This window comes from Dendrobates tinctorius, unplaced genomic scaffold, assembly GCF_039654945.1.
Source record: "Dendrobates tinctorius isolate UK_male_01 unplaced genomic scaffold, ASM3965494v1 ptg000047l, whole genome shotgun sequence".
Classification (NCBI taxonomy): domain Eukaryota; kingdom Metazoa; phylum Chordata; class Amphibia; order Anura; family Dendrobatidae; genus Dendrobates; species Dendrobates tinctorius.
Window position 1 is genome coordinate 6,194,367 of NW_027361715.1, and position 72,089 is coordinate 6,266,455.

Consider the following 72,089-nt stretch of genomic DNA (forward strand, 5'->3'; position numbering starts at 1 on the left):
ACATTGTCCTACAGACTTGTTCACATTTGTGCATTTCACATGTGTTTTTAAGTATAATAAACATGTGTAAGACAAGGGACACACAAGTACATAAGGAGAGGGGACCCTGCCTGCGAGGGCTCACAGTCTACAGGGATGGGTGAGGATACAGTAGGAGAGGGTGGAGCAGGTCGTGCGGTGGTTCAGTAGACCGAGGATCATTGCAGGCTGTAAGCTTGTCGGAACAGGTGGGTCTTCAGGTTCTTCTTGAAGGTTTCCGTTGATGGTGAGAGTCTGATGTGTTGCGGCAGAGAGTTCCAGAGTATGGAGGTAGCACGGGAGAAGTCTTGTATGTGGTTGTGGGAAGAAGAGATAAGGGGAGAGTAGAGAAGATCTTGAGATGATTGAATGTTGCATGCAGGTAGGTACCTAGAGACCATGTCACAGATGTATGGAGGAGACAGGTTGTGGATGGCTTTGTATGTCATGGTTAGGGTTTTGAATTGGAGCCTCTGGGCAATAGGAAGCCAGTGAAGGGCCTGGCATTGGGGGGAGGCTGGGGAATAGCGGGGAGACAGGTGGATTAGTCGGGCAGCAGAGTGTAGGATGGACTGGAGCAGTGCCAGAGTGTTAGAGGGGAGGCCAGAGAGTAGGAGGTTGCAGTAGTTGAGGCAGGAGATGATAAGAGCATGCACTAGTGTTTTTGTGGTTTCTTGATTGAGGAATGAGCGGATCCGGGAAATATTTTTGAGTTTGAGGTGGCAGGAGGAGGCGAGGGCTTGGATATGTGGTTTGAAAGAGAGTGCAGAGTCGATGATCACCCCAAGGCACCGAGCGTGCGGGACTGGGGAAAGAGAGCAGACATTGACATTGATGGATAGGACTGGTGGAGGGGTAGAGTGAGATTGGGGAAAGATGATGAATTCTGTTTTGTCCATGTTCAGTTTGAGAAAGCAAGCAGAGAAGAAGGCCGAGATAGCAGACAGACATTGTGGGGTTTCAGTCAGCAAGGAGGCGAGGTTGGGTCCAGATAGGTAGATCTGCGTGTCATCGGCATAGAGGTGATACTGCAAACCATGGGATTATATGAGCTGTTCCAAGCCAAAGGTGTAGATGGAGAATAGTAGGGGTCCGAGGACAGAACCTTGAGGAATACCGACAGACCGGTGGGCAAGATGAGGAGGTGGTGTGTGAGAGGGAGACACTAAATGTTCGGTCTGTTAGGTATGATGAGATCCAGGATAGGGCCAAGTCTGTGATGCCAAGAGATGAGAGAGTCTGTAGCAGGAGGGAATGGTCTATGGTGTCGAAGGCAGAGGACAGGTCCAGGAGAAGGAGGATGAGTAGTGTCGCTTGCTCTTGGCAGTTAGTAAGTCGTTAGTGACTTTAGTTAGGGCAGTTTCAGTTAAGTGATGCGGTCGGAAGCCAGATTGTAACCGGTCAAAGAGGGAACAGGAGGAGAGGTGGGAGGACAGTTCAAGATATACATGCTGTTCCAGTAGTTTTGAGATGTAAGGGAGAAGAGATATCTAGTGATAGTTAGACACAGAGGATGGGTCAAGGGAGGGCTTTTTGAGGATGGGTGTGATTGAGGCATGTTTGAAGGATGAGGGAAAGACACCTTTTGTAAGTCAAAGGTTGAAGAGGTGTGTTAGAGATGGGATGAAGACTGTGGCCAAGTTAGGGATGAGGTGAGACGAGAGTGGGTCGAGAGCACAAGTGGTGAGGTGTGATCTTGACAGAAGGGTGGAGAGCTGATCTTCTGTCATGGTGGAGAAGCTGGCTTTTGCAGAACAGGGCTAAGCGGCTAAGAGGGGCATTGGGGGCTGCGGGCCAAAGTTTTGTCTGATCATGTCGATCTTCTGCTTAAAGAAGGAGGCAAAGGCTTCAGCAGAAATGAGAGGAGGGGGAGGGGGAGCTGTGGGACAGAGTAGAGAATTGAAAGTGTTGAAGAGCTGTTTAGGGTTGTGAGACAGGGAGGATATGAGAGATGCAAAGTAAGTTTGTTTTGCAGCAGAGAGTGTGGACTTAAAGCTGGCAAGGGACTGCTTGTATGCACTGAAATGCTCAGTAGAATGGGTTCTCTTCCATCTCTGCTCAGCAGCCCTGGAAACCCATCTCAGTTTTTTGGTCAGGCTGGTCAGCCAGGGCTACCTGTTGATTGTTTGAGTTTTGCTCTGTGTGAGAGGGGCAGCCGAATCAAGTGTTGCTGTTATTGTGGTGTTATAAAAAGTGGCAGCAGCATCTGTGTCATGAAGAGAAGCTATGTCTGTAGGAGGGAGAAGGGACTCACCTGTGACAAATGCCAGGAAAATTGTTGGGGATGCAAAGAAAAACCCACAAATAACATCAGCTGAAATATTGTACTCTCAGAAAACTAGCAGTGTGGCTTTTTCAAGATGCACAATAAGGAGGCACATGAAGAAAAATGGTCTGCATGGTGAATGTTATCAGGCCAAAATCACCAGGATATGTAAACTTTTGTTCAGGATCATTTGGATGTTTTGGGTTGTGATTATGATTTAAAAAGAGAAAACACAGTAGTTTGACAATAAATGGCTTCACCCAACCACTAACCATGAGTGGAAAAAAAGTTTTGGTGTTATCATTCATATTCTCAGAAAAAAGGCCAAGAAAGCAAAAATTCTGCCGGGGTATGTAAACTTTTGAGCAGAACTGTATAAGGTAGATATTGGATATCATACAGTGTAAAGAGTGCTATGGGGCATTGTATTGTATATGGGGCTATTGAGATATAATGTATGTAGGAGCTATGATAGCATTACTGTATATAGGGATATATGAAGACCATCATACTTTATAAAGTGAGCTGTGGGGGACATCACTTCATGTACAGAGTTGCTATGTAGACATTTCAATGTAAATTGAGAGCTGTGGGGACATTATCTATTTATATAATTGCCTTGTAATGTTTTCATTTCCTGTTCTGTCCAGAAGTCCCCGTATCAAAGAATTCTAAGCGGAAGAAGTTTCACCGACCGCCATATTGGGACACCCAAGTGATGGGTGTCTCAATATGGAAACTGCTGCTGGTACCAACCTATTTCGCGATACCACCAGTGGAACACTGTCGCACCACACACACACTCACACACATACTTACACACTCATACTCACACACCCACACTCACACACATCCACACACCCACACTCACTCACACAGCCTCTTGCGTGGTACAACCAGTGGAACACCGTCGCACTGCACCTGCGGGAATTCCGCACAGGTGCAGTGAATCATTCGGCTGATCCCGGCAGTAGATGAGCGACGTGTCTACAGGCAGAGGAAGCCGGACACATTAAAGGGGTTTTCCCACGAACAAAAGTTCATTTTAAAAATTGTCTGTGTCTGACCGTGTATGGAGCATACCACATCTCCAGGGCAGGGGAGGAAGCAAAAGACAATACTGACATTACAGCAGGGGATCACAGAGGATTCATTTTGTGAGGTAAAATATTTCACTGACTGTTTTTAAACAATATTTTACCTCACAAAATGTATCCTCTGCGATCCCCTGCTGTAATGTCAGTATTGTCTTTTGCTTCCTCCCCTGCCCAGGAGCTGTGGTATGTTCTGTACACGGTCAGACACAGGGGTGAGAGAGATAGAGCACAGGGGGGAGACAGCTCAAATGGGACACCACTTGAGGGGAGAACACAGCAAAGGAAGGAGACAGCAGACAAGGGGGATAGCACATGGGGTAGACATGTCAAAGAAGAGAGCACAGATGGGAGAAGTCAGCAAATGGGGAAAGAGAGAGTGGACAGGTGGGTGAGCACATGGGGCGAGAGATTCTCAATGCTGCAAAGTCTGCCCCATCGTGAAATTACCGCCCTCCTGATGCGATAACATTGGGCCTCCATCTAGTACTGTATATAAGGAGTTGTGGGGCATCATGATGTATATAGAGTGCTGTAGAAGCATTATAGTTTATATAAGGAGCTGTGGGGCCATCATACTGTAGCATTAGAGGATTGAAAATGGGGCAATTATACTGGATCCACATATTTATAGGGGCCCTCAACTATTTCAATCAGAAACTACACATATAATAGCAGTCCTGCATTATCATTGAAGTTCTGATATATAAAGTCCATAGAGACATTTGGTGATATTGCTGTCATGTGACCATGATGTGACAATCATGTGACCTATGGTCTTGTATTGTACACGAGTCTAGAAAAACTGAACAGCAGGAGATGGGCTACTAAGTCCTCCATGGTTTGTGTGTGTATGTATTCATACATGTGTGAATCTGCTGTGTGTATACAGTGGGGAAAATAGCCATTGTATACACTGTCAATTTTGCAAGTTTTCCCACCTACAAAGAATGGAGAGGTCTGTAATTTTTATTGTTGGTACACTACAACTGTGAGAGACCAAATCTAAAAATAAAATCCAGAAATTAACATTGTATGGTTTTTAAATAATAAAATTGCATTGCATTTTATTGCCTAAAGTATTTGATTCTGACTCTCACAGAACTGTTAGTGTTTCTTTAAAAAGCCCTCATACTCTGCACTCAAAGTCTGTATGAATTGCACCTCTTTGAAATCGATACCTGTATGAAAGACACCTGTCCACACACTCAATTAATCCCACTCCAACTTTACCACCATGGGCAAGACCAAAGAGCTGTCTAAGGACACCAGGGACAAAATATATATTTGACATCCACAAGACTGGGATGGGCTACAGGACAATAGTCAAGGAGCATGGTGAGAAAGCAACAACTGTTGACACAATTATTAGAAAATGGAAGACACACAATCTTCCTCGTGGGGCTCCATGCAAGATCTTGCCTCGTGGGTTAGGGTGATTCTGAGAAGAATGATCTATTCCAAGTTTTTATTTCTGTTAATGTTGATGATTATGCCTAACAGCCAATGAAACCCCAAAAGTCATTATCTCAGTAAATTAGAATACTTTATAACACCAGCTTGAAAAATGATTTTAAAATCCGAAATGTTGGCCTACTGTAATGTATGTACAGTAAATGCACTCAATATTTGGTCTGGCTCCTTTTGCATCAATTACTGCATCAATGTGGCATGGTATTGTTGGGTCTGGTGTCTCTCATCTTCCTCTTCCTCGGGTCTGTGAGACGCAATATACAGTGGGTATGGAAAGTATTCAGACCCCTTTAAATTTTTCACTCTTTGCTTCATTACAGCCATTTGGTAAATTAAAAAAAAATCATTTTTTTCTCATTAATGTACACTCTGCACCCCATCTTGACTGAAAAAACCCCAGAAATGTAGACATTTTTGCAAATTTAATAAAAAAGAAAAACTGAAATATCACATGTGTTACAGAACCCCCCAGCACCCCGAATAGGAGATGCATGTATGATAGTTGTAATGTGAGATGTATGCCCTTAATGCAGCAATCGACCGGCTGCCCCCCTGGGCAGAGGTAAATGAGATATCCCACTTTTGACCTCTCCCCACCTTTGTAAATCCCACGGCTATTGTAATGTACGTCTGGCGTCTTAATTGGAGACTGTTATCTACTGGCCCGACACATATTGATTGTCCTGCCCTCTGTATGTATATATATATTCTGAGACCGATGAGTAAAATGTTGTCACACTGGAAATAAGTGGAGAAGCAGTGATCTTTTTTATGTTACAAAGCCTTTTGAGCCAGCGCCCTTCATTCAGAAGTGAGGAAAAGCAGAGTAGACCTCCTGAAACACGGGGTGGTAATGTAAGAGGTATTACAGCACAGAAGACCCCGTTACAACATGGTCATAAGTATTCAGACCCTTTGCTCAGTATTGAGTAGCAGCATCCTTTTGAGCTAGTACAGCCATGAGTCTTCTTGGAAATGATGCAACAAGTTTTTCACACCTAGATTTGGGGATCCTCTGCAATTCTTCCTCGCGAAGCCTCTCCAGTTCCATCAGATTGGATGGTGATTGATAATGGACAACCATTTTCAGGTCTCTCCTGAGATGCTCAGTTGGGTTTAGGTCAGGGCTCTGGCTGGACCAGTCAAGAATGGTCACAGAGTTGTTCTGAAGCCACACTTTGTTATTTTAGCTGTGTGCTTAGGGTTATTGTCTTGTTGAAAGGTGAAACTTCAGCCAAGTCTGAGTTCCAGAGCACTCTGGAAGAGGTTTTCATCTAGGATATCTCTGTACTTGGCCACAATCATGTTTCCTTCAATGGCAACCAGTCATGCTGTCCCTGCAGCTAAAAAACACCCCCATGGTATGATGCTGCCACCACCATGTTTCACTGTTCGGATTGTATTGGGTAGGTGATGAGCAGTGCCTGGTTTTCTCCAGACATACCTGTTATGATTGAGTCACCGAGGAGGAAAAAACAAAACATAAGCTCAGCCCAGAAAATCAGAAAGGTTGGAAACTAGCGGATTGCAGACCCCTAATCCTATCACACAACTAGCAGTAGCCGTGGAGTGTTCCTACGGAGATCCTAGACACCTCGACACAGCTGGAGATCTAAATAAGCCTAAAGAGAGAAAAGGGAAAAACTGACTGCCCCAGAGCAGACCCCAAAGCAATAGACAGCCCCCAACATATAATGACGGTGAAGCAAGATGAAAACACTAACACAGATAGAAAGATAGGTTGAGCAAACGATGGGGCCCAAGCTAACTAAAAAGGACAGGACAGAAAAGCTGCTGTCTGCAATCCGAGAAAACCCTGCTAAAAATATTATCAACACAACTGATAAGCAAAAAGGACCCTGAAGTCACTAGACTTCAAACCCTATATCAGCACTCAGAATATTCTGAAAGCAGAGCAAAAGAGAACACTGATCAAGGAATAAGAATCCAGCACACCCCCAGCAGGGAATGGCTGAACTCAAAAAACAAGGTAAACAAAACCAAAACTAATAAGTTCAATAGCAGAGCAAAAACTTATCTTTGGGAAGCAGGAATCAGACTGGTCTCCAAGAATCCAGCAGAGAAATCACCAGCAACTCAGAAGGGCGTCGGCTGCCTTATATCCAGTCTGAAGTTCCTGTTACCCAGTCACAATCCACCTGATCAGGTGTTTGGTTTCTTTCATCCAAATCAGCCTCACTACCTTCCTTCACCAGAAGAGGGAGATCCTCAGACACAAAAGGTGAATGAACAGATGAGCTCACAACACATACCAATTAGAATTGTCACCAAAAACGTCTATCTTCGTCTCATCAGACCAGAGAATCTTATTTCTCATAGTCTGGGAGTCCTTCTGGGAGGCTTCTGTCGGGTCACTTAGCCATAAAGGCCTGACTGGTGGAGGGCTATAGTGATAGTTGACTTTGTGGAACTTTCTCCCATCTCCCTACTGCATATGTGGAGCTCAGCCACAGTGATCTTGGGGTTCTTCTTTACCTCTCTCACCAAGGCTCTTCTCCCACGATTGCTCAGTTTAGCTGGATGGCCAGGTCCAGGAAGACTTCTGGTGGTCCCAAGCTTCTTCCAATTAAGGAATATGGAGGCAATTGTGCTCTTAGGAACATTGAGTACTGCAGATATTCTTTTGTAACCTTGGCCAGGTCTGTGCCTGGCTGCAATTCTTTCTCTGAGCTCCTTGGCCAGTTCCTTTGACCTCGTGATTCACATTTGGTGTGACATGGACTGTGAGCTGTGAGGTCTTATGTAGACAGGTGTGTGCCTTTCCAAATAAAGTCCTATCAGTTTAATTAAACACAGCTGGACTCCAGTGAAGGAGTAAAACCATCTCAAGGAGGATCACAAGGAAATGGACAGCATGTGACTAAAATATGAGTGTCTGAGCAACGAGTCTGAGTACTTATAACCATGTGATATTTTCTTTTTTCTTTTTAAATAATGTTCTGTCTCTGACATCTAATTCATAATCTGTGATTATCTGTTTGTTTATATTTGCAATAATTTACTTGTGAGAATATGGAGAAATCTAAATATACATCGACTGTATTGTTTTCAGTGTTTTTGGCTCCCTCTAGTGACCAGAGTTATAACCGCAGTCTTATTATGTTGTCTTACTTTCACTTTGATGCCTGAATCTTTCCCTACTTTTGCAGTGCATTCTGGTGGCTTTGCAGTGCATTCTGGTAGCATTTGCAAAGGATTATAGTAGTTTCCCTCTAGTTTCTCCATTTTCTTTCAGCCTGCATTCAGGAAGCATCTCGTATCTCTTCTCCCCTTGTGATTGCATCGCTGGTATGTACTCATGCCTTCTATACCTAATTTCTGTCTCATTTAACTTCATTAAATCAGTCCATCATGCTGGTCAGCATTAGTGTGCAAATGTTTATTCATAATGTATGATATGTAATGATATGTATTCAACCACCCCTGTACTGATTATATATATATATATATAATGTTTGTATTATAGTTTCACCACGCCAATATATCAAGTTCAATAAAAGCACAGGCTCAACCTACAGTCTCCTTATTGGACCACGGTATAGTGGTTTAGATGACTGTATAACTGCAATAAAGTCTGCCTTATTCAGTGAGGACAGAACAAATAAACTGGCAAAAAATTTTACATTTCTGTTATTTTTCCATCAAGATGGGATGCAGAGTGTATATTAATGAGAAAAAAAAAGAATTTTTTTGAATTTACCAAATGGCTGTAATGAAACAAAGAGTGAAAATTTTAAAGGGGTCTGAATATTTTCCGTACCCACTGTGTATAACAACTGAATGTGTGACCTCAGACGCACAGCCAGCTGTATTAGGTGCTGGTGGTCAGTAGACCCCCTGCATGGGCCTGGTCGTGGGTGCACCTTATGCTACTGCGATTGCTATTCCCCTGCTGGATAGTGTTTTCCTTCACATGTATAGTTATACACCATATCAAACATGCCAACCACTATGTACAATTTTGGAGTGAAAAATGTACATAAAACTAGCAAAGATGAATTTTTACTTCACATTTTGAATGGGTACATTCATGCTTATGATTTATTTTTTTTTGCTTCCATATTCTACACTTAATTTTAATTTCTTTGCAGGAGTTAAGTTAAAAGACACAAAACAACAAAACACATGGGGATTTTGTGATAAAGTTAAAATAAAGAGGTATCCCAATATAGTTTTACATGATGTAATGAAACAGATATCGCAAAAAGGTCTTGAAGAAAGCTTAGTTTATGGCACATGTTGACTACCGATAAAAGCTGACTAATCCATTTGGCCACAAGATGTAGTCCCTTAAAATTAAACATTACTTTGTATGTACCTTGGAGGCCAAATCTGAAACACAATTCTTTTTCCTAATTTTGGTGTATTTTGAGAAATAATAGTTAGGATATAGTCAACCATATGTAATACACATGTCCATAATAAACCTTAGAGAATCAGGCTGGAATTTAATGGTCATAATTAATCAAGAAGACGCTCTATAAATATCTTCCCGAATTTCATCTCTTGCGGATACAATGTAGCAACTATTTGTTTTATCATATTCAAAGTTGACAGTTGATTATTAAGGACGTGAGTTGCTTGGGGCATTTTATAGCTATTTGCTTATATGCACGGCAACTTTTTTTTTAAAATACAGTTTTCCATATGTAATGTTTCATCCACACCTAATTGTAGTCATGATGAGGTCTTCTGTCTTTGTCAAGTGCATTATATGTTAGTGTTCAGTAAAATGAAATAAGTGTTTGTCCCTCTCTCCAATGACCCATTAGCATTTGTAAGTTACATTTCCTTACGAACATGACCCCTTCACAATTGCAGAACTTCCTGAGTACAAAATTATTTTTTTTTGCTCTTATATAAATATTATATTTAAGCAATTGGACATAGATATTGGAAAAGAAGTAATTAGATGTATAGTTTACTCTAAACATGTAAGGCCTCTTTCACACTTCAGTTATTTGCATCAGTTAAAATCCGCCAAAAAGGCAGACAAGCGGATCCGTTCTCAACTGATGTGAACAGATGGCACAGAATCCGTTTTTAGACAGATCCTGAAAATGAGGAAATTTAAAGGAACCGCTGGCCAGGAATGAGAGAGAGAGAGAGAGAGAGAATTTTTTTTTTTTTTTGTCCGGCACCCAGACAGAATTTGGGGTCAAATCAGTGTCTGGAGGATCCACCGGCCAAAAAAACGTTGCAAGCTCCGTTTAGAAATATTTGAGGATGTTGACGGACACTAACATTGTGGCGGATCCTCACAAAAACGGATGCAACGGACGGCAATCAGTCAGGATCCGCCAATAATGAAAGTCAATGGGGAAAAAAACGGATCCGCAAAGAAAAATGGTGGATCCGTTTTTTTTCAAAATTGGCGGATCTTGACTGATTGTCAAAAATGGAAGTGTGAAAGAGGCCTAATATACAACCCTAATTCTGCATTTGGTAACCTTGGCACTGGAACAAAATGAGCTTGATTACTGAATCACTCAACCAGCACCCAAATAACAATTTTCCCATGAGACAGCGGCAAATCTGTGATGAAATCTATGGATAGATGAGCCCACTGTCTTACCGGAACTGGCATTGGAAGCAATTCTCAGGCCATCCAGTTATGACAAACTTTTGCACGTTCGTAGATTTCACAAGTCGAGACAACATTTTTTAAATAATTACTCATATGCATCCACCAAAGAGGCTGGAAATAGCTTTCGCGTAGCTATGACCCCAGGATGACCATTCAAGATGGAATCATGAAACTCCTGTAACAGGCACAATCTTAAGTACCCAAGTACAAATAACTTGGACCCTGGAGTGGTAGATTGGGCCAACGACTGAGTATTACAGATTTCCGCTTCAAACTCTGAGAATACAACAGAAACCACAATGTGCTTAGAAAGAATAGTGGTTCTGGAGGATAAGCTGAATCAAGACTGCATGACAATGCATCACGCTTCACATTCTAGGACCCCGAATGTGATAGAAAAGTTGAAGCTAGAGAAAAATATGGACCAGCTGGCCTATCTAGGAGTTAGCCATTTAGATGATTCATTGCAAGAAAAATAGAATTAAACCAACACTAAAGGATTGAGACTGTTCCTTTATACTTTTGACAGAATCCTAGTTGACACATAAGGTTTGCTCAGTCTAATGAATAATTGAGTAGTTGGGATCTTATATTAGATACACTTTATACGTCAATGTTGGTTTGATATTTGTATGACTATAAATACTCTAATACTATAAATCTAGGCAGAGTTTGGTTACCATTTCATTGGTTCTCTAGAGGCTTAAGAGGGCTTTATTACTAAAAACCTAAATTAATATTATTTATGCATTTCTGACCCTAGACCTAAGAAAGTTGTGAATGAATTATACATTGCCTACTAGAGATGAGCGACTTTGCCTTTTTTCGGGTCGAGTCGGGTTTCATGAAGCCCGACTTTCTCAAAAGTTGAGTCGAATGAAATCGTCCAATTATCGTGAAATGTCGAAGGCCGACTGAAACACGAAACCCAATGCAAGTGAATGGGGATCCAAGGTTGGCAGGGAGTGGAGGACAGGAAACACACCTACAGTGCCCATTTTAATGCCAAAAACATCAATTCTTATTACTTAAGCTTGTCAACCTTAATTTACTTTATAATAATAGTTAGGCATTGAAAACTGGGGGTTATTTGGCTAAAGTTGTGGGAGGGGTAGGGCTGGCTCCAGATTTTCGTGAGCCCTGGGCCAAAGAGTGTCACTGGGCTCTTTTAACACATGCCACAATTCATGATCCTCTGATACGGCAGAGAAATAGCGGTATAGTACAATGAAAAATACTTCACTTCTTACATCTCATGACTGATATCCATTTTAAATTCTCCAATAGCTCCAAAAGCGGACAGTATATTACTCCATACAGTATTATGGCCACCGCATAGTGCACTATACAGAGTAATGAGGCCCATATATTTCTCCATACAGAATCATTGGTCCCATATAATGTTTGAAACAGTATATGATGAGCTCCACATAATGCTACAGTATATGTTAGTTCCCATGGATGAAGCTCCACTGTGTTATGGGCCCAAATAATGCTCCATATATGATGAGCCCAATTTCTAATGCTCCAGTGCATAATGGGCCCTGTAAATGCTGCTCCAGTGTCTGATGTCCACCTTTGGAATGTTCCAGTGTATGGTGGGCCCCATATATCATTCTCCAGAGTATACTGCTCCCCAAAATTAGCTGTCCCAACATTGAAAACAATTAAATAAGTCTCCTCGCTAGGGAATCCCTGTACTAGTCTGGACTCCTTGTCGTCCCCATCTTCCATCTCACTGCACTTGGACTGTTTAGGCAGAGGGCGTACAGATGTGATGTCATCGCGCTCTTTGACCAGAATGTCACTGTCAGGAAACGCGAAAGACGTCACGGCGGTGGAGCATGGAGAGGTAAGTATTTCAACTTTGCAAGTGCTGTGATCCTGAGCAAGCAGGGGAGGCCCACTCATTGGCGATGTCACTGGCACAGGGCCTCTCATAGTACGGCGGTGTGTCTGACGGCGGGTCGGCCCTCCCACCGGCAGAGACACTTTTGAGTACTATGAGGGGCCCTGTGCCAGTGCCATCGCCCAAGAGTATGCCCCTCCCACTTGCTCAAGGAACCTGCACTTTCATCTGCACCTTCCTCTTTGTCACCATGTTAGGTGGTATAGTATGCGGGAAGGGGGAACCTGAGTTTCATCAGGGTCAGATTCTGGCTGTGTAGAGTGCGAGGGGAATGTAGTGGTCTGGGTCACTGTACCAGCAGAATCATCTAGCAGTGGCTGGGCATCAATGCACTTGTGGCGCCCCCAGGAGTACGGTCGCCACAGTGGCATTACCTTCCTCCTTGGGAGTGTGATGTCATGCTTGGGAGCAATGAAGGATCTCTCTAGCAGTTAAACCAACACACAACACAATTCCCACTCCAGGCCAGCAGGGAGAGCTCTGAACCTGACGGCAGAGGAGCTGCTCTCTGTGGTCGGGAGGAGGTAAGTTAGGGCAGTCTGTGAAGGGAAGGTGAAGTGTGTGGACGTGAGAAGGGGAGCTGGAGGATGAGCAGAGTTAAAGCTCACTCCTAGCTGGAGCACATGCTTGGGATTCCGGTCTCCGAGTTTGTAGGGACACTGACAGTCCTGCAGCAGAAACCAGAGGAAGTAGCAGCTGTAAATGCTCTGTTCCCAACTAAGGCTCAGAGGTCCCAGCAGCGATGTGTGTGAGCCAGAAGGAAAAGGCTATGGCTGCCTGCCATGCGAGAAAGTGCCAAAAGAGAGTCAACAGGGGGAACTTCAGTGAACTCAGTACTGCGAGTACCTCAGATAAGCGCTAGAACGGAGGCCACACTACCTATCTGCAGAGAGAATTCCAAATTTTCTTCCAGGCTGACCAACTCCTTCTCCATCTGTACTCTGGGTCCTGGACGGCACTTAACAAGTACAGGTAAAGGAACTGCACGACTGTGTCTGTCATCTTTCTCCTGCGCCTGGCGCACAGCTCTGCTACATCCTGCACTGCACACCATCTACCAACTTTTTCATCTGCCCTGCGACTACGGCCCTACCTGTGCAGGGCTTCAACATCTTAGCTGCACCACGACATCTGTCCCAGAGAAGCGACACTGCATGGCGGGTCAATCTAATCAGAAACCACAGGTGGGGTCACGTATCATTCACCTATAAACGTTATTCACCCCTTTGCCCAGGGCCACGGAACAGGTCATCATCACCAACGTGACATATCCCTCTGAGACACCGGCCCGGTACCGATTAACCCCACTGCCCTGGCTGGCCACCCACACTCCATGTCAGATTCATCTTGGACTGGGGAATTCACGATTTGACTTGATAACCCAGGCATGGTATGATAGAAAGAGCTACATTGACTAATGTGAAGTGTGGTCTGCTGCATCATTCACTTTTGGTGGGGGTGAAGGACACAAGGAAAGGGGTTCTTCCTGACCAGGAGCCAGCACTTGATGACTCAGTGCTTGCATTTTTTGAAACTTCAGAAGAGGAGGGCATATTTGCAGGAGTCTGTTTCGGCAATGTAAGCCAAAACCAGTTCCTGATGCTCCGGCTTTAAAAGCGGTTAACCTACTCCCAGAAAAGGTAGCCTTCCAGGCATTCTGGAGCCAGACCATGATGCAGGCTCAACACCTCCTGCCTTAGCTGCTATTGTGCTTTTGCCACTACCAGCAGATGCACCACCGCCATCAGCACCAGCTGGCCCCCCCACGCCCACGTCCACTGCCTCTTCCACCAAACTTCAAAATGTTGCAGAACATGAACCCAAAATAACATCAGATATATGGTACTGTATCAGAAGCGGACAGCTCTATACAGTAAAAGGATGATTGTCAATCTCCCTATATATACCATCAGTCACACAGAGACGCTCACAGGCTCAGTATGGATTAGACAAGAATATAAAAAGTAGAAAAAGTGTACAGTATCATCAGATAGCAGGTATATATAGTATAGTTTAAACATTCTAAATCTCCATAGATATTTCAGGAGGCAGACACAGGCGCTCTCAGGCTCAGTATGGATTACAACACAATATAAAAAGCCGTAAAATGGTAATGGATCTGAAGAGTACAGCTGTACACAGTGTAGGGGTCATTGTTGTCAATCTCAGTATTTATTTCCACAGTCAGAAAATAACTCTCACTTGGTCAGTTTGGATTAGACCAGAATATAAAAAGCAGTAAATGGTTAATGTATCACAAGCGTAGAGCTGTATACACTAGAGTTGGGGTAATTTTTAAATGTACATCTAAATTGCAGGAGTAACCCACAGACTGTCACACACTCAGGATGGATCACACCACAATATAACAAGAAGATCCGCAAGAAATAATCACACATGTGGGACAATGTTTCAGGTGTCAATGATACACTTAGAGTGGTGGGTGGAGGAGGACTTCCTGGCAGAAAGGGTACAGTATCACCAGATACCAGGTATATATAGCATAGTTTAAACATTAAAAATGTACGTCTATATATTCAGGAGTAGTGTTGAGCCACCCTGCTAGTGTTCCAGTTCGTTTTGGTTCGTCGAACACGAGGCAAGTTCGTCGAATGTTTGTCGAACGTTCTTCGAATGTTTGTCGAACGTTCGACAAACAACGTCGAACACCATTAAAAACAATGGCAGGCAAATATAAACACATGCAAACACATAGAAAACAATTGCAAAACACCTTAAAAGGTGTCCCAAAGCAGACAAAATGCTCAGAATACAAAAATAACATATGGAAAACGGCAACTACATATAGAAAAGAGGTGGAGGAGTAAAAGGAGGAGGAGGAGACACAGATATAGGCATGTCATGCCCTTATGAAGTCAAGAAATGCTGGAATAAAAATGTAAAATTCCAAAAAACAGTAAAATTCTGAAATCGAAGATGATCATATACCGTCGGACTTCCCACCATAAATTAGGCCAACTGCTGATCGGGCTGCATTATTCCCATGAACCTCCGAACAGCGTCCATGAAGGCAAAGTGTTTGGTTTCCGGGGGCAGTATGGTTGCAAAGTTGAACCTTAAAGGAATGTCCAGAAGGGCACCACCAGGAGTGGAGCCTGCGGCTTAATGCGACTCCACCCGGGAAACCTCAACCATGCCAGCTACAGAAAAGATTGACAGATTGCAAGCATTGTTGATTCTGTGGTTGGTGGTGGATGTCCGTTTTTAGTTGTGCTAGCGATTTGTCAGCTTAATTCCATTAACGAACGAGACTCCGGCATGCCCCTGCGGCAGGCGTCAAGCTTACTAGAGGGACATGCGAGGCTCTGGCACGCAAGATCGTTCAATAACAGGTCTGTCATGCCCTTACATGTCCGGGGCTGCATGCGCGCTACACTGAAAGGTCCAGCGTTTGTCGCTTACAGGTGCAGATAACCCGCTGAACCCCGTTAGTGATGTGGATCTGGGAACGAGGATTTCCCAGTAAGTGCAGGTCAACCGGAATTCTGGAATTAGGCCTAACCGGCATTCCAGAAAAAATGAAAAAATTAAGTGTCCAAACCACAGGTGCTGTAGCTTGCTTAACAGCTGGGCTCCTATGCTGAGTAGCACGCAGTTCTTACATAAACAAGCGGCATAGCTTTGTTCACTGGTGGGCTCCTCTGCTGAGTAGCAGACAGTGCTACAAGGCCCAAAAGGTTTTCTGGACAAGATGCGTTAAAAAATAATTAGAAACACACACGGTGTAGCTCCTTGACAGGTGTACTACACCGCTTGCTACCACACACCGCTACTATGCCAAGAAACAGTCTATTAACATTGAAAACCATTATTAATGTGAAAATGAAGTTACGCTTTTGGTGAACAAACCATTCTCGAACGGAACCTCGAACAGCCGAATTTTAAGCAAAGTGTTCGAGTTCGACGAACGGCTCGGACACCGCCCAAAACAGCTGGAATTTTAACTTGGCGAACAGGTCGACTTGAACACCACTCATCTCTAATCAGGAGGCAGACTCAGACATTCTCAGGCCCAATATGGATTCGACAAGATTGTAGGAAGTTGAGAAAGGGTACAGTATCACACGATAACAGGTATATATGTAGCATAGTTTACACATGAAAAACCTATATCTATATATCAGGAGGCAGACTCAGAGGGTCTCAGGCCCAGTATGGATTTGATGTGATTGTACAAAGTTGAGAAAGGGTACAGTATCCCCGGATAACAGGTATATATAGCATAGTTTAAACATTAAAAACCTATGTCTATATATCAGGAGGCAGACTCAGAGGGTCTCAGGCCCAGTATGGATTTGACGTGATTGTACAAAGTTGAGAAAGGGTACAGTATCACCGAATAACAGGTATACATAGCATAGTTTAAACATTAAAAATCTGCGTGTATATTTCCGGAGTCCGACAAAGACACACACAGCCTCAGTATGAATTAGACAAAAATCTAAAAAGTAGAAAAAGGGTTATTTATTTGAAGCGTACACCAGTATACACTGTTGGGGTATTTTTCAATCTTCATATATATTTCAGTCTCAGTAAGACAGTCCAGACTCTCCACAAGAGGAAACGAGATGGATACAAGTACAGACCGAAAGCCGACTGATTGCAGAAATTTTTGTTTTACTAATCACGGTAAAAACTCCTGGGAGAATTCTCAGAGACAATGTTAACCACTTTGTCAGTGGAGACAGCGAAAACAGTTCATGTGAAGAAAGGTATGCTGTATCGCAGTAGCGTGGAACCTATCACCGTTACTCATCTCTATCAAATTGTGATCACAGGGACAGATGTAGACATTGTCCTCACTGCCTATCATGATCTGTCAGGTAACTTTGGAGTGCAAAAGACACAAGCCACAGGCCTTAGGCGATTCTATTGGATTGGCATGAGAGGACACATTTAAAAATGTGGGCAGGAATGTCACACGTCTGTGAGTCGGAAAACCGTGAAAGCTGATGATAAACCACCACTGCATCTCATTGTGAGTCGACGTCCATAAGAAATGGAAGCCATTGATCATCTGAAGATAGAGGCCAGCAGGACAGGGCATAGCTACGTCTTAACCATCACCTATCATTTCACCAAATTTGTATTGGCAGTCCCATTGAAGTATTTAACAGGCCAGACTACACAGTGGTGGAGCAGTGAGAGGTAAGTATTGCAAGTGCTGGTGCCCTGAGCAAGCAGGGGGGGCCCACTCGTGGGCGGTGGTACTGGTACAGGGCTCCTTATAGTACGCCGGTGTGTCTGACGGTGGGTGTGCTCCCCCACCATCAGAGACACTTGATTCTACTATGAGGGACCTTGTGTCAGTGCCGTTGCCAAAGAGTGTGCCCACCCACCTGTCCAGGGCAGCGGCACTCGCACGGATGCGTGCGCCAGGTGGTGACCCCGGCCCTGTGGGGGGAGGCAGCCCAGTTAGGGAGGTGGAAAAAATGGCATATGTTGATGTTGGACATTCAGCAGCTGCAAATGGATTAATTGGAGAAGTCCGCGGAAGTGGAGAACAAAAGCAAGCCATTTTTCTGTCAACCTACGTGTCAGCAGGGGAGGGTGGGACAAAATCCTTTGAATCCCATGCATGGTTCATTTTAATGAAGGTTAGATCATGAACATTTTGGGTCGACAGACGGGTCCCTTTTTCTGTCAGGATTGATCCAGCAGCACTGAAGACTCTTTCCGATAGCACACTTGCAGCTGGGCAAGCGAGCTCCTGTAAGGCATATTGTGCCAATTCAGGCCAGGTGTCAAGTTTACTGGCCCAATAGTCAAAGGGGAATGACCGGTGAGGGAGAGCATCAATATGGGAGGAGAAGTAGTTTGTTCCATAGTTGACAACTGCTGTCTCCTGTCACTTTCCATCGATGCAGTATTACCAGTTGTGTGAGCGGTACTTGAAAAATCAGTCCACAACATGGTCATGAAACCCCTGTGTCAAACGCCACTTCGGATGTGTGCACCACGAACACCTCTTCCATGTTGCCCCCTACAGCTCGTTGGAAAAACATCACCACCGCTGTGTGCTGAGAATGCCTCAAACAATCGGTTTACCAGAGTTGCTTGTTTGTTAGCCAATATTAGCTCTAGGTTCTCCTGTGGCATGATGTTTTGGAATTTACCTTTATAGCGTGGATCCAGGATGCTGGCCAACCAGTAGTCATCATCGTTCATCATTTTGGCTATGCGGGGGTCCCTTTTTAGGATCTGCAAGGCATAATCAGACATGTGGGCCAATGTTCCTGGCGTCAATGATGCACTGCGAGTGCTGGGTGGAGGAGCACTTTCTGGCAAATCAACAACCCTCCAGTCACGCACAAACCCGGTACCTGACCTTGCCACGCCAACATTTTATCTTGCCCCCTGAGAAGCATCCTCCTCCCCAAAATAATCATCCCCATCATCCTCCTCCTTCAACTCTTCCTCTTCTTCCTCCACCTCGTCCACGAGACTTCCCTGAGCAGACAATGGCTGACTGTCATCAAGGCTTCCCTCCTCCTCTTCCTCCTCGGCTGCAGAAGCCTGCTCCTTAATGTGTGTCAAAGTGTGCATGAGCAGATGCATAAGTGGGATGCTCATGCTTATGATGGCGTCATCTGCTCTTACCAGCCGTGTGCATTCCTCAAAACACTGAAGGACTCTACAGAGTTCTTTCAGCTTTGACCACTGCACACCAGACAACTCCATGTCTGCCTTCAAACTGCCTGCCTGTGTATCCTCCCACAAATGAATTACAGCCTGCCTCTGTTCGCACAACCTCTGAACCATGTGCAGGGTGGAGCTCCACCTTGTTGCAATGTTGATAATTAGGCGGTGCTTGGGAAGGTGGAGCAATCGCTGCAGCTTCTGCATACGATGAGTGTACGGGCGACTGGCGGATGTGCGAGCAAAGTCTTTGCACCTCATGGAGCAGGGCTGTTAACTCCAGATAATTATTGAGGAAGCACTGCACCACCAGGTTCAAGGTGTGCACCAGGCAAGGTATGTGTATGAGTTTTGAAAGGGCTATGGCTGCCACAAAATTCCGACCGTTATCACTAACTACCTTGCCTGCCTCAAGATGTAAACTGCCCAGCCATGACTCAGTTTGTCGTTGCAAGTAGTCAGCCAGTACCTCTGCGGTGTGTCTGTTGTCGCCCAAACACATCATCTTCAACACAGCCAGCTGACGCTTACCACTAGCTGTTCATGTGCAACACTGGTAGCTGCGGATGGATTGCTCGTGCGACTGTGTTCTGTGGACGAGCTTTCACTTCTGGAGGAGGGTCGAACGCCTACAGCCAACTGTTTCCTATAACGTGGGCTAGGCAGCACTGTCCGACCGCTGCTGTCCCCTGTGGACCCTGCATCCACCACATTAACCCAGTGCGCAGTGATGGACACGTAACGGCCCTGGCCATGCCTACTGGACCATGCATCTGTTGTGAGGTGCACCTTTCCACTCACTGATTGCTTGAGTGCATGGACAATGCGGTCTTTCACATGCATATGGAGGGCTGGGATGGCTTTTCGCGAAAAGAAATGCCGACTGGGTAAGTCATAGCGTGGTACTGTGTAGGCCATGAGCTCGCGGAAAGCTTTGCTTTCAACCACCCGGTGGGGCATCATCTCTAACGAGATTAGTTTGGCAATGTGGGTGTTCAAAGCCAGTGTACGCAGATGAGAGGATGAGCACTTTTTTGTCCTATTCAGACTCTCTGGTAGGGTGAGCTGGACTTGAGAGCTGCATATGGTGGAACTAGCGGTGGACATGGCGGACTGAGAGAGGGTTGGTGATGGTGATAGTGTTGGTGGTGTTGCTGATGGCCTAGATTCAGTCTTTCATAGCATTAACATTGTGATTCCATGACTGCTTTGCCCTTGTGACGACACCTCGACATTTGCTGCTGGTGGTGTGCTAACCAGTGGGCTTACAGTGGGGGAAGCGATGTAGCGTTGCTGACTACCTTCATTCAGAGCAGGTGCACATGTGGTACGTGAGGTTTGGTAGTCCATCCACGCTTTCAAGTGCATGGTGGTTAAATGTCTAAGCATACATCTGGTATTCAAATTTCTCAGATTTTTCCCTCGGCTAAAGGTCTTTGCGCACTTCGTACAGATAACTTTTGCCTGATCATTAGGATTTTGTTCAAAAAAGTGCCACACTGCACTCTTCCTACTATGGAAGACATTTTGAGACCTTGCATGCTGTGCTAATTTGACCATCTGGCCAAGCTGTCCTGCAACTCTTTTGGTTTTTGTAACACGTTTTTGGACTGCTACGGTCATGCCAGATAACAGCTGTTGCAATGTCGTTGCCTGCTGCGGATCCTCCTCCTCCTCCTCTTCTGAGTTATTGGCAGCTGCACCCTTTTTCCTCAATGGATGCCAATCTGGGTCAACAACTGGGTCATCCATCACCTCCTCTTCAATTTCATGTGCACCTACCTCCGTGTCACCGTGTAAGGTGGTATAATATGCGGGAAGGGGCACCTGAGTTTCATCAGGGTCTGATTCTGCCTCAGTACACTGCGAGGACAATGTAGTGCTCTGAGTGAAAGTACCAGAAGAAAAATCTAGCAGTGGCTGTGCATCAGTGCACTCTATGTCAGATTTATCCTGGACTGGGGAATTCTAAATTTGACTTGCTAACCCAGGCATGGTATGTGAAAAGAGATTCAAGGAGTAATCGGTAGTGTGGCCTGCCACAGCCTTCACTTTTGGTAGGGGTGAAGGACACAAGGAAAGGTGTTGTTCCTGACCAGGAGTCTCCACTGATGACTCAGTGCTTTTATTTTTTGAAACTTCAGAAGAGGAGGCGAGAGAGCTGGAGGCTGTGTCAGCAATGTAAGCCAAAACTTGTTCCTGAAGCTCCGGCTTTAAAACTGATTTACCTACTCCCAGAAAGGAGAGCCTTCTAGGCCTTGTGGAGCCAGACAATGACGCAGGCTCAACACCTCCTGCCTTAGGTGCTATTCTGCTTTTGCCACTACCAACAGATGCAACACCACCACCACCATCGGCCAGCTGGCAATCCCCGCCCACTTCCATGGCGTCTTCCACCATACTTCCTCATTTTTGTGAAAATGTACACAAAATACCACCAGCTATATGGTACTGTAAAACAAGGTAGAAGGTGTATCTACTATTGGTGAAAATGTGAGAATTTGAATCTCACTATAGATTTGAGGACGCAGAACTATTGTCTCAGGCCCAGTAGAGATTACACCTCTATGTAGCAGGCTGAAATTGGATGGTGTATGACAAGGTGGAGGGTGTCTATAGGATTGGTGAGAATTTGAATCTCACTATAGATTTGGGGACGCTGAACTATTGTCTCAGGCCCAGTAGAGATTACACCTCTATGTAACAGGCTGAAATTGGATGGTGTATGACAAGGTGGAGGATGTCTATACAATTGGTGAGAATTTGTATCTCACTATAGATTTGAGGATGCTGAACAATTGTCTCAAGCCCAGGAGAGATTACACCTCAATGGAACAGGCTGAAATTGGATGGTGTATGACAAGGTGGAGGGTGTCTATAGGATTGGTGAGAATTTGAATCTTTTTATAGATTTGAGGTCGCTGAACTATAGTCTCAGGCCCAGTAGAGATTACATCTCAATGTAACAGGCTGAAATTGGATGGTGCATGACAAGTTGGAGGGTGTCTATAGGATTGGTGAGAATTTGAATCTCTCTATAGATTTGAGGACTCTGAACTATTGTCTCAGGCCCAGTAGAAATTACACCTCAATGTAACAGGCTGAAATTGGATGGTGTGTTATGAACGAGTCACCGTAGGAGGCAAAAACAGAAATACTAGCTAAGTCCAGAAAACCAGAGAAGTCGGCAGCTATCGGATTGCAGACCCCTGAACCTATCAACAACAACTAGCAGTAGCCGTGGGGGGTTTCTACGGTGCCCTAGACCCCTCGATCACAGCCGGAGAACTAAATAGCCTAAAGACAGAAATGGAAATATAAACTGCCCCAGAGCAGATCCCAAAGCAATAGGCAGCCCCCAACATATAATGACTGTGAAGAAAGATGAAAAACACTAACACAGATAGAAAGATAGGCTGAGCAAATGATGGGGCCCAAGCTAACTAAATAGGACAGGATAGGAAAGCTGCTGTCTGTGATGCGCCAAAACCATATCAAAACAAGAGCCAACAGGCTGATAGGGAAAAAAGCCCTGAAGACGCTAGGCTTCAAAAAGACTATATCAGCACTCAGGTATCTTCTGAAGACAGAGCAAAAAGGAATTCAGCTCACCCCAGCAGGGAATGGCAGAAATCCAGAAAAACAAGGCAAAACAAAACCAAAACACAAGTGCAACAAGCAGAGCAGAAAACTTAGCTTTTGAGGAGCAGGAATCAGACTGGTCTCCTAGAATCCCTCAGAGAGATCACCAGCAAGGCAGAAGGGCATCGGCTACCTTATATCCAGTCAGCAATTCCCATCACCCAGTCATCATCATCCAGCTCAGGTGCTTGGTAATCAGCCTCACTACCTTCCTTCACCAGAAGAGGGAGTTCATCAGACCTCAGTGGTGAAGGGGAAAATGAACTCACAACAGTACCTCCCCCTTCAGGAGGGGTCACCGAACCCTCATCCACGCCACCAGGGCGATTAGGGTGAGCTTGATGAAAGGCACGCGCCAATCTTTTGGCATGGATATCAGAGGCAGAGACCCAGGAATTATCCTCCTGACCATAACCCTTCCACTTAACCAAATACTGGAGTCTCCGTCTAGCCAGACGGGAATCCAGTATCTTTTCCACCTCATATTCCATGTTACCTTCAACCAATACAGGGTCCGGAGGTGCCACCCCAGGAACTACTGGTTCAACAAACCTCTTCAACAAGGACATATGAAACACATTATGGATTTTAAATGTGACAGGAAGAGCCAAACGAAAAGAGACCGGATTAATAATCTCCAAAATCTTGTAAGGTCCAATAAATCTAGGCTTAAACTTAGGAGAAGCCACCTTCATAGCGATATTTTTGGATGATAACCAAACCATATCACCAACATTAAACTGGGGACCAATGGTCCTATGTCGGTTGGAAAACCGCTGGGCTTTTTCCTGGGAGAGAGATAACTTATCCACCACTTGGTCCCAGATCTGGTGCATTCTCTCCACCACAGTGTCAACACCTGGGCAGGCAGAATGCTCCACCTGCCCTGAAGAAAATCGAGGATGAAACCCAAAGTTACAAAAAAAAGGTGACATCAAAGTGGCAGAACTAGCTCTATTATTTAAAGCAAATTCGGCCAAGGGCAAAAATGAAACCCGATCATCCTGATCAGCGGAAATAAAACATCTCAAATACGACTCCAAGGTCTGGTTTGTTCTCTCCGTCTGCCCATTGGTCTGAGGGTGAAAAGCAGAGGAGAAGGACAACTGAATTCCCAGCTTGGAACAGAAAGTCCTCCAAAATCTAGACACAAACTGAACTCCTCTGTCAGATACAATGTTCTCAGGAATCCCATGCAAGCGAACCACCTGTTGGAAAAACAGGGGCACCAACTCAGAGGAAGATGGCAACTTGGGGAGAGGTACAAGATGAACCATCTTAGAGAACCTATCACAAATCTCCCAAATAACATTCATTCTCTGAGAGACAGACATATCAGAGATGAAATCCATTGAAATATGGGTCCATGGCCTCCTGGGGACTGGCAAAGGCATCAACAACCCACTAGAGCGAGAACAAGGTTTAGACCGGGAGCAAGTCCCACAGGACTGCACAAAATTCCTGACATCATGATTCACCAGATCTCTAGTACCAAAAATACCTGGATGACCAGCCAATGCAGAGCAATGAACTTCAGACATCACTCTCTTCTTCCACTGGTCAGGAACATACAACTTTCCACTGGGACAACGCTCAGGTTTGTCCTCCTGGAACTCTTCCAGAGCACGTCTCAAATCGGGCGAGATGGCAGAAAGAACTAACCCTTCACCTAAGATGGTAGCAGGCTTGGTCACCACAGGAGAATCAGCAAAGAAGCTCCTAGAGAAAGCGTCAGCCTTGACATTCTTAGTGCCAGGAAGAAAAGAGACCACAAAATCAAAATGTGTAAAAAACAAGGCCCACCTAGTCTGTCTAGGGTTCAAGCGTCTGGCCGACTCCAGGTAAATCAAATTCTTGTGGTCAGTGAGGACCATGACTTGATGTTTAGCTCCCTCCAACCAATGTCTCCACTCCTCAAATGCTCATTTCATGGCTAACAGTTCACGATTTCCCACATCATAGTTATGTTCAGATGGAGAGAACTTTCGGGAAAAGAAAGCACAGGGATTCATTTTAGATGTTACAGGATCCTTTTGGGACAACACAGCTCCTGCACCAATCTCAGAAGCGTCCACCTCTACCTGGAACGGGAGTGAGGCATCAGGTTGCCGCAAAACCAGGGCAGAAGTGAATCTTCGCTTCAGCTCCTGAAAGGAAGAAACAGCCTCAGGAGACTAATTCAACACATCAGCACCCTTCTTTGTCAGATCAGTCAATGGCTTGGCAATACTAGAAAATTTTGCTATAAATTTCCGATAAAAATTAGCAAAACCCAAAAACTTCTGGAGGGCCTTCAAAGAAGTGGGCTGAACCCAATCATAAATGGCCTGTACCTTGGCCGGGTCCATTTCAATAGTTGACGGAGACAAAATAAATCCCAAAAATGAAATCCTCTGTACCCCAAAAAGGCATTTCAATCCTTTGACATACAGGGAATTCTCCCTCAAGATCCGGAACACAGTCCGAACATGTTCCACATGAGAATCCCAATCCTTGGAGAAGATCAAAATAACATCCAGCTAGATAATCAAAAATTTATCCACAAAGTCTCGGAAAATGTCGTTCAAGAAGCACTGGAAGACAGAAGGGGCATTAGTGAGCCCAAAAGGCATCACCAGGTACTCAAAATGTCGCTCCGGAGTATTAAACGCCGTCTTCCATTCATCCCCATGCTTAAGGCGGAAAAGATTATACACCCCCCTGAGGTCAAGCTTGGTAAACCAGCAAGCACCTTTAACTCTGGAGAATAGATCCGAAATCAGGGGTAATGGATACTGATATTTAATAGTAATTTTGTTGAGGGCACGATAATCAATACAAGGCCTTAATGAACCATCCTTTTTGGCAACGAAAAAAAACCCAGCACCTAAGGGTGAAGAGGATGGTCTAATATGACCCTTTTCCAACGCCTCCTTAATATAGGATCGCATAGCCTCGTGCTCGGGTACAGATAAATTGAAGAGCCGACCCTTGGGAAATTTACACCCCTGGCTCAGTTCAATTGCACAGTCATAACTCCTATGAGGAGGCAAAGACGCAGACTCATTCTCACTAAATACATCATAAAAGTCCGCCAAATAGTCAGGAACATCATGCGACTGAGGAGAGGTGGAAAAAAACGGAGCCTCAGTAAGGGCACACCGACAACCCCAACTCACCACAGACACAGATTTCCAATCCAAAACTGGATTATGAACTTGCAACCAGGGAAACTCCAGAACAATGGTATCATGTAAATTATGCAACACCAAAAATCTGCAATTTTCTTGATGGTCTGAGGCGACCCGCATTACCACCTGGGTCAAAAACTGAGGTTTATTTTTCGCCAAAGGAGTAGCATCAATCCCCCTCAAAGGGATAGGCATCCGCAGAGGTGTCATCGGAAATCCACAACGTTTAGCAAAATCCAAGTCCATTAGGTTCATGGCTGCTCCTGAATCCACAAAAGCCTTGGCGGAAAATGTGGACAGGGAGCAGATCAGAGTAATTGCCAGAAGAAACTTAGGTTGAACACCACCCACAGAAAACGTGTGTGCAAAACGTTTCTCTCATTTAGGACAGACAGAAATAATATGCGAGGCATCTCCACAAAAAAAAACACAGCTTATTACACCTTCTGAACTCCTGACGTTGCTCCCTGGACAAAACTCTATCACATTGCATAGGTTCAGACACTTGTTCAACAGGTGGCAACACCTCTCGTGCAGTCTTGCGTTCACGTAAACGCCGATCAACCTGAATGGCTAATGACATAGAATCGTCAAGACCAGCGGGAACAGGAAATCCCACCATAGCATCTTTTACGGCTTCTGACAAACCCTTCCGAAAGAGAGCTGCCAAGGCATTATCATTCCAGGTAGTAAGGACCGCCCACCTTCGGAATTTTTGACAGTGCAATTCTGCAGAATCTCAACCCTGGCACAATGCCAACAGGGTCTTTTCAGCCTGATCAATAACATTAGGTTCATCATACAACAACCCCAAGACTTGAAAAAATGCATTCACATTAGTCATTATAGGATCATCTGGTTTCAAAGAAAACGCCCAATCCTGGGGATCGCCACGCAGCAAAGAGATGACAATTTTAAACTGCTGCGCGGAGCTCCCTGATGAGTTAGGCTTCAAGGCAAAAAATAATTTACAATTATTTTTGAAATTCAAAAATTTAGACCGATCCCCAAAAAACACATCAGGAGAAGGGATCTTTGGTTCAGCAGCATGTGAATGAGCAAGGTAGGTGGAAATTCCCCGAACTTCCGCAGCGAGCTGCTCCACACGATCAGACAATTGCTTTATCTCCATTGAGAGAAAAAAAAATTCCCCCTACGGCCTCAGAGATATAGAGGAAAAAATATACACACTTTTTTTTTCAATTCTTTCCTGCTATTGAGTACCCTAGGATCAGTGGTATGGCTGGTGATTCTGTTATGAACGAGTCACCGTAGGAGGCAAAAACAGAAATACTAGCTAAGTCCAGAAAACCAGAGAAGTTGGCAGCTATCGGATTGCAGACCCCTGAACCTATCAACAACAACTAGCAGTAGCCGTGGGGGGTTCCTACGGTGCCCTAGACCCCTCGATCACAGCCGGAGAACTAAATAGCCTAAAGACAGAAAGGGAAATCTAAACTGCCCCAGAGCAGATCCCAAAGCAATAGGCAGCCCCCAACATATAATGACTGTGAAGAAAGATGAAAAACACTAACACAGATAGAAAGATAGGCTGAGCAAATGATGGGGCCCAAGCTAACTAAATAGGACAGGATAGGAAAGCTGCTGTCTGTGATCCGCCAAAACCATATCAAAACAAGAGCCAACAGGCTGATAGGGAAAAAAGCCCTGAAGACGCTAGGCTTCAAAAAGACTATATCAGCACTCAGGTATCTTCTGAAGACAGAGCAAAAAGGAATTCAGCTCACCCCAGCAGGGAATGGCAGAAATCCAGAAAAACAAGGCAAAACAAAACCAAAACACAAGTGCAACAAGCAGAGCAGAAAACTTAGCTTTTGAGGAGCAGGAATCAGACTGGTCTCCTAGAATCCCTCAGAGAGATCACCAGCAAGGCAGAAGGGCATCGGCTACCTTATATCCAGTCAGCAATTCCCATCACCCAGTCATCATCATCCAGCTCAGGTGCTTGGTAATCAGCCTCACTACCTTCCTTCACCAGAAGAGGGAGTTCATCAGACCTCAGTGGTGAAGGGGAAAATGAACTCACAACAGTACCTCCCCCTTCAGGAGGGGTCACCGAACCCTCATCCACGCCACCAGGGCGATTAGGGTGAGCTTGATGAAAGGCACGCGCCAATCTTTTGGCATGGATATCAGAGGCAGAGACCCAGGAATTATCCTCCTGACCATAACCCTTCCACTTAACCAAATACTGGAGTCTCCGTCTAGCCAGACGGGAATCCAGTATCTTTTCCACCTCATATTCCATGTTACCTTCAACCAATACAGGGTCCGGAGGTGCCACCCCAGGAACTACTGGTTCAACAAACCTCTTCAACAAGGACATATGAAACACATTATGGATTTTAAATGTGACAGGAAGAGCCAAACGAAAAGAGACCGGATTAATAATCTCCAAAATCTTGTAAGGTCCAATAAATCTAGGCTTAAACTTAGGAGAAGCCACCTTCATAGCGATATTTTTGGATGATAACCAAACCATATCACCAACATTAAACTGGGGACCAATGGTCCTATGTCGGTTGGAAAACCGCTGGGCTTTTTCCTGGGAGAGAGATAACTTATCCACCACTTGGTCCCAGATCTGGTGCATTCTCTCCACCACAGTGTCAACACCTGGGCAGGCAGAATGCTCCACCTGCCCTGAAGAAAATCGAGGATGAAACCCAAAGTTACAAAAAAAAGGTGACATCAAAGTGGCAGAACTAGCTCTATTATTTAAAGCAAATTCGGCCAAGGGCAAAAATGAAACCCGATCATCCTGATCAGCGGAAATAAAACATCTCAAATACGACTCCAAGGTCTGGTTTGTTCTCTCCGTCTGCCCATTGGTCTGAGGGTGAAAAGCAGAGGAGAAGGACAACTGAATTCCCAGCTTGGAACAGAAAGTCCTCCAAAATCTAGACACAAACTGAACTCCTCTGTCAGATACAATGTTCTCAGGAATCCCATGCAAGCGAACCACCTGTTGGAAAAACAGGGGCACCAACTCAGAGGAAGATGGCAACTTGGGGAGAGGTACAAGATGAACCATCTTAGAGAACCTATCACAAATCTCCCAAATAACATTCATTCTCTGAGAGACAGACATATCAGAGATGAAATCCATTGAAATATGGGTCCATGGCCTCCTGGGGACTGGCAAAGGCATCAACAACCCACTAGAGCGAGAACAAGGTTTAGACCGGGAGCAAGTCCCACAGGACTGCACAAAATTCCTGACATCATGATTCACCAGATCTCTAGTACCAAAAATACCTGGATGACCAGCCAATGCAGAGCAATGAACTTCAGACATCACTCTCTTCTTCCACTGGTCAGGAACATACAACTTTCCACTGGGACAACGCTCAGGTTTGTCCTCCTGGAACTCTTCCAGAGCACGTCTCAAATCGGGCGAGATGGCAGAAAGAACTAACCCTTCACCTAAGATGGTAGCAGGCTTGGTCACCACAGGAGAATCAGCAAAGAAGCTCCTAGAGAAAGCGTCAGCCTTGACATTCTTAGTGCCAGGAAGAAAAGAGACCACAAAATCAAAATGTGTAAAAAACAAGGCCCACCTAGTCTGTCTAGGGTTCAAGCGTCTGGCCGACTCCAGGTAAATCAAATTCTTGTGGTCAGTGAGGACCATGACTTGATGTTTAGCTCCCTCCAACCAATGTCTCCACTCCTCAAATGCTCATTTCATGGCTAACAGTTCACGATTTCCCACATCATAGTTATGTTCAGATGGAGAGAACTTTCGGGAAAAGAAAGCACAGGGATTCATTTTAGATGTTACAGGATCCTTTTGGGACAACACAGCTCCTGCACCAATCTCAGAAGCGTCCACCTCTACCTGGAACGGGAGTGAGGCATCAGGTTGCCGCAAAACCAGGGCAGAAGTGAATCTTCGCTTCAGCTCCTGAAAGGAAGAAACAGCCTCAGGAGACTAATTCAACACATCAGCACCCTTCTTTGTCAGATCAGTCAATGGCTTGGCAATACTAGAAAATTTTGCTATAAATTTCCGATAAAAATTAGCAAAACCCAAAAACTTCTGGAGGGCCTTCAAAGAAGTGGGCTGAACCCAATCATAAATGGCCTGTACCTTGGCCGGGTCCATTTCAATAGTTGACGGAGACAAAATAAATCCCAAAAATGAAATCCTCTGTACCCCAAAAAGGCATTTCAATCCTTTGACATACAGGGAATTCTCCCTCAAGATCCGGAACACAGTCCGAACATGTTCCACATGAGAATCCCAATCCTTGGAGAAGATCAAAATAACATCCAGCTAGATAATCAAAAATTTATCCACAAAGTCTCGGAAAATGTCGTTCAAGAAGCACTGGAAGACAGAAGGGGCATTAGTGAGCCCAAAAGGCATCACCAGGTACTCAAAATGTCGCTCCGGAGTATTAAACGCCGTCTTCCATTCATCCCCATGCTTAAGGCGGAAAAGATTATACACCCCCCTGAGGTCAAGCTTGGTAAACCAGCAAGCACCTTTAACTCTGGAGAATAGATCCGAAATCAGGGGTAATGGATACTGATATTTAATAGTAATTTTGTTGAGGGCACGATAATCAATACAAGGCCTTAATGAACCATCCTTTTTGGCAACGAAAAAAAACCCAGCACCTAAGGGTGAAGAGGATGGTCTAATATGACCCTTTTCCAACGCCTCCTTAATATAGGATCGCATAGCCTCGTGCTCGGGTACAGATAAATTGAAGAGCCGACCCTTGGGAAATTTACACCCCTGGCTCAGTTCAATTGCACAGTCATAACTCCTATGAGGAGGCAAAGACGCAGACTCATTCTCACTAAATACATCATAAAAGTCCGCCAAATAGTCAGGAACATCATGCGACTGAGGAGAGGTGGAAAAAAACGGAGCCTCAGTAAGGGCACACCGACAACCCCAACTCACCACAGACACAGATTTCCAATCCAAAACTGGATTATGAACTTGCAACCAGGGAAACTCCAGAACAATGGTATCATGTAAATTATGCAACACCAAAAATCTGCAATTTTCTTGATGGTCTGAGGCGACCCGCATTACCACCTGGGTCAAAAACTGAGGTTTATTTTTCGCCAAAGGAGTAGCATCAATCCCCCTCAAAGGGATAGGCATCCGCAGAGGTGTCATCGGAAATCCACAACGTTTAGCAAAATCCAAGTCCATTAGGTTCATGGCTGCTCCTGAATCCACAAAAGCCTTGGCGGAAAATGTGGACAGGGAGCAGATCAGAGTAATTGCCAGAAGAAACTTAGGTTGAACACCACCCACAGAAAACGTGTGTGCAAAACGTTTCTCTCATTTAGGACAGACAGAAATAATATGCGAGGCATCTCCACAAAAAAAAACACAGCTTATTACACCTTCTGAACTCCTGACGTTGCTCCCTGGACAAAACTCTATCACATTGCATAGGTTCAGACACTTGTTCAACAGGTGGCAACACCTCTCGTGCAGTCTTGCGTTCACGTAAACGCCGATCAACCTGAATGGCTAATGACATAGAATCGTCAAGACCAGCGGGAACAGGAAATCCCACCATAGCATCTTTTACGGCTTCTGACAAACCCTTCCGAAAGAGAGCTGCCAAGGCATTATCATTCCAGGTAGTAAGGACCGCCCACCTTCGGAATTTTTGACAGTGCAATTCTGCAGAATCTCAACCCTGGCACAATGCCAACAGGGTCTTTTCAGCCTGATCAATAACATTAGGTTCATCATACAACAACCCCAAGACTTGAAAAAATGCATTCACATTAGTCATTATAGGATCATCTGGTTTCAAAGAAAACGCCCAATCCTGGGGATCGCCACGCAGCAAAGAGATGACAATTTTAAACTGCTGCGCGGAGCTCCCTGATGAGTTAGGCTTCAAGGCAAAAAATAATTTACAATTATTTTTGAAATTCAAAAATTTAGACCGATCCCCAAAAAACACATCAGGAGAAGGGATCTTTGGTTCAGCAGCATGTGAATGAGCAAGGTAGGTGGAAATTCCCCGAACTTCCGCAGCGAGCTGCTCCACACGATCAGACAATTGCTTTATCTCCATTGAGAGAAAAAAAAATTCCCCCTACGGCCTCAGAGATATAGAGGAAAAAATATACACACTTTTTTTTTCAATTCTTTCCTGCTATTGAGTACCCTAGGATCAGTGGTATGGCTGGTGATTCTGTTATGAACGAGTCACCGTAGGAGGCAAAAACAGAAATACTAGCTAAGTCCAGAAAACCAGAGAAGTTGGCAGCTATCGGATTGCAGACCCCTGAACCTATCAACAACAACTAGCAGTAGCCGTGGGGGGTTCCTACGGTGCCCTAGACCCCTCGATCACAGCCGGAGAACTAAATAGCCTAAAGACAGAAAGGGAAATCTAAACTGCCCCAGAGCAGATCCCAAAGCAATAGGCAGCCCCCAACATATAATGACTGTGAAGAAAGATGAAAAACACTAACACAGATAGAAAGATAGGCTGAGCAAATGATGGGGCCCAAGCGAACTAAAAAGGACAGGATAGGAAAGCTGCTGTCTGCGATCCGCCAAAACCCTATCAAAACAAGAGCCAACAGGCTGATAGGGAAAAAAGCCCTGAAGACGCTAGGCTTCAAAAAGACTATATCAGCACTCAGGTATCTTCTGAAGACAGAGCAAAAAGGAATTCAGCTCACCCCAGCAGGGAATGGCAGAAATCCAGAAAAACAAGGCAAAACAAAACCAAAACACAAATGCAACAAGCAGAGCAGAAAACTTAGCTCTTGAGGAGCAGGAATCAGACTGGTCTCCTAGATTACCTCAGAGAGATCACCAGCAAGGCAGAAGGGCGTCGGCTGCCTTATATCCAGTCAGCAATTCCCATCACCCAGTCATCATCATCCAGCTCAGGTGCTTGGTAATCAGCCTCACTACCTTCCTTCACCAGAAGAGGAAGTTCATCAGACCTCAATGGTGAAGGGGAAAATGAACTCACAACAATGGTGTATGACAAAGTGGAGGGTGTCTATAGGATTGGTGAGAATTTGAATCTCACTATAGATTTGAGGACACTGAACTATTGTCTCAGGCCCAGTAGAGATTACACCTCAATCTAACAGGCTGAAATTGGATGGTGTATGACAAGGTTGAGGGTGTCTATAGGATTGGTGAGAATTTGAATCTCACTGTAGATTTGAGGATGCAGAACTATTGTCTCAGGCCCAGGAGAGATTACACCTCAGTGTAACAGGCTGAAATTGGATGGTGTATGACAAGGTGGAGGGTGTCTATAGGATTGGTGAGAATTTGAATCTCACTGTAGATTTGGGGATGCTGAACTATTGTCTCAGGCCCAGGAGAGATTACAGCTCAATGTAACAGGCTGAAATTGAATGGTGTATGACAAGGTGGAGGGTGTCTATAGGATTGGTGAGAATTTGAATTTCACTATAGATTTGAGGATGCTGAACTATTGTCTCAGGCCCAGGAGAGATTACACATCAATGTAACAGGCTGAAATTGGATGGTGTATGACAAGGTGGAGGGTGTCTATAGGATTGGTGAGAATTTGAATCTCACTATAGATTTGAGGATGCTGAACTATTGTCTCAGGCCCAGTAGAGATTACACCTCTATGTAACAGGCTGAAATTGGATGGTGTATGACAAGGTGGAGGATGTCTATAGAAATGGTGAGAATATGTATCTCACTATAGATTTGAGGATGCTGTACAATTGTCTCAAGCCCAAGAGAGATTACACCTCAATGTAACAGGCTGAAATTGAATGGTGTATGACAAGGTGGAGGGTGTATATAGGATTGGTGAGAATTCGAATCTCTTTATAGATTTGAGGGCGCTGAACTATTGTCTCAGGCCCAGTAGAAATTACACCTCAATGTAACAGGCTGAATTTGGATGGTGTATGACAAAGTGGAGGGTGTCTACAGGATTGGTGAGAATTTGAATCTCACTATAGATTTGAGGACACTGAACTATTGTCTCACCCCAGTAGAGATTACACCTCAATGTAACAGGCTGAAATTGGATGGTGTATGACAAGGTGGAGGGTGTCTATAGGATTGGTGAGAATTTGAATCTCTTTATAGATTTGAGGACGGTGAACTATTGTCTCAGGCCCAGTAGAAATTACACCTCAATGTAACAGGCTGAAATTGGATGGTGTATGACAAAGTGGAGGGTGTCTATAGGATTGGTGAGAATTTGAATCTCACTATAGATTTGAGGACACTGAACTATTGTCTCAGGACCAGTAGAGATTACACCTCAATGTAACAGGCTGAAATTGGATAGTGTATGACAAGGTGGAGGGTGTCTATAGGATTGGTGAGAATTTGAATCTCACTATAGATTTGAGGACGCAGAACAATTGTCTCAGGCCCAGGAGAGATTACACCTCAATGTAACAGGCTGAAATTGGATGGTGTATGACAAGGTTGAGGGTGTCTATAGGATTGGTGAGAATTTGAATCACTGTAGATTTGAGGATGCAGAACTATTGTCTCAGGCCCAGGAGAGATTACACCTCAGTGTAACAGGCTGAAATTGGATGGTGTATAACAAGGTGGAGGGTGTCTATAGGATTGGTGAGAATTTGAATTTCACTATAGATTTGAGAACGCAGAACTATTGTCTCAGGCCCAGGAGAGATTACACATCAATGTAACAGGCTGAAATTGGATGGTGTATGACAAGGTGGAGGGTGTCTACAGGATTGGTGAGAATTTGAATCTCACTATAGATTTGAGGACGCTGAACTATTGTCTCAGGCCCAGTAGAGATTACACCTCTATGTAACAGTCTGAAATTAGATGGTGTATGACAAGGTGGAGGATGTCTATAGAAATAGTGAGAATTTGTATCTCACTATAGATTTGAGGATGCTGAACAATTGTCTCAAGCCCAGGAGAGATTACACCTCAATGTAACAGGCTGAAATTGGATGGTGTATGACAAGGTGGATGGTGTCTATAGGATTGGTGAGAATTTGAATCTCACTATAGATTTGAGGACACTGAACTATTGTCTCAGGCCCAGTAGAGATTACACCTCAATGTAACAGGCTGAAATTGGATGGTGTATGACAAGGTGTAGGGTGTCTATAGGATTGGTGAGAATTTGAATCTCACTATAGATTTGAGGACGCAGAACTATTGTCTCAGGCCCAGGAGAGATTACACCTCAATGTAACAGGCTGAAATTGGATGGTGTATGACAAGGTTGAGGGTGTCTATAGGATTGGTGAGAATTTGAATCTCACTGTAGATTTGAGGATGCAGAACTATTGTCTCAGGCTTAGGAGAGATTACACCTCAGTGTAACAGGCTGAAATTGGATGGTGTATGACAAGGTGGAGGGTGTTTATAGGATTGGTGAGAATTTGAATTTCACTATAGATTTGAGAACGCAGAACTATTGTCTCAGGCCCAGGAGAGATTACACATCAATGTAACAGGCTGAAATTGGATGGTGTATGACAAGGTGGAGGATGTATATAGGAATGGTGAGAATTTGAATCTCTTTATAGATTTGAGGACGGTGAACTATTGTCTCAGGCCCAGTAGAAATTACACCTCAATGTAACAGGCTGAAATTGGATGGTGTATGACAAAGTGGAGGGTGTCTATAGGATTGGTGAGAATTTGAATCTCACTATAGATTTGAGGACGCTGAACTATTGTCTCACCCCAGTAGAGATTACACCTCAATGTAACAGGCTGAAATTGGATGGTGTATGACAAGGTGGAGGGTGTCTATAGGATTGGTGAGAATTTGAATCTCTTTATAGATTTGAGGATGGTGAACTATTGTCTCAGGCCCAGTAGAAATTACACCTCAATGTAACAGGCTGAAATTGGATGGTGTATGACAAAGTGGAGGGTGTCTATAGGATTGGTGAGAATTTGAATCTCACTATAGATTTGAGGACACTGAACTATTGTCTCAGGACCAGTAGAGATTACACCTCAATGTAACAGGCTGAAATTGGATGGTGTATGACAAGGTGGAGGGTGTCTATAGGATTCGTGTGAATTTGAATCTCACTATAGATTTGAGGACGCAGAACAATTGTCTCAGGCCCAGGAGAGATTACACCTCAATGTAACAGGCTGAAATTGGATGGTGTATGACAAGGTTGAGGGTGTCTATAGGATTGGTGAGAATTTGAATCTCACTGTAGATTTGAGGATGCAGAACTATTGTCTCAGGCCCAGGAGAGATTACACCTCAGTGTAACAGGCTGAAATTGGATGGTGTATAACAAGGTGGAGGGTGTCTATAGTATTGGTGAGAATTTGAATTTCACTATAGATTTGAGAACGCAGAACTATTGTCTCAGGCCCAGGAGAGATTACACATCAATGTAACAGGCTGAAATTGGATTGGTGTATGACAAGGTGGAGGGTGTCTATAGGTTTGGTGAGAATTTGAATCTCACTATAGATTTGAGGACGCAGAACTATTGTCTCAGGCCCAGTAGAGATTACACCTCAATGTAAAAGGCTGAAATTGGATGGTGTATGACAAGGTGGAGGGTGTCTATAGGTTTGGTGAGAATTTGAATCTCACTATAGATTTGAGGACGCAGAACTATTGTCTCAGGCCCAGGAGAGATTACACCTCAGTGTAAGAGGCTGAAATTGGATGGTGTATGACAAGGTGGAGGGTGTCTATAGGATTGGTGAGAATTTGGATCTCACTAGAGATTTGAGGATGCTGAACTATTGTCTCAAACAGAGCTGATGCACAAAAATAGAGCCTCCCCTGTCACTGCACACAATGTGTTGTGTTGTAAGTGGAAATCACAAACAGCAGAAGCAATTTTTTGGTTCTTCATCCCTGCCTAACGCTCTACCTTATTCTAAATCAGCAGCAGCATCCTTTCCCTAATGCTAATATCGGCAAAAGTAAGATGGAAGTCGGCGTTCACGCCCTTTTAAAGCCCCTGTGACGCCACACAAAGCCAGCCAATCACTTGCATGCCCTTCTCAAAGATGGTGGTGACCGATGCGTATGTCATCGCGTTGCCCACAGTGTGCGTCCTCCATCATTGGCTGAAAAAGGGCGCTGGAAGCATATTTTGATACGCGACTTTGGCGCTCTTGGTCGCCGACCTCGTAGCCGACCTCACGCTATGGTCGGATTTAATTTAAAGAAACCCGACTTCAGCGAAAGACACCAAATTTTGAATATGACTGACCCGTTTCGCTCAACTCTACCGCCCACATATTAAATTCTTGTGATTTATTAGATATAGAGCATCTTTATAGGAACTGCATTTTGGTTTGGTTTTCTTGGACCCTGTTATTGTCAGTGGTCCTATTTACTCCAATTGGTCCAAATGTTTCACTAGGCTCCACAATCATGCGGAAGACTGATGACTTGACAGATGTCCAGAAGGCAGTCATTGACACTCCACAAGGAGGGTAAGCTACCAAAGGTCATTACTAAAGAAGTTGGCTGTTCAGAGTGATGTATCCAAGCATATTAATGGAAAGTTGAGTGAAAGGAAAAAGTGTGGTAGAAAAAGGTGCACAAGCAACCGGGATAACTGCAGCCTTGAAAGTATTGTTAAGAAAAGGACATTCAAAAATTTGGGGGAGATTCACAAGGAGTGGACTACTGCTGGAGTCATTGCTTCAAGAGCCACCACACACAGCCGTATCCAGCACATGGGCTACAAGTGTCGCCCAAGCCACTCATGACCAATAGACAACACTAGAAGCATCTTACCTGGCCAAGGAGAAAAAGAACTGGACTGTTCATCAGTGGTCCAAGTTGGATATCAAGGTCTCAGAGTCTGTAGGAAGAGTGGAGAGACAGACAATCCAAGCTGCTTGAGGCCTAGTGTGAAGTTTCCACAATCAGTGATGGTTTGGGGAGCCATGTCATCTGCTGGTGCAGGTCCACTGTGTTTAATCAAGACCAAAATCAGTACAGCTGTATACCAGGAAATTTTAGAGCACTTCATGCTTTCCTCTGCTGACAAGCTTTTAGGAGATGGAAATTAAATTCTCCAGCAGGACTTGGCACCTACCACACTGCCAAAAGTACCAATACCTGGTTTAAAAACCACTGTATCACTGTGCTTGATTGGCCAGCAAACTCACCTGACCTTAACCCCTTAAAGAATCTATGGTGTATTGTCAAGAGGAAGATGAGAGACACCAGACCCAACAATGCAGATGAGCTGAAGGCTGCTATCAAATCAACCTGGGCTTCCATAACACCTCAGAAGTGCCACCGGCTGATCACCTCCATGCCATGTAGCATTGATGCAGTAACTGATGCAAAAGGAGCCCTGATCAAGTACTGAGTGCATTTATTGAACATACATTTCAGTAGGCCAACATTTTGGATTTTAAAATCATTTTTCAAGCCGGTGTTATAAAGTATTCTAATTTACTGAGATAATGACTTTTGGGATTTCATTGGCTGTAAGCCATAATCATCAACATTAACAGAAATAAACACTTGAAATAGCTCACTCTGTTTGTAATGACCCTATCTAATATATAATTTTCACATTTTGCGTTGAGCTGAATTACCTTTTTTTATTTTTTTTTTAATAAATTTTCAAAATTTTACAGGAAAGGAAGGAAGGGTTAATTAAGGAAGCAAAAGTAAAAAGTAGAGAATTCTGCTCTACAGTGTTGATTTACACATAAAGAAAAATACAGGTAAAGAAAATTAACATCATTTCACTCTTATACATTAGGTATTAAGGCAGTAATACATTTCAGTATTATCCTTCTAATATCCCTTTATGTTAAACACTATTTAGTTACTACTAAGTCTAACGGTAAAGACGAAACAATACAATACAAAGTCATTTTGATTGGAGTTTTAAGTTCCATAAGTCCCACTTTGTATGGTAGGAAGCTAGGGTATTATTAATGAAGGCAAATCTTTTTTCCATAGAGCTATGGGCTCTCAGAGAAGGAAGGTAGGTCAGATTTTAACCACCAGAATGCAATTGTGTTTTTGGTAGTCAAGAAGATGTGTAACATAGCATACCTTATTGAAGGGTTAATTTCCTCGGAGTTCAAAGAAAGTAATGCTAATTGTGGTGTAACTTTAACTTTTTTTATCGGATAGGATACCTATGTGATCTGTGACCTCTTTCCAAAGGTTTTTTAATTTCGGGTAACCCCAAAAGGTGTGGTATAAATTACCTGGGAGGCCGCAGTTTCTTCAGCATAGGGAAGAATATTTAGTACCTATGTGAGACAATCTTATTGGGGTGTAATGCCACCTTATCAGTGTTTTATAGAAAGATTCCTGCAAAATCGTAGAAATTGCAGAGGCATTAGAGAATTTGATAGCCTTTTTCCAATGTTCCACATCCAATTTAATATTAAGGTCTGATTCCCATTTCTGTATATAGGCATTTTTAACAAATTCAGTATCATCATGAAAGAAGGAGTGGACATTCTTGAGGCTCCAAATCGTCTTGTGGTTGATATTTGTAAACATGGAGGCAATTATTCCAAGATTTAAGGCTCTGCTGTTTAATAGTTTCTGCAGGACTACTTTCAGGATAAGATAAGACGAGAATTGGGTAAATGGAATGTTAAATTTACTTTTAATTTCCCTGAAGGGTAAGACATGTTGGCCATCCCATATATCCCCAATTCTACTAATTCTTGACTCAAACCACATTTCTGGGATTGGACACTTATAAAACGTAAGTAGCAATTTTAGAGGAAAATTTTTTTTGCTGTTCTGTCTGTTAACAGTCTTTTTTAATTTTGTTATATCCCTCCAAGTGCTGAAAATAGAATTCAGAATTGGATGGTGATGGTCATTAACCCCTTTCTGCCATGAGACGTACTATCCCGTCCATGTGCCCTGGGACTTAATTTCCTGGGACGGGATAGTACGTCATAGCGATCAGCGGCGCCCACGTGGTGAGTGCCGCTGATTGTGGCCGGGTGTCAGCTGATTATCACAGCTGACACCCGGCACAATGTGTCAGGGGCAGTCACGGACCGCCCCCGACATGTTAACCCCTTGTACACCGCGATCAAGCACGATCACGGTGTACCGGGGGTTAAAGGGAAGCATCGGCAGGGAGGGGGCTCCCTCCGTGCTTCCCTGAGCCCCCCCACAGCAGCGCAATGTGCAGCGCTGCTGCGGGGGACTCATTCCCTACAGGCCCCCGGATCCAAGATGGCGATGGGGACCTTCGGGGGCCTGTAGGGAGCTGACTTCCTCACTGCCTGCAAAGCGCAGGCATGAGGAAGTCTGCAGCAGTGCATCTGTCACAGGACAGTGATGTCCCACCTGGGACAATGTAATAAAGTTAAAAAAAAAGTGTAAAAATAATTTTAAAAAAATCGCTAAATAAATTAGTAAAAAAAAAAATATTCCCCAATAAATTCATTTTTTGAAAATAAAAAAAAAAGAATAAAAGTACACATATTTGGTATCGCCGCATTCGTAACGACCCGCCCTATAAAACTGTCCCATTAGTTAAGCCCATTAGTGAACACCTTAAAAAATAAAAATAAAAAACGAAGCAAAAAATAATGATTTATTATCATATCACCGAACAAAAAGTGCAATAACACGCGATCAAAAAGACGCATATAAATATCCATGGTACCGCTGAAAACGTCAGCTTGTAAAACGAGCTGCCATACAGTGCCATCCGCAAAAAAATTAAAAAGTTATAGCTCGCAGAATAAAGCGAAGCAAAAATAATTATTTTTTATATAAAATAGTTTTCATTGCATAAAAGCGCCAAAACATAAAAAAAAGACCTAAATGAGGTATCGCTGTAACCGTACTGACCCGAAGAATAAAACCGCTTTATCAATTTTACCGCACGCGGAACGATGTAAACGCACCCCCCAAAAGAAATTCATGAAATGCTGGTTTTTGTTCATTCTGCGTGCCAAAAATCGGAATAAAAAGCGATCAAAAAAGTCACATGCCCGAAAATGGTACCAATAAAAACGTCAACTCGTCCCACAAAGAATAAGACCTCACATGACTAGGTGGGTCAAAATACAGAAAAATTATAGCTCTCAATATGTGGTGATGCAAAAACTATTTTTACAATAAAAAGCGTCTTTTAGCGTGTGACAGCTGCCAAACATAAAAACCGCCATAAATAGTAAATCAAACCCCCAGTTATCACCCCCTTAGTTAGGGAAAAATAATAAAATAAAAAAAATGTATTTATTTCCATTTTCCCATTAGGGTTAGGGTTAGGGCTAGGGTTAGGTCCAGGGCTAGGGTTAGGGTTAGGGTTAGGGCTAGGGTTAGGGCTAGGGTTAGGGCTAGAGTTAGGGCTGAGATTAGGGTTAGGGGTGTGTTGGGGTTAGGGTTGGAGTTATAATTGGGGGGCTTCCACTGTTTGGGCACATCAGGGGCTCTCCAAATGCAACATGGCGTCTGATCTCAATTCCAGCCAATTCTGCGTTGAAAAAGTCAAATGGTGCTCCTTCCCTTCCAAGCTCTGCCATGCGCCCAAACAGTGTTTTACCCCCACATATAGGGTATCAGCCTACTCAGGACAAATTGCAAAACAACTTTTGGGGTCCAATTTCTCCTGTTACCCTTAGGAAAATAATAAAATGGGGGCAAAAATATCATTTTTGTGGAAAAAAATGATTTTTTTATTTTCATGCCCAGGCGTTATAAACTTCTGTGAAGCACTTGGGAGTTCAAAGTGCTCAACACACATCTAGATAAGTTCCATGGGGGGGTCTAGTTTCCAAAATGGGGTCACTTTTGGTGAGTTTCAATAGTTTAGGTACATCAGGGGCTCTCCAAACGCACATGACACCCGCAGACCAATCCATCAAAGTCTGCATTCCAAAACATCACTACTTCCCTTCCGAGCCCCGACGTGTGCCCATACAGTAGTTTTCTACCACATATGAGGTATCAGGGTACTCAGGACAAATTGGACAACAACTTTTGGGGTCCAATTTCTCCTGTTACCCTTGGGAAAATAAAAAAAATGGAGACTAATTGATCATGTTCGTGGAAAAAATACGATTTTTTTATTTTCATGCCCTGGCATTATAAACTTCTGTGAAGCGCTTGGGGGTTGAAAGTGCTCACCACACATCTAGATAAGTTCCGTGAGGGTCTAGTTTCCAAAATGGGGTCATTTCTGGGGGGTTTTCCACTTTTTTGGTAGATTAGGGGCTCTCCAAAGGCAACATGACACCTGCAGACCATTCCATCAAAGTCTGCATTCCAAAACGTCACTACTTCCCTTCCGAGCCCCGATGTGTGCCCATACAGTAGTTTTTTCCCACATATGGGGTGTCAGCGTACTCAGGACAAATTGGACAACAACTTTTGGGGTCCAATTTCTCCTGTTACCCTTGGGAAAATAAAAAAAATGATGATGTTTGTTGAAAAAATACAATTTTTTTATTTTCACGCCCGGGCGTTATAAACTTCTGTGAAGCACTGGGGTGTTCAAAGTGCTCACCACACATCTAGATAAGTTCCTTGGGGGGTCTAGTTTACAAAATGGTGTCATTTGTGGGGGGTGTCTACTGTTTTGGTACATCAGGGGCTTTCCAAACGCGACATGGTGTCCGATCTCAATTCCAGCTAAAAACGTCAAATGGCGCTGCTTCCCTTCCGAGCTCTGCCATGCGCCCAAATAGTGGTTTACCCCTACATGTGGGGTATCAGCGCACTCAGGACAAATTGCACAATATCTTTTAGGGTCCTGTTACCCTTGGAAAAATAAGAATTGAGGGTGAAAAGATCATTTTTGTGGAAAAAATATGATATTTTAATTGTACGGCTGTATGTTATAAACTTCTGTGAAGCCCTTGGGGGTTCAAAGTTCTCAACACACAACTAGATAAGTTCCTTGGGGGGTCTAGTTTCCAAAATGGTGCCACTTGTGGGGGTTTCCACTGTTTTGGTACATCAGGGGCTTTCCAATCGCGACATGGTGTCCGATCTCAATTCCAGCCAAAAACGTCAAATGGCGCTGCTTCCCTTCCGAGCTCTGCCATGCGCCCAAATAGTCATTTACACTCACATATGGGGTATCAGCGTACTCAGGACAAATTGCACAATAACTTTTAGGGTCCTGTTACCCTTGGAAAAATAAAAATTGGGGGTGAAAAGATCATTTTTTTGGGAAAAATATTATTTTTTAATTGTACCGCTGTACGTTATAAACTTCTGTGAAGCCCTTGTGGGTTCAAAGTTCTCACCACATATCTAGATAAGTTCCTTGGGGGGTCTAGTTTCCAAACTGGGGTCACTTGTGGGGGGTTTCCACTGTTTATGTACATCAGGGGCTCTCCAAATGTGACATGGCGTCCGATCAGAATTCCAGCCAATTTTGCATTGAAAAAGTCAAACGGCGCTCCTTCCCTTCTGAGGTCTGCCATGCGCCGAAACAGTGGTTCCCCCCCCGACATATCAGGTGTCAACGCACTCAGGACAAATTGCACAATAACTTTTGCAGTCCAATTTCTCCTGTTACCCTTGGTAAAATGAAAAAAATTGAACCTGAATTATTTTTTTTGTGAAAAAAAGTTAAATGTTCATTTTTTTTAAATATTCAAAAAAATTCCTGTGATGCACCTAAAGGGTTAATAAACTTCTTGAATGTGGTTTTGAGCACCTTAAGGGGAGCAGTTTTTAGAATGGTGTAACTTTTGGGTATTTTCTATCATATAGACCCCTCAAAGTGGCTTCAAATGTGATGTGGTCCATAAAAATAAAATGGTGTTGCAAAAATGAGAAATCGCTGGTCAATTTTTAACCCTTATAACTTCTTAACAAAAAAAAATTTTGGTTCCAAAATTGTGCTGATGTAAAGTAAACATGTGGGAAATGTTATTTATTAAGTTTATTGTGTGCCGTATCTCTGTGATTTAAGGGCATAAAAATTCAAATTTCGAAAATTGCATAATTTTCAAAATTTTTGCCAAATTTCCGTTTTTTTCACAAATAAACGCAAGTTATATGAATGAAATTTTACCACTAACATGAAGTACAATATGTCATGAGAAAACCATGTCAGAATCACCAGAATCCATGGAAGCGTTTCAGAGTTATAACCTCATAAAGGGACAGTGGTCAGAATTGTAAAAATTGGCCCGGTCATGAACGTGCAAACAACCCTTGGGGCTTAAGGGGTTAATTGTAGATGATAATAAATGTCTGAAAAATATGTCTGAAATAGATTTATCCCCACAATGATCTAATTCTAAATCTAACCAGAGGGGAGATTCATTCTCTCGAAACCATTGATGGCTTTGTAAGATAAGTGACGCCTGGAAGTAGGCTCGGATGTTCGGGAGTGCCAGGCCTCCATTACACTTTTTTTTATAGAGAATTTTTATAGCGACTCTGGGTTTTCCCCCTTTCCATACAAAGGAATTAATTATTTTTTGGATTCTTACTAGGAATGAGGTGTGGATGGTGAGAGGTATGTTTCTGAATAGAAAAAGTATTTTAGGTAGTATGTATGATTTTGTCACTAGTATTCTTCCCATCAAGGACATGTCACACCTATTATACTTGGAGAGATCTTTAGAGAGTACTCCAAAGAGATGTTCTACGTTCTTAAAGGAAATAGATTTTAAGTCTTTAGGAAAAATGATTCCCAGATAATTCAGCTCTTTTTCCTCCCATTGGAAGGTTGTTTGTTTTCTAAGAGCTTCGGATTCTAGAGAACTTAGATTAAATTGTAATATTTTAGATTTTTGGGCATTTATTTTAAATTAGAGACCTTGGAGAAACCTTCTAGTACTGTCATAAGAGCATCAAGAGAGTTTGCAGGGTCGGTGACCGATACAAGGAGATCATCAGCGAATAGCTCAATTTATGGTGATATTTCTTAGTTTTGAAGCCCACAATAGAATTGTTCTGTCTAATCTTTTCAGCTAGGGGTTCAATTGCTATGGCGAACAATAAGGGTGATAGGGGACACCCTTGCCTTATTCCATTAGTTATGTAAAATTGTTTGGAGAGGTTGTTGTTGATGTAAGTTTTTGCATTAGGGTTGGAATATAACGCAAAAACCGATTAAATAAATTTGTTATCGAACCCAAATTTTAACATAGTAGTCTTTAGATAGTCCCAGTTCACCCTATCAAAGGCTTGCTGGGCATCTAATGAAATAAACAGAGAGGGAGACCTAGAAATTTTAGCCATATTAAATAAGTTCAAGACCCTTCTCGTGCCATCCGTAACCTGTCTACCGCAGATGAAATCTACTTGGTCACTCTAAATGAGATAAGGTAAGAAGTTCTTTAAGCGGTCTGCTAGGGTCTTTGAGTATATCTTTATATCAGTGTTTATTAGAGATATCGGACGATAGTTCTTAACCTCTTCTGGGTCTCCACTTTCTTTGGGGATCATTATTGTGGAAGCCTCCATCATTTCCTTCGGGAATGATCCGAGTTGTGAGGCATGGTTGAATAATGACCTTAAATGAGGGGAGATGATATTTGCATATGTTTTAAAATATTCATTGGTGAACCCATCAGGTCCTGGGGATTTATTTTGTTTAAGTTTATTGATGGTTTTTATGATTTCCTCTACTTTAAATGGCTGGTTTAGTAAATTTAAGTCTATATTTTCTATTTGGGGGAGGTTCAGGTCAGAAAAAAAAAGGTCAATCTCCCTTTTGCTAGGGGTAGTGGTCGATGGGTCGTTTTTCAGATTATAGAGGTTTTGGAAGTATTCAGCAAAGATTTCCGCGATATCCGAAGGATGATACTTCGTTTCTCCTGAAGGGGATTTGATTTTAGCGATCCTCCTGTCTATCCGAGATTGTTTTATTTTGTTTGTGATATATTTAGTGGGTTTATTTATTGAAGTGTAGGTTTTAAATTTTGATGCCCTGATGATAGAGTCGTACTCTGATATAATCTCAGTTCTCAATTCTTTTCTTAGTCGCAGGATCTCTAAGTGAATCTCCTGTGATGGGACAGATGGGTTATTTTGTTGTTTTTCTTTAGAGGCAATCTGGGTTTGGAGATTGGTAATCTTTTCTCTTTTTTCTTTTTTGTACCTTGCAGATAATTGTGAAGGGGTCGGTCTCCTCCAAAAAGTTCTCGTTAAAGTAGTTGTTAATCGTATCTTTTATGATGTCTCTATACTTCTCATTGTTTAAAAGAGTGGCTCTTAACCTTCCATAAAAAGGTATTCCTCATGGGTGGGCCTGACTCAAATACTGCTAACAATGGGGCGTGATCTGAGAAGGATTTCTCCAAAATCTCAATTTTTTTGAATTTTGCTAAGGAAAAGACGTTGGTTAATACTAAATTTATTCTTGAAGATGTTTTGTGTACATCAGATTAAAAGGTATATTTTCTTGAAGAGGTGTTGAGACATCTAAAGATGTCAAACAACTCGTTTTGTTTGATCCAGTTACCAAGGTATCGGTTTGACCTAGAGGTAGGCAAGGATGACAAATCAATATTTCTCTCTGGTACGAAGTTGAAGTCCCCCACTAGTATTAAATCACCTTTTTTGACATCATTGATTTTCCTCATCAGCTTATTAAAAAAAGAAAGTTTGCCACTATTAGGGGCGTAAATGTTTACGATTGTGCATAAATTGAAATTCAGTTTGCAAATAAGAATGTGAAACCTTCCTTGTGGATCAACAAATTCCTCAACCAACTGAAAGGGAATATTCTTATTAATGGTCGTTATTACGCCAGCACTCTTTTTGTTTTTAAGAGCCTTAAAGATATGGGGGAAGTCTTTGTGCCGAAAGTAGGGGTGGTTATCTTTGGTTAATTTAACCTCTTGTAGGCAAGCTACATTTGACTGAGTTTGTTTTAACTCCTTCCAAGTTATGTAACGTTTGTGTGGGCTGTTCAGGCCTTTAACGTTGTGTGAAAGAATTTTTATTTTCATGTCTTCCTATTTGGAATGCCTTCTACTTACCAACCTGGGGACTTAATGGAAAGGGCTAGAAAAGATAAACAGAAATTTAGCTTACAGACCAAAGAAATACAAAACTGTGAACACCAAAAGAGAAATTGACCAATAGAGTCCTCCTGGAGGAAACCCACAAAATGTGGTGTCTCTCCTTTTTGGGGACTTAAAAAAGCCAAATTGTGGCTAGTTCCCATGAAGCTATAAATATATTATTTAGTAGTATGACAACATTATCTTAAGACACCATATATCATTTTTCAGATAGAAAGAAAAGGCAAGCATCAATGATACATCATTATTTAACCTTTATCTTTGTTAGATGGGTCCTCCTATAGGAAATGTAGGAACTCGAGACCATCTTCTGGGGAGAAGAGTGGGACAGTTTTACCTCTATACAGGACAAGTAGTTTTTTTGGGACGTCCCATCTATAGAAAATCCCTAGTTCCCTTAGTTTAGTTGTGGTCTCTTTAAAGGCTTTCCTTGCGTCCATGGTCGACTTTGAAAAGTCAGCGAAGATTTTTAGCTGCTCATACGGAGTGGGGAGGGAATTTTTCTCTCTGATACATTTTAGGATTCTTTCTTTGGTTTCAAAGAAATGTAAATGGAGTATAGTATCTCTTGGTTTTTCTATAGAGGTAGCTCTTGGGCGGGGCAGGCGGTGAATCCTATCAACTGTGATTTGTAAATCAGTCAGTGAGTGGAGGATTTTTTTAAACATTGTTTTTGTATAACCTGATAGATCCTCTTGTGGTAGATTTTCTGGTATCCCTCTTATCTTGAGATTGTTTCGCCTGCTTCTGTCCTCCAGACCTGTTAATTTGGCTTTTAAGGACAAAAGCTCAGCTCTTGAATCAGAATTTTGTTTTATTAGGCAGTCCGTCTTATCCTCTACTTTTGATATTCTCTCTTCATGTATTTCAAATTTTTGAGAGAATTTGTTACGGATTTCCTGTAAGTAATTTTTCTGAGATTCAAATCCAAGTTTGATGGACTCGCTGATGGATTTACAAAAATTTGCGAGTACTCCTTCGGTGACCTGCCTTTCTGGTGTCAAAAAGTCATTGTAATTAACAACAGAGAATGACGGGTCAAGAGCAAACGAGAGTGTATGAAATCCTTTCTTAGTGAGTTGTTTAATAGGGGTGCTATTTGGGGAAGAGTCTACAGACTCACAATCAGAATCAGATGCTGCTGCACCTTCTCCCAAATTTTGGTGGTCTGGTTCTTTTCTCTTATTCGATTGAGATACATCCATTTTATTATCTTCTGCCTTATGAACTGTATGTGTTTTAACTGGGTTAGAATTGCTCTGTGTATGAGCATGAGATTGGTGAGAGCCAAAAGACGGATCTCTCTGATCTGTTTTCACTTTTACAGCATTGTTTATATGAAGTGTTAGGTGAACCTTTAGATGAGTTAGAAGAATTAGAAGATATCCTCTCTCCCTTAAGAGGAGATCTTGATTTTATGGGGCTAGTTAGATTAGCTGAATCCTCATGAAATCTTTGGCTAGTAGTGTTTTTTATTTTGGTATTTCTGTCACCGGGTATTTTTGTTTTAAAGCTTTCTGGTTCCATTTTAAAGGGTAGGCCTTTAATCTTTGGTGTATATAAATTTTGAACCAAAAAAGAAGCTTTAAAGGTGTTCCCTCGAACACAGTAACAGATAACCCCCTTTTTAGCACCTTACTTTGTCACAGGTTAGGGTTAGTATTAGTGTGATCTTTCTTCAGACAACTTCAGAGGCAGTAGTATTAGGCTATTATAATATCTGAAGAGTAAGAGAGCCTCTACCCCTTTAACAAACTGTGAAATCTATATTAAAATGAACAATTAAACAGGTATCCTAGTAATCAACAAGCAGTACTTAAGAATTATTGAGAATAGATATCTCAAAAATGCACTTATTCCTAGTGACCGGGTATCACAATGATATTAACTCTTATGTTACTGGTACAGTTATAGCAGACAAGGGATAAGGTTCAACACGCTCCTTCCCCTCCAGTAGCAGTCTGGATACCCCTGGTTATAAGAATATCAGTGTATAAATGGTAGCAGCCAGGATATTGTAATTGACTGATAGTTCTTGCATCAATATTATAACTGCAGAGGGTGATCTTCTCAGACTCAGAGACCGTTTTACTTTACTAGCACAGTTCCAGTAAAATCATTCACTTTCCTCTCCCAGAATTACTATCATGGCTGACACCCGAAGTAGTCCACACTTAGTGCTGTGTTCCACAGAGAGATACCAGGCAGCTTCCTTTTCCTTCGTTCACTGGCCTCCACTCTCCACTCTCTGCAGACCAGCATCTCTTATCCCTCACCTCTCCTTCCTCCAGCCCTTGTCAGCCTTTCACCTCAAAGCGGCTTCCATTTACTCCAGTCCTCTGCTCACCGCTGCACCGCAAAGCTCCATCCGGTTCCGCCTGTCAATCACAGTTCCTCTTCTCCATCTGTAGCCCACTGGCCTCCCCACGCTGTTGCACTTTAAACGCTCACCCGGTGTACTGATAGGGGGAGGGAATACTCCTCTGCGTCTCAGCCACAAATGTCGGTTCCACTTTACTCTGGTGCCGGTGTCTCTCCCTCTTTGCAGCTCCACTCCGCTCGCCGCTCTCCTCTTCGAGCCTCTCTCACTCGCAGGCTCCTATGAACTCCTCTCTCTTTGTCCTCCGGCCGCTGCAGCTAAATCCGCCGGCTTCTCTTTCATGCCGGTCGGTGCCGGCTGTCAATCACGGCTCCGCTCTTTTAACTCCGCCAGCTCCTCCGCTCTTTCAATGTAGTCCGGTCCTCCGGATTCCCTTCTTTGTCCCTGGTCTTCTTATCTCTTTCCCAGCATCAGTACTGACACTTGCAGCTTCACAGGGTCAGTCCCTCTTCAGCTCTTTTAATGCTAAGAGCCCCAGCAGCAGCCAATTCAGTGCTGGAGTGGAAGGATTTTTTGCTAAGTCACAATGCTGACCCTCAAAGCTGTATCTTCCTGAATCTCCAACCGATTTTCCTCCAAATGGTCTCAAAATGATCCTTGTGATATCAGCTATCGGTTAAAAGGGTCTTCCAGCAGAAAAACACTCTTTTATGCCTTTATCTGTCGCTTGATTGAGCCAGCCTCAAGGGAGCTCAGAGCTCACGACTTCCTCCATTGAGCTCCAGGCCATGCCCCTCTGAATTACCTTTTTGATGGTATTCTACTTTTGTGAGAACCACTTGTATTTTGTGTGCTGCGCTAAGTTTTTAATTTTTTGTTGGGTTTACGTCTAAATGATTTTATAAATTGGATCATTAAAAGGTTCATTTTATTTTTCTATCATGTTTATCTATACTCCTCCAAAAAAAGCCTCCATTCCTGAAAATCTAATTTAACAGTGAGTAACTCACGATTCCCAAAATCATAATTTCTTTCAGCAGACAAAAATTTCTTGAAGAAAAATATTTTCAAATATATTTAAAAAACTCCAGAATCAATAAAGTTGGCTGTAGATTCGTAGTCAATGAAAGCCAACGCTGGCATTATCTGGTTCTTGAAAGACAAAACTGTCTAAAGCAGTTCTTTATCCAAAGAGGAATAGGGTACTTGGAAGTCTAGGTGACCTCCTCAACTATCACCTCACCCAGATTTGAACATTTTCCTGATGGCTTGCTTCCTTGAGGGCGAATTGAACAGTTTTTAAAAAAATGTCCTGCAAGACCACAGTAGAAATAGAGTTCAAGATCCTGTCTACGTTTGTTGTCCATTGCACGAAAATTGGCAGCTCTATCCTCCATTGGGTCTGAGGTGTGTAAAAGGCCAATGGGAGTATTTGGGAGTAGACAAGGCATCCTGCTGTCAACCATGCCTCTCATGAATACTGCCGTCCATCCATATGGTTTGGGTTATGGCCACTGCCAAAGTTCAACGGGAATCATGCAGAGCCAGAACATCCATCAGGGATTCAGACAGACCTCTATGAAATTGGCACCTGAGGATCACATCGTTCCACTAAACCTCAGTGGACCAGTGTCAGGATTCAGTATGGTAGTCCTCAGTGATGCTGATCACCTGTGTCAGATTCATGATCCTATCCACAGAGACCTGGATTCTGTCGGGTTTATCATAGGTAACCCCTAAGGCATCAAAGAAGGTGTCAACCAAAGAGCATTCTGGGACTTGTGGAGACAATGAAAGTGCTCAAGTCTGATAGCCCCCTAGCAATGGGACATGACTATTCTCACCGGCTGTGACTCATCCCCTGATAACCAGGGCTGTAAGATAAAATATAGCATATAGCTCTCCCTTAACACCCTAAACTGGTCTTTCTTTCCCGTCATAAGGTGCAGACATTGCAGTTTCTGCTGGCAGTGAAGCGCTATGGGGAGTTTTCATCAAGCTAGTCACCTGGCCCTGCAACTGTGAATGTGAAGATTCAAGATTCTGGTGCTTGTCAGCGAGATCTTGAATCACTTGAGATACCAGGAGGGCTCGTAGTACAGAGGGGCAATACAAAGTCGAGGTCAACCAACAGTCCAGCATCCAATGCCAGGAGGGAACATCAAGATTAAAAGGGACAACACACACAAATAGTCAAATCCAAGATCCAGCAACAAGTTCAGTGAATCAGACACAGAATAAAGCACACACATCACAGAGCAAAGCCATAACTGACAATGGTCTGCTCTTAGCTAGCCAACTAAATAGCTAGCAAATGAAGAATGGGAGTAAGGTAAAGTAACACCAGCAGGCTAGGCCAGATTGAGCAGCATGGCTGTCAATCAAAATGCTGACAGCCCAGCATGACACAGCATCCGATAGGACTACTGGGCTGTCACTCACAATGCTGACAGTCCTGCACACTACAAATGTTATAGGACAGCTAAGTTGTCAATCACAGCTTCCCTAGGCCACAGTAAATGTTGAAACTGTGAGTGACATACAGTATATATTCACAGCCTGTGTACATTCTCTTCCCTGAGCTTATGACTAAGAGGTCCTTACTCCAGATATAGGCCTCACTGGTGATCCTGAAGTCTCACTTTGGGTCAGAACACCTATAATAAACCTTATTAGGATACCATAACTGTTTTAACTGTTTATATTGCTTCATATAGGAATTAAGAATACAGTATTTCAAGATCTACCTGATAAATAGCCATGTTGTGTACAGTTTTTATAGGTTACATATGTACCCTTATGGCTCTGCTGTGGTATGATTTTTTTTCATATTTTTCTTTGAAACAATTGATCATTTTGGTACCAACAACAGTATTAACAATTATTATTCAGAATTCTCTGTGCTGCAGACATATCACCTTTAAGATATATTTTTACATTACTGACTTTTGAATATTACCCAAATTTGTAAAAATATTATTTGCATTGTTTAAAAGTATAGTTGTAGTAAGCGGCAAGTGATTGTTAGTTGCGATATACAGCATCTATTGATGTAATTAGAGCATGCTGTGTTACTTGCAAAGCGCATGATATCCTATGAAAAACTTACTACGCATGTAAAGTGTTAAGTTATGTCATTGTGGCCATGCTATATCTAAAGATAACAATGGATATTCACATGACCAAAAGCATATTTTTATATTTTAACCCCTTCCCGCCAAAGCCAATTTTCAATTCCTGATCAGGCCAAATTTTGAAAGTGTGACCTTTATATAATAACTCCGGAACACTTCCCCATCATTCTCAGATTTTTTTTTGTGACACATTGTACTTTATGTTAGTGGTAAATTTAGGTTAATATAATTTGTCTTTACTTATGAAAATATCTGAAGTTTAATGAAAAGGAGGCCAGATGGAGCTAAAAGTTTCTCCATCTGCCTCATAGTGAATGGTTCTGTCATGGGATTTATCTGAATCACTTTTTTTCTGAGATATAGACGGAATATTCTACATAAGTGCTTAGCATACAGCACAGTGTCAATTTGAACCAAACATTATTCGGATTTTTGAAAGGCAGAATGAACAAATCAACAGCAGTTCAAAAACTGCTTTTATTTATTTGGTTATTGTGATAAGATGACATTATATATTGAGTCAGTATGATTACAATGACATCAGACTTATATGCACACTTAAAACTTTTTTTTGCTTTTAAAGGGAAGGTGCCATGTTTTTTCATAATTTAATGTAAAAAAAGAAAATAGTATAAAAAGATATTGTCCCCTAAGCTTGACTTAGTGGTGTGTATGTTTTTTTTTTACTGTATTTATGCAGCCACTGGGGGCTGCCATCTTACCTTTCTAGCTGCTGAACGACACTTTCCATGCTCTTTTACGGCAGTCCCTGGGCATAAGACATAACAGTCGGCTCCCGACCCTATCTGTATCATTGAGCAGCATCAGCTGTGAACTGGGCACACCTCTGTGGGCACCTCAATTCACAGCTGTAGGTGTGGCCAGATGTCATTTTATTAGAGCCCAGTGCTTTCCTTTTAGCTCCATTTACACTCTATTGCAAGCCCTGTTATGCCAGATGCAGGGCTTGGATGTTCACTCTGCACATACCAGCTGCAGGAGAGGATACAGGACAAGCTCCTGGTGACCGAGCTACCTCTTTCCAAAACACCCGACCAGCTGCAGCCCCTGCTCTTGCAAGAACACTTGGCCATCTGCTGGACACCTAATCCTCTCCTGTGTGATACTGACTGCTGAACCGTGTATCTAATCCTCTCCTGTGTGATACTGACTGCTAAGCCGTGTATCTAATCCTCTCCTGTGTGATACTGTCTGCTGAGCCGTGTATCTAATCCTATCCTGTGTGATACTGACTGCAGAGCCGTGTATCTAATCCTATCCTGTGTGATACTGACTGCTGAGCCGTGTATCTAATCCTCTCCTGTGTGATGCTGTCTGCTGAGCCGTGTATCTAGTCCTATCCTGTGTGATACTGTCTGCTGAGCCGTGTATCCAATCCTCTGCCATGTGATACTGCTCTCCTGAAATTCTTTGTGCTGCTGTCACCCTGCTGGTTTTATGTGTGAAGTATATGACGGTATTATGTGTGAACTATATGGCGGTATTATGTGAGAAGTATATCGCAGTATTATGTGATAACACTATGGTAGTATTATCTGCTAAAAGGGGACCCATTCTAGAGTGGTTCTGGCTGAGCACCTGCACACGGGTCAGGGGTAATAGTTAGGTGCAGTCAGGGGAGGGCTGGTGAGGCAGCTGAAGAGAGGGGTCTCATTTTTATCATTACTGTATGGCTACATTTCCCCCCAGCCTGCTTCCCAGCGTCACTCTGGACTGCGTCTGTCACCTCGTTTTCACACATCACCAGGACAGGATCTGAGGAGGGGAATGGGGTCTTTGCATGCAAAGTCTGGACCAGAACAGGCCATCAATCAGCAGAAATGTTTCCTGGATTTCTGTGGTGCTGTCACCCTGCTCCTCCCCCATACATCTCCCTCTGTGCCTGCCCATAGACCAGCACACTGCTCTCCTGAAATACTCTGTGCTGCTGTCACCCTGCTCCAAGAATCCTTGCTGCCTGCCATCCTCGGTGACCGAAGACCCCATTCCTCTACTCAGATCCTGTCCTGGCGATGTGTGAAAGCGAGGCGACAGGGACCTGATGTATGGTGGAGGAGCAGGGTGACAGCAGCACAGAGTATTTCAGGAGAGCAGTGTGCTGGTCTGTGGGGGGCACCGTGTTCGGTGCCAGGGATTGTACATAGAGCGCCGTGTTTTATATACATGGATGGACCGTCTGCTTGCCTGCTCCACAGAAATCCAGGAAACATTTCTGCTGATTGATGACCTGTTCTGATCCAGACTTTACATGCAAAGACAGTCAGTAACTTTGCAGGCCCCATCAAAATGGCTGCTCACTGTGTTCCTAGATGTCGTCCTCTCTTTTCCCTTAGCAAACACCCAGAAGGGGAGGAGAGGAGTGACACCACACCCATGTCAGCAGATTCCGCCCATAATTACTGCAGGGCAGTAATGTGAGCTAGTTGTACACTAGGTTTTTGTGCCAAATTTCAGTAGCTGCTCCCCCTAGTGTTATCAAGCGGAAATGCCAAACTTTTTAAAATTATTTTTCATACAAAGAACAATAAAAATAGCAATTCAGCATCTTTTTTCTTAAAGGCAGTTGACTGTACAGTCAAAGTGATATATAACCTTTGGGTCTGTATGATTACAGTGATACCAGATTAATGCAGGTTTATGCTTTGATTTTTTTGCAAAATAAGTACAACTACTGTATGTAGGAAAAAAATTGTTTATGCTTTGCCGTAATCTGAGAGCTACCATGTTTAGTTTCCATTGTCTTTGCCATTTTTTTGTTTGCTTTTTTATTTGTTTAATTATGTTCTCTGTAGGGGTTAAATAGTGTGACCATTTAATAACTCTGGTTATTCTGTATGTAGAGATACCAAATACATATACTTTTATTTTGTTTATTTTTGTCTTTAACCCCTTTACCCCCAAGGGTGGTTTGCATGTTAATGACTAGGCCCATTTTTACAATTCTGACCACTGTCCCTTTAAGAGGTAATAACTCTGAAATGCTTCCATGGATCCCAGTTATTCTGACATTACTTTCTTGTGACATACTGTTCTTCATGATAATGATAAAATTTCTTTGATATGATTTACGTTTATTTGTGGAAAAAAAATGGAAATTTGGCAAAAATTTTGAAAATTTTGCTATTTTCCAACTTTGAATTTCCATGCCCTTAAAAAGGGGAAATATATCACACAAAAGAGTTAAGAAATAACATTTCCCACATGTCTACTTTACATCAGCACAATTTAGGAACCAATTTTTTTTGTTGGAAGTTATAAGGGTTAAAAGTTGACCAGCGATTTCTCATTTTTTACACCTTTTTTTTAGGGATCACATTTGAAGTCACTTTGAGGGGTCTAGATGACAGAAAACACCCAAAAGTGACACAATTCTAAAAACTGCACGCCTGAAGGTACTCAAAAACACATTCAAGAAGTTTATTAACTCTTCAGGTGCTTCACAAGAATTTTTGGAATGTTTAAAAAAATGAACGTTTAACCTTTTTCACAAAAAAATTACTTCCAATCCAATTTGTTTTTTTTACCAAGGGTAACAGGAGAAATTGGACCCTAAAAGTTGTTGTACAATTTGTCCTCACTACGCTGATACCCCTTATATGCAGGTAAACCACAGTTTGGACGCATAGCAGAGCTTGGAAGGGAAGGAGCGCCGTTTGACTTTTCAATGCAAAATTGGCTGGAATTGAGATCAGACGCCATGTCGCGTTTGGAAAGTTCCTGATGTGCTTAAACAGTGGAAACTCCCCAATTCTAACTCAAACCCTAACCCCAACACACCCCTAACCCTAATCCCAACTCTAACCATAACTCTAGCCATAAACCTAACACTAACATACCCATAACCCTAATCCCAACCCTAACCCTAATACCAACCCTAACCCTAACTTTAGCACCAACCCTAACCCTAACTTTAGCCCCAACCCTAACCCTAATCCTAACCATAACCCTAAACTTAACCCTAATGGGAAAATGGAAATAAATACTTTTTTAATTTTATTATTTTTCCCTAACTAAGGGGGTGATAAACGGGGGTTTGATTTACTCTTTATAGTGGGTTTTTGTAGTGGTTTTTATGTTTGGCAGCTGTCACACACTAAAAGATGCTTTTTATTGCAAAAAATAGTTTTTGCATCACCACATTTTGAGAGCTATAATTTTTCCATATTTTGTCTAACAGACTAATGTGATGTCTTGTTTTTTGCGGGACGAGTTGACGTTTTTATTGGTGTCATTTTTGGGCACATGACATTTTTTGATCACTTTTTATTCTGATTTTAGGGAGGCAGAATGAACAAAAAACAGCAATTCATGAATTTCTTTTGTAGGGGGCATTTATACCATTCTGTATGTGGTAAAATTGATAAATCAGTTTTATTCTTCGGGTCAGTACGATAACAGCGATACCTCATTTATTTTTTTAATGTTTTGGCACTTTTATACAAAAAAAACTATTTTAATAGAAAACCTAATTATTTTTGCTTTGCTTTATTCTGAGAGCTATAACTTTTTTATTTTTCTGGTGATGGAGCTATATGGTGGCTTGTTTTTTGCAGGACAAGATGATGTTTTCAGCAGTACCAAGTTTATTTATATCCCTATTTTTGTTCGCGTGTTATTCCACTTTTTGTTTGGCAGTATGATGATAAAGCATTGTTTTTTTGCCATTTTTTTTTAATGGTGTTCAATAAGGGGGTTAACTAGTGAGTCAGTTTTGTAGGTTGGGTCATTACAGATGCGGCGATACTAAATATTTGTATTTTCATTGTTTATATTTTTTATTCAAATATTGATTTAATGATGGAATAAATATTGATTTTTTTATTATTTTTTATTATTTTTGTAATACTTTTACAATTATTTAATTTTTTTTATTTCATTCTTACTTCTACACTGTGTCCCACTATAGGACACTCATTTTGTGCAGGCTGATCGCTTATATGGCATGCAGATCTGCATGCCATATAAGCTGTCAGCGCTGCACTCTATGCACACTGATATCATAGACTTCCTGACATGCACTGCGCATGACAGGAAGTCTCTGAGCTCTGGTAACTCAGATGTTGTCATGACAACATCGAGTTACCATGGGAGCGATCATGGCCCCGCATCATGCCGCACGGTCTCCGATCCAAAGGCAGAGGGGCTGTCACAGCTGAAAGCCCTTCTGCATGCTCCCAGAACACTGCGATCATGTTTGATCGCAGTGTTCTGTGGGTTAAAGTGTCGGGAGCAGTCCGTGACCTCTCCTGTCACTTAGTGCCGGGTGTCAGCTGTGTCAGCCGCGATCAGCCACGCTCCCCCGTGAAGGCAGCTGATCGCACATGACGTACTATACCATCCATGGGCATTAAGTCCCAGGGCACATTGACAGAATAGTACGTCCAATGTCACAAAGGGGTTAAAATAAAAAGTGCATTTATATATGCAAAACATTTTTTATGATTTTTATCAATGTTTAATTTCTTTTGTTTTATATGTTTGAATTCTTTAAAAGTTTGTTTCTTTAAAAGTTTGTAAATAACTCACCACTTCCCCTATCTGACCACAACATTCTCTCCTTCACGCTCACAAATCCTCGCCCACCCCAGCACACTCCTAACTATCACACATTCAGAAATCTACAAGCCATTAACACTCAAACACTTTCAGACTCCCTACAATCTTCCCTGTCCCCAATCTCCTCTTTTTCCTGTCCTGATCTGGCTGTTCATCACTATAACAACACTCTTACAGCCACCCTTGACCAGGTAGCGCCTCTCACGCTCAGAACCTCCAAACACAGAGTAAAACAGCCCTGGCTCACATCGCAAACTCAATTTCTCCAAAGATGCTCTAGGAGTGCTGAACCCGCACACCAGAAGACTTCATCCACTTTAAATTTATACTAAGAACCTACAACTCTGCCCTTCACCTCGCCAAACAGACCTACTTCACGACCCTGATCTCCTCACTAGCCAACATCCCCAAGAAACTTTTTGACACCTTTCACTCCCTCCTCAGGCCAAAAGCACAAGCTCCTATCTCAGACATTTGTGCAAATGACCTGGCCTCCCATTTTATAGAGAAAATAGATAATATCCATCAGGAAATCCGCTCCCAACCACCAAGTGCTGTGACTCACATCCCTTCCTGCATCTCCCCTGGCTCACTTTCCACATTTGATCCCATCACAGAAGTAGTCTCCAGACTCCTCTCTTCTTCTCGCCCAACTACATGCACTACCGACCCCATTCCCTCACAACTTCTCCAGTCTCTCTCTCCAGTCATCACAGCTCACCTAACTACAATCTTTAATCTCTCCCTCTCCTCAGGCATTTTCCCTTCCTCCTTCAAACACTTTATTAATACTCCATTACTAAAGAAACCAGCCCTCGACCCATCCTGCACAAACAACTACAGACCAGTCTCCAATCTCCCTTTCATCTCTAAACTCTTGGAGCACCTAGTCTACTGCCGCCTTACCCGTTACCTCTCCACTCACTCCCTCCTAGACCCTTCACAGTCTGGCTTCTGACCCCTAAATTAGACTGAAACTGCACTCATCAAAGTGACCAAAGACCTTCTGACAGCAAAACGTAATGGTGAACACTCTCTGCTCATTCTCCTCGACCTTTCTGCAGCTTTTGATACTGTTGACCACCGTCTCCTACTCCATAGGCTTCAGTCACAAGGCATTAAGGACACTGCTCTCTCCTGGTTCTCTTCCTATTTCTCTGACTGCTCCTTCAGTGTTTTGTTTGCTGGCTCCACGTCATCTCCTCTTCCTCTCGCTGTCGGGGTACCTCAGGGCTCAGTCCTTGGCCCCCTTCTCTTCTCTCTCTACATGGCCCCAATTGGACAGACTATCAGCAGATTTGGCTTTCAGTACCATCTTTATGCTGATGATGCACAACTATATACGTCATCCCCCGACCTTACCCCCGCTGTACTACAGAACGCCAGTGACTGTCTGTCCGCAGTCTCCAACATCATGTCCGCTCTCAATCTGAATCTTAACCTCTCAAAAACCGAACTTCTTCTGCTCCCGCCATCTGCTAACCTCCCTAAATCTGACATTTCCCTCTCCGTGTGTGGCACCATAATAACACCCCGGCAACAGGCGCGCTGTCTGGGTGTTATATTTGACACAAACCTTTCCTTCACATCCCATATACAATGTATTGCCCGCTCTTGCCGCCTACACCTAAAGAACATCTCCAGAATTCGCCCTTTTCTCACCATGGAAAGAACAAAAACCCTCACTGTAGCATTGATCCACTCCCGCCTGGATTACTACAATGCTCTATTAATTGGCCTCCCCGCTACTCGACTTTCCCCTCTCCAGTCCATACTTAATGCAACAGCCAGGGTCATCTACCTGGCTAATCTGTTCTCGGACGCGTCCGCTCTTCGCCAGTCCTTACATTGGCTGCCCATTCATGATAGGGTCCAATTCAAAGTACTTGCTCTCACCCACAAAGCTCTCCACAGTGGAGCACCCCCCCCTACATCTCCTCCCTCATTTCTGTCTATTGGCCTAGCCGACCGCTGCGCTCTGCAAACGACTTTTGACTAACCTCTGCACTAATCCGCACCTCCCACTCCCGACTCCAAGATTTTTCCTGTGCTGCTCCAAACCTCTGGAATGCTATACCACAAGAAATTAGGACTATCCACACTTTGCACAGTTTTAGGCGCTCTCTCAAAACACATCTATTCAGAGCAGCCTATCACGTTCACTAATCAGTCATTTTATGTGCAAGTGTGAGTATGTAGCCCATTCACTATCTCTGTCCCCCACCTTCTCAAGATGGCTGGACCATCATTGTAAATGCATCATTGTAAATACACACCTGTACTTTGTATCTCCCCCACCTCATTGTAGATTGTAAGCTCTCATGAGCAGGGTCGTCTTATTTTACTTTAATTACTGTATTGTTAACGTTGCTACTTATGACTTGTGTTTTGAAACTGTTAAACTGTAAAGCGCTGCGGAATATGTTGGCACTATATAAATAATGATTATTATTATTATTATTATTATTATTATTTGTTCACTATGAAACTCAAACATTTTATAGTCTGACTTCTGTTCTATTACCATGCAATACATATGAATGGAGTAGAGGCTTGTTCACCCCTTATAGTCAGCTGGTTGAGGTAGTGAAGCAATTATTATGACCGGATGTGGTGCAATGAACTCATTTGTTGTGAAGCACTCTTGGTTTAAAAGAATGCTTTCCTTTATTCAAAATGCAGTACATTTCAGTTGTGAACTACAGTCTTTAACAAGTACAATCATAAAAAATTTGCCTTGTGAAGGTTTGGGTTCACCTCAGAAATGTTTAACAGCCAAGGATATTGCTGGTATTGTCCATGACTATTGCTGTAGATGTTTGTCTAAACTCTTACATGTCTGAGGGGTACTTCACACATAGCAAGATCGTTAGCAAAATCGCTGAAGCGTCACAGATTTTGTGAGACAACAGCGACCTCGCCAGTGATCTCGCCACATGTGACACATAGCGGCGACTGACCCCCGCTGTGATATCGCTGATCGTGCTCGAACATCCCAGGTCATTTTTTGAACGTTGGTGTCTCGCTGGCCAGCATGCATTGCTGTGTTTGACACCATAACAATGATGAGCAACCTCGTTGGCCACTCAGAACTCACGCCTATCGAGGTCTGAGTCGTCAGAATAGCTGCTGTGTGACAAGGTCCCAGTGACCGATGAGTTCGTTATATGGATCGCCGCAACGTTGCTGCGTCGTTGAATAGATCTGCCTGTTTGACTTCTTACTAGCGACCATGTAATGACATACCAGCGATCCTTACCAGGTCGTATCATTGTCGGGATTGCTGGAGCGTTGCTATATGTAACGGTACCCTAAGCCAAGTTCCTATGGGAATCATGCCAGGCACAGCTCCTGTGGAGCAAGATCAGGTGACATACCAGTAGGTCCATCTTAAACATCAGCTTGGAGAATAAGAGAAATCAATACGTTAATATCTCTCGGCCGGAGTGCGCCACCACTGATCATCCACCCAGCGGCTGTCAGCATCAGAGACGCCTCCGCACCAATATCATAGGAGGGACGCCTCCTTGGTGCTGCGTCTCTGCCACCATCACCGCGACACAGCCACCTCCTCAGGCGGCAATTGATGAATCTGTTTCCTGCCCCGCAACCAACATGAAGTAAGTGGTATACTTATCCACCTTCACTTTCATTGTTGGTTTCCATCCCATCTACCTATTCAGGTCATCACATGGTTTGAGCATTCCCACCCCAGTTTAGCTTTTTTCCAGGTTCCCCACCACCTTGTTCACTCAGGGGATTTTTGCACATTATCACCATTGGATATAGCTAGCCAGCGCAGGTATTCTTTTTTTTTTGTTATTTTTTCCTTTTCTGGGTGTGCACAGGCCCAGCACGTATATCAACAGCGGCTACCTTGCAAATATCCTTTCCTTTCTCTATTTAGAGGCGCCACTGTGTTTTTGTTATTGTACAATACGTTAATATGTTGAGAAAGGGTTAAGCCAAGCTAAAGAGTTGTAGTAATTTTCGCAATAATTTATTATATTTTTTTATTTTTCATTTTTAAGGGAACAGTGACACTCTTATTTGCGAACTGTCTGTGGTTTTGTAACTTTTCCTTATTCAAGTAGACTGAGTAGAGAAGAAAAGTAGAAATTTCAGAAACATTCCAGGCAAGATTTTGTGTAAATCTGCACATATCTCTAAGTTTCAGTGCTTACTTTATGAAAATATGCAGCCATAGACATTGTCTATAGGGGTTTAAGTTTGGTTTGTTACCTTTATTTAAATTAGGCTGAGTTGCCACACATACCATAGCCCATGGACAAAAGTGACATATTGGGGGATTTATGGAATATATTACTTTCTAAATATATTATAAAATATATTTTTCTCCTTATAAACAGTAGATAATGGCATTTAATACTGTATCACAATATCAGAATATTTGAAATATTGGTTTCAGATGTATGCAGTGTATTCTTCAAAATTAAGAAAATTCCTCTAGTATTTTCTAAACTACCCTTTTTTTCCATGGCCAAAGAATGAAACCAGAACTTCAAATTTAAAGTATCAAATTAATTTAGAAAACTCCATAACTTAATTATTTATACAAAAACATAGATGGTATGAGACAGAACATATGTTAAACCATATGATAGATTCCACAGAATGATATAAAAATCTTTCACTTTATATGATGCATCTGGATGTATCTAAAATCCCTTATAATTTATAAGTGTGCAGCATCTGGTCATCTACAGTCAATCTTGGTTTTCTTGACATCTGCAACTTTCTTTATCTTTTTTTTCAGGTTAAAGAAAGTGCTATGAAAAAGTTAGACCAGGTATAGACAGTAGTGTAATACTTAAACACAAAAAAAGTTAAAGAGGCTCTATAAATAAGGTCAAGAGCAGAGATGAGCAAACCTTTTAAGGTTTGGTTCGGCTATGTTCATCGAACTTTCCAATGTTCGCCAAACATAACTGAACACCATTGAATTCAATGGAGGGCAAAACCAAACGCATTCCCAGCACCTTCAGGGGGGGCTCAGAAGCTGCCAAAACAGCTCAAATTAGGGGCAGACACCAGGAAAAGTTGCATCAGTTGACCCATCAATCATGCTATAAATAAATAATTTAAAAAAATTGATGTATATTCCCCTGTATTTTTAATAACCAGCCAGGCAAAAGTGACATCAGTGGGCTGCAATCCTCAAATGTCGGTGTTAGCAAGGCTAATTATCAATAATAGTGGGGTCCCCATGCTGCTTTTTTAACTATTTAAATAAATAAGCTAGATAAACGATGTGGTCCCCCATTTTTGACAACCAACCAAGCTAAAGCTGACAACTGGTAAGCGCCCTCCCAGCCTAAAAATAGCAGCCTGCAGCCACCCAGGAATGGTGCATCTATTAGATACGTATGTTCTGGTGCTTTGCCCGGCTCTCCCTCCTTGACCTGTGGCGGTGTCAAGTGGGGTTCATATTTATGGATTTGGAGTCTCCCTTGTATTTTTCGGTGACATCAAGCCCACAACTTAGTCTACAATGCCTCTCCATTACTTATCCTATAGTATTGTACAAAAAACCGCTCACCCAGAATAAAGTTCTTTTTTGAAATGATGACACAGACTCTTTTATTGACTCTAAAATATACCATACTCACATCATTGCCCAGTTCACTGTAGCAAATGTCCCCTGCAAATGAATTAAAATAATAAACAATCATATTTCTCACCTGTCCGAAGTGAAGAGATAATCCATAATGTTCCATGATGATCCTGATGCCTTTGAGAGTAGTCACTAATATGACTGCTCTACCCTGCCGCCAGCTGCATACTAACAGGAATGTGTAATCAGTCCTGCAGTGTTTAGCGCTGAGCTCAGGTGAGAAATTTCAACTGATGAACCCCGATGATGAACCCTGATGATCTTACTAACAGCACCTATGCTGCGTGAGCACTTTCTCACAAAATGGCTGACTTTGATCTTGATAAAACATGGTGGACCTACACCAGCAGATGACATGGCTCCCGAAAACCATCATTGATGGTGGATACTTCACACTAGACAATGGAAATCATGGTCCCAGAATCTGGAGGAAGTGGAGAGACAGACAATCCAAGCTGCTTGAGGTCTATTGTGAAGTTTCCATATTCAAATAAACATTTGGTAACTGTTAGGATGAATTGAAATAAATTTAGTAAATAATTACTATTCTTACATAAAAAGAGCATAAAGGGATAAATCATGAGGTATAGATGAATGTAATGTGGACACCTCACAGGTCACCCATATTGAATTATGAGTCTGTTTAAGCTGTTATAAGCTAGAAAGTCATTGTTTAGTGTCATCTTTATAGTCTGTTGCACCAGAAATTGTAAAACTGATATAGCCACGCCAAAAGATTTCAGTTAGAGAACCGTTACCAGTAGAAATTGGACATAAAGGAGAGAGAAATTGTCTTTGCGAATCTTGGAGAGGGCATGGCCAATAGAGCATATGGGAAATCCAAATAGTAAATATCCATCTAGTTTGTCACTAAGCATCTCCAACTTAACACCTTCCCACAACATCTGATCAAGTTTACTTTTCACTGTAAAAGTAAGATGGCTGCGCAAAGAAAAATAGGTGTTATAGAATAAACTTGCAACATTCCACTTCCTTCAATAAAATTAAAAATTTATTCAACTTGATTAAACCATTTTTAGCTCCTGAACTGCACTTATGAGAGGGAAGATACAGCAATGTGCTTCGATCATGGATCTATATCACAGCTGATGTTTTCCAGGACATTACATGCTTTCAATTGTAAGGTAACCAGGTGACCCTCCGGGCATGAGCAATAGAGCAGATTAAAAAAACATTTTCAGGGAGGAGACATCAGACGCCTCCTCACACGGGAAGCCTTTAGGACTTATAATCTAGACACACAAACTCCCAATGGTTTTAGCAAATGCAATGAAATTGTTTCATTATTGAAAGCAAATGATATAATATCATCTATTACATGTGGGTGTTTTGTGTTTAAATGTTTTATTCATTTCCCTTTTTGTTGTTAATTATTTTTTATGGGGGTATGTAGTATGTAGGTCTAACAAGGAACTTTAATGTGTCACGTGACATGTTCCATTTGATTGATTGGTCACCCTATAATTAAAAGCATGTCATTTTGTGGAAAATTTCAGCTGTGATAAAGATCGATCCATGATCGAAACAAGTTGCTGTATCTTCCCTGTCATAAGTGCGGTTCAGAAGCTAAAAAAATGTTTTAAACAAGTTGAATAAATTTTGAATTTTTTGAAGGAGCTGGAATATTGCAAGTTTATCCATTATCACGTTGGGACAGGACAGATTTCTGTGCACCTAGAAGGGCTGTTGGTGAGCTGGCTACTTTCTACTTTTTTCCCTTTTGTTATTATCAGCTTAGACATATCTTCCCATCTGTACATCAAGTTGTCAAGAACAACTAAAGAGCCCCTCTTGAAGACACAGGATGAAATTATGGATTGGGTATACACTCACTGGCCACTTTATTAGGTACACCATGCTAGTAACGGGTTGGACCCCCTTTTGCCTTCAGAACTGCCTCAATTCTTCGTGGCAGAGATTCAACAAGGTGCTGGAAGCATTCCTCAGAGATTTTGGACCATATTGACATGATGGCATCACACAGTTGGCGCAGATTTGTCGGCTGCACATCCCTGATGCGAATCTCCCGTTCCACCACATCCCAAAGATGCTCTATTGGATTGAGATCTGGTGACTGAGGAGGCCATTTGAGTACAGTGAACTCATTGTCATGTTCAAGAAACCAATCTGAGATGATTCGAGCTTTATGACATGGCGCATTATCCTGCTGAAAGTAGCCATCAGATGCCTGTTCTTAGCTGAGAGGAGTAGTACCCAGTGTGGTCTTCTGCTGCTGTAGCCCATCTGCCTCAAAGTTCGACGCACTGTGCGTTCAGAGATGCTCTTCTGCCTACCTTGGTTGTAACGGGTGGCAATTTGAGTCACTGTTGCCTTTCTATCAGCTCGAACCAGTATGCCCATTCTCCTCTGACCTCTGGCATCAACAAGGCATTTCCGGCCACAGAACTGCCGCTCACTGGATTTTTTTTCTTTTTCGGACCATTCTCTGTAAACCCTAGAGATGGTTGTGCGTGAAAATCCCAGTAGATCAGCAGTTTCTGAAATACTCAGACCAGCCCTTCTGGCACCAACAATCATGCCACGTTCAAAGGCACTCAAATCACCTTTCTTCCCCATACTGATGCTCGGTTTGAACTGCAGGAGATTGTCTTGACCATGTCTACATGCCTAAATGCACTGAGTTGCCGCCATGTGATTGGCTGATTAGAAATTAAGTCTTAACACACAGTTGGACAGGTGTACCTAATAAAGTGGCCAGTGAGTGTATGGTCTAAATTAGTAGTATACATGTTGCTGTGTTTCTCAAATTTAAGGTATATTTTTCCATTTATTTAACCCCTTAACGAACGTCGATATGCATTAAAATGGCGGCTGCTAAGTGGCCTTATAGCCTCATTGTCATTTTCAAATGGCAATCAGAAATAAGGCTGTAGCTCCCCCCAGATTCAGAAAATCTCTGTGATCTCAGCTACCAGGATAGATGCAACCCTGGAGAACAGGATCAGGGCCAGAATTTCTGGTTCCCAATCATGAAAAAGTGTGCCTGCTGTTACAATTACTTCCCTCTCTCTTCTGACTTGATATACATGTCAGAGAAGAGAGAAATGATGCTTTCCGAGCATCCCCGATACTTCCGCCACCCCTGGGCCCTCCTGATTCATCTCCCAGCCCTCTGTATCATCTTCCTAGGAAAAAGAAGATCTGCTGGCCGGTACCCAACAACAATAGGGAATTTTTTCTTTTAGTTCCTTTTAATCACTGTGATAGATGCTGTCAGAACAAAGGCAACTAAATATTAATTCAAATCCCCTTTTGCCACCCCTTTAGTTAGATAAAATGATAAAATAAATAAATAACTTTTTCCATTCTTTGCAGTTATGGTAAGGGTTGTGGTTAGGGTTAGGGTTGGAGCTAGAATTAGAGTTTTTTCAAAAGTAAAGAAATGTGATATGATGGCTAGCGTTGTGCGCAAGTGCATCAGTTGCTGACATATGCACAGAGTATCATTGATCCCACCATTTTTTTTGGCGTCTAGCTGAAAACATGCGGGGTAGGGACTCGAGCATGTCACTTGAGCACACGCAATACTTTGCTTATTCTTGAGCACCCAATGCAAACTGGAGTAGCAAGCACTTGCGCTCAACACCAATGATGATGTATTCAATATGACGACCTAATGTTATCAAGTTCTGTGTCATATCTGAAGGTTCAAAATTATCACTAAACTCCTGGATAAAATCATTGAGGGGCATGGTTTTCAAAATGGCATCACTTGAGGGGGGTTTCCACTGTTTAGGCACATCAGGGGCTCTCCGAGCGCACCATGGCATCCGCTAATGTTCCAGCAAATTTTACATTTAAAAAGTCAAATGGTGCTCCTTCCCTTCTAAGCGTGGCAATGCATCCAAATAGTAGATTTCCCCCCCCAAAAAAATATGGTCCATTTTCTCTTGTTACCCTTGTGAAAATCAAAAAGTTTGGGTTTAAACTAAATTGTTTGTGAAAAAAATTAAATGTTCATTTTTTTCCTCCACCTTGCTTCAGCTCTTGTAAAGCAACTGAACTGTTAATAAACTTCATGAATGCAGTTTTGAGTAAATTGAGGGGTGCAGTTTTTAGAATGGTGTCACTTTTTGGTACTTTCTGTCATATTGACCCCTCAAAGTTGCTTCAAATGTGATGTAGTCCCCAAAAAATGGTTTTGTAAATTTTGTTGAAAAAATGAGAAATCGCTGGTCAACTTTTAACCCTTTTAACTTCTTAGCAAAAAAAAATGATGTCTCCAAAATTGTGCTGATGTAAAGTAGACATGTGGGAAATGTTATTTAGTAACTATTTTGCGTGATATGACTCTCTGATTTAAGCACATAAAAATTAAAAGTTAGAAAATTGCAACATTTTCTAAATTTTTCCAAATTTCCATTTTTTTATAAACGCAAGTCATATTAAAGAAATTGTACCACTGTAATGAAGTACAATATGTCATGAAAAAACAGTCTCAGAATCAATGGGATATATTGAAGCATTCTCGAGGTATAACCACATAAAGTGATAGTGTTCAGAATTGTAAAATTTGGCTTTGTCATTAAGGTCAAAATTGGCTCGGTCACTAAGGGGTTGGGCAATCTTCAGTGATTAGTTGTATGCTTTTTTTCTGGTCATTATTTTTTGTTTCTATATTTATTTTTCTTTCTTTTTGCTTGATTAATATGTTTACTCCTTAAGGGGTGGATTTTAGATGCTGGTCTGCAGGAATTTCAGAATCATTTCCAAAGAGATTCCCCTGTCAATTTTTTCTGCGTGGTGGTGAGCTGACTCCTTTTTTTGTATTTTTTTGTAACAATTGTTATAAACATGACTTTCTTGATTTGTTTCTTTAAAGATGCTGAAGTTATTTTGTTTGTCTTTCAATTTGATCTACATAATCTTCCACATGCATGCAAAATGTGAAAACGTCTGTCAAATAAGTATTTTGTATACATCCACGTTTCTACCCCATGTAGCTAAAATAGGAGGATTATAACTTTGTACACAAACAGCTAATTTCTAATTTGGATGTTAGTATCTGCTGAAACTGTTTACTAAGTTTAGAAATTGTTCCAGTGCTTCTTATCTGGTGTTAAAACTCTAAACTTACACAAATACGCAATACCAAGAACATTTGAAGGAACATTATAACCAATACTACACCTTATTGGGGAACAGATTGAATTCTGAGCTATTTCCTAGATGATTAGAACATCTCAAAGTAGAAATAGTCACATACTCCAAGAAAGTAGTTGCCTATTCTTTTTTTCAGTAACTGATACCACTTAAAGGGAGTCACCCCTTTTTTGAGATATCATATAATGATATCGTTCAATTGTGTGTCATATAAGGATTCTCTTAGTACTTTTGCTTCCCCCTGACCCCGCACCTTTCATGCATAGATACCTTTTTTTATATCGGTTCTGATGTATGTAAACTGCCACGGTTCGGTCTGATGGGCGGGACTTATTCAACTGCTCCCCCCCTCCTTGTCTTGCTCTACACAAGAAGAAATGCATAGAGAAAGACAGGGAGGGGGGAGCAGGTGAATAAGCCCCGCCCAGCGGACCAGACAGCGGCAGTTTACATACATCTGAACCGACATAAAAAAGGTATTTATGCATGAAAGGTGCGTGGTCAGGGGGAAGCAAAAGTAGTAAGAGAATCCTTATGTGACACACAATTGAATGATATCATTATATGATATCTCAAAAAAGGGGTGACGGATTCCCTTTAAAGAAAATAGAGGTTCTACAAGTATTGGTATTTTTGTTTTTCAAAATTCAACCTAAATTAAAAAAAATAATAATTTACAGGAAACCTATCATTTCCTTTTTTTGCTATTAAACTACTCCAATGTCTTGTTAGTAATGCACATTGCATCACTAAGGCTAGTTTCACACTAGCGTATGCAGGAGCAGCGGAGGGATGCAGACTTCCTCCGTGAATCTCTGCCCCCTGCCGCGCCTCCTCTCTTCAGCTCCATCTACGTCAGCATTCAGCCTGTGTACCTTATCTTTAGCATTGGGTATGCAGGCCATGCCGATGTATGCGTATGCCTTTGCATGTGTCCTTTTGATGGTGCGGCGACCTGCGCCGAACGCAATGTGTTGGATTTTGTTTGCTGTCGCCACACCGTCAAAATGACACATGTGGAGGCATCTGCATAAATCGGCATGGCCTGCATACCTATTGCTAAAGATAGGGTATGCAGGTCACATGCCGATGTAGGCAGAGCTGAACGGAGGAGACGTAGCAGGGTGCGGAGCTTCACGGAGGAAGTCCGCATCCCTCCATATGCTAGTGTGAAACTAGCCTAACATGTTTATGCTTCAGTCATAGGGGTGGGGATCTCTATCTTTTCAGTCACAGTCAGCAAAATTCCTTTATCAAATTCCCTTTTAAACTGTAAAACCAGTCCAAAATGATCCCTTTTTGAGGTCAGATGTATGCTTCATGGTGTTTTTACATACTGTATTTTTTGGACCAATAGACGCACTTTTTTCCCAAAAAATTTTTTGGGAAAGTGGGGGGTGCGTCTTATGGTCGTTAAATACTAACTTCCGATCATGGCTGGAGGCTGGTGCGGGTGCCATGGGGCTCTGTGGTGTGGTGGTGGCGGCGGGCTCTGCTCCGGTGCAGGGGCAGCGGCTCTCTGTGCTCTGTGGGGGGCTCCGCCGGCATTTCCTCAAAGCCCGGAGGCCCCCGCAAATCTGTTGCTGGCTGCAGCCATGTTGCGGTGGCCTCTGGGAACATGGACGCCGGGAAGATGGCCGCCGGTCAGGGGATGGCGCATGCTCAGGTTCAGATCTCGTTGCCGAGATTTGAATCTCGTCTCCCGAGATCTTGGGATGAGATCTGAACCTGAGCATGCGCCGTCCCCGGCATCCATGTTCCCGGAGGCCACCACAACATGACGGCAGCCAGCAACGGATTTGTGGGGGCCTCCGGGCTTTGAAGAAATGCCGGTGGAGTCGCTGCTCCTGCATCAGAGCCGCCGCCCCTGCACCGGAGCACAGCCTGCCGCCACCGCCACACCACAGTGTCCACCTGCCCCAGCACAGTCCACCTGCCCCAGCACAGCCCCCCTGCCCCAGCACAGCCCAGCTGCCCCAGCCCACCTGCCCCAGCACAGCCCAGCTGCCCCAGTACAGCCCACCAGCCCCAGCACAACCAATCTTCCCCAGCACAGCCCAACTGCTCCAGCACAGAGCCGCCGCCACCGCACCAGCCTGGACCACTGAATGACCCCTGTGACCACTCCTCCACCTGTGCTGGATCGCTTCCCTGTTAAACTGAATTCGGACTGTAAGACGGACCCCCATTTGACACATTATTAATTTTTCTCTATTTTCTTTCTGAAAATTTGGGGTGCGTCTTATGGTCTGGTGTGTCTTATAGTGTGAAAAATACGGTAGGTGGTGCACAAGGAAGAACGGTAAACTTCTCACATGGGGTTGCATAAAAATGATCACTAAGACATTAGCCCCATCTCTGATGCTTCAAGCAGTGTGCAGCATAGTGATGGGCAATTTTTTTTCTTGCAAACCATGAATCGAATCTCAAAGTGTTTGACATACTCATCTCTACATACTGTATATCCCTAAAATGATAAATTGCTAAGTAGCTGTGCGTAAATTCACTCTGGAAAAGAACATGTGACAATAGTGTGCACAATGGTCCTGAGGTGTACGGTTTGTAAACTGGATAATTGAAGCAGATATTCAGAATGTAAACATGTCCTTGTTTTAATTGATTTATTAAAAAAAAAAGAAATAAATGAATAGCACCCCCAACCCTTCACCAATACCAAAAGTTTGGTAGGCTCCCAATGTTTCCCAAAAGCAAACATCTGTAAAAAGTCACTGTGTTTGGGTGATGTACAAGGGTGTAATAGTGGAGTGTTACATCAATGAAGAGTTAAAAAATAACAATTTTTGAGGTACAGTTAAGTTTAAATTTATGGAATGTGAAGATTTTTATTTTGTCTTCAAAATTATATATCTTTACCGTCTCACAATCTGTGAAGCATACTTTCTCTAACTCGCAAGCCTTGGTTTCAGGATTTTTCTTCAGTAGCAAAATTAGAATAGTGGGATATATAACTGTCCTTCTTGTTTTCAGTGTGTCATGTATGTAAAAATGATGTTATTATGGCGCTGGTACTTCAGTATGTCACAGATATGTGTAATGAGTTGTATGCTCTGACCTCCTATGCCTCTGTGCTGTTAAAATCCTAAACTAGCCACTGCTCATCTTATAGCATCCCTTTGATGGACTTTCTGATTGGTGGCCCCAGAACATGTGATATGATAACTGCAAGGCATTATGAATAAGTCCACACAGCGGCACTTACCGTCATGAGCCCGCTGGGTGCTGAAATCTTCAGCAGTGTGCAAAACGGCCCCAGCATTTTTCCTATTCTCATAAATTGAATCACCAATTGTTCTAATTTTGCTGTGGCCTGAGGATTTCAGGAAACCTTACTCAAAGTCAATTTGTAGATAATCGATTTGCTCATTTATAGCATCAAATGCATTTGCAGATACAGGTGAATACTTTAAATAGCTTATATAACTGAAAGTATTAATTCCAAGAAATAGAAACCT